Source organism: Erithacus rubecula (genome assembly GCF_903797595.1).
Source record: "Erithacus rubecula genome assembly, chromosome: 18".
Lineage (NCBI taxonomy): Eukaryota > Metazoa > Chordata > Aves > Passeriformes > Muscicapidae > Erithacus > Erithacus rubecula.
In genome coordinates this window covers 9,736,185-9,807,225 of record NC_136670.1, presented here as the reverse complement: position 1 = coordinate 9,807,225, position 71,041 = coordinate 9,736,185, and the positions used below count along the sequence as shown (strand labels likewise).

General features: G+C 46.4%; 1 protein-coding gene and 1 long non-coding RNA gene across 3 annotated transcripts; both read left to right on the top strand.

The window, feature by feature from the left end:
* The first annotated feature begins 19,540 nt into the window (after positions 1-19,540).
* LOC306810033 lies at positions 19,541-31,972 on the top strand. The gene is made up of 3 exons (XR_013776371.1): positions 19,541-20,210; positions 30,859-30,945; positions 31,027-31,972. It is a non-coding gene; the product is annotated as an uncharacterized lncRNA (long non-coding RNA).
* A 9,508-nt stretch (positions 31,973-41,480) lies between these two features.
* On the top strand, positions 41,481-67,582 carry SLCO4A1 (solute carrier organic anion transporter family member 4A1). Of its 2 annotated transcripts, XM_079322062.1 has the most exons (12): positions 41,481-41,534; positions 53,240-54,212; positions 56,130-56,220; positions 57,098-57,219; positions 57,819-57,930; positions 62,202-62,356; positions 63,000-63,195; positions 63,719-63,884; positions 64,464-64,636; positions 64,984-65,048; positions 65,549-65,697; positions 66,498-67,582. In XM_079322062.1, exons 2-12 carry the CDS (start codon positions 53,393-53,395, stop codon positions 66,645-66,647), a joined length of 2,199 nt encoding a protein of 732 aa, XP_079178188.1. In that variant the 5' UTR covers positions 41,481-41,534; positions 53,240-53,392; the 3' UTR covers positions 66,648-67,582. The 2 variants fall into 2 exon arrangements, with proteins under 2 accessions (XP_079178188.1, XP_079178187.1); XM_079322061.1 differs by lacking the exon at positions 41,481-41,534 and having other exon boundaries at positions 53,208-54,212.
* Positions 67,583-71,041: the final 3,459 nt, after the last annotated feature.

Below are 71,041 nucleotides of genomic sequence, written 5' to 3'. Positions count from 1 at the left end.
AGCAAAGCTCACCCAAGTTCCTGATTTTGCTTCCAGCAGAGATGCTCATTGCTCATTCTCACACCCTGGAGCAGCTCGGACTCATTATCCAGCACTGGCACTTCCCTCCTGCTCTGCCTGTGTGCAGCTCACACACCTTCATATACATTTTATACAGACATGTATATATTCCTGCCTGATGGCCCATGCTGTGATATCCCTGCCAAAGCATCCTGGAGCAGATCTTCCTGGCTGCAGGCGCCTGCATCTGCAGGGAATTGTTCCTTTCAAGCTGCAGTGCAGAGACAATGCTCTACATGGTGCTTTGGGGAAATAGCACGATAAGAATTTAGTTAGGGGAGTAAAAGGTCTTCCAAGGCTGCATTTTCAAAAAGGGTAACTTCTCATCTCGATGGGGGTTTAAGAATGGGAGGCATGAAGGATCTAATCCAGTGAAGTGTAATGTCAGCGAGGGCAAATTAAGTTTGCATTTGGTTACAAACTCTCTTTTAGAGGAAAATTTGGCTGTTGAAAAGAAAATTATTGTACACATCTACAAAGCAAAAGAAATGGGTGAACCTGGGGAGACACTCCTGATCTTAGCAGGCTTTGACATGGGTACAGGAGAGGAACAGCCCCTCCCAGTGCCATCTGTTTCCCCTCTACGAGTCATTTGGAAACTTCAGTTTAAAGATCCCCACAGGTCTTATAACCCCAGCTCTCCCTCTTTGGCAGCCAGCTCAAGGTGCAGAAAACCCCAGTTCCTGGTAGCTCCTAAACACAGCAGTGCAATATAGTATTACTGCCTGGGGTAGCTTTTGGTTTAGATGCATTATTTCAATAAGGAGGTCTTCAGACAGTGTTAAATGACAGATAATATAATTTTTGAATGTGAGGTTCATCTGAATTTTATTTTCTGATGTTTTGACTCATTGACTTGATGTCTCTCTATTATGCACACACCTCTGGAGATGTTGCTGGCAATGATTATGCATAGCATTGAGTTAGTGAATAAAACCACTCCAGGAGCTGCTTTACAGATCACACTATTGTTTTCTCTATAATTGTCCCACAAATGGTGGAAGTTATATGGAGAGAGCAGCATGCTCTGACAGAATGCATATTTTTTGCAGTGTGCATCAAATCTCACTTTGGCCTCTGAGACTTATTTCTGATGGTTCTTGGGGATTTAACTTTAAGACCAATGTATTTTAGTATCCATATACACTCCACTGTTCATGTCATCCGGCAGCAACTGAGGATGAGCTGTCTCCTTAATATGGATGAGACACCAATTTATCTAAGTTATCACCTCCCAATCTCTCATACATCTCTGCTGTTAACTGCTGTGTTTCTGACATCCATACCTAAACTCTCTACAACTTCTTCTCCGTCAATTGAAACCATAAGTAATTTTTTGGCTGGAAGTTCTTGATACGTATCTAATGGCTTCTTCATCTCCCAGCTTGAATTCAACCATGAGGTGATGAAATCAGGCTCTGGACACTGTATTTTAAATCCACAACTCTGCATAGATCCACACAGCACACTAAATCAGGGTGTCTTTCCAGCATCTGAAAAATATATGACTGAATTAACATGTCCCAGGCTCCTGTTGAACTGCACTGCAGCCCCTTTGTGCACAGCCCCAGCATTGACTGCAGAGTCAGCAATACTCTCCCCCTTCCTGATGCATTCCCAAGCCAGCAAAACTTAGCCCTGCTCCTGGTATTCTCTTTATAGAAGGTCCCAGTGGTATTATGTATCAAATAAAGGTCTCATTACTTAGATTCTGGTTCCTCCATGGCATCGCTCTCGTTAATCATTCTGGTTTTCAAGTCTGTGCTACAAACCATTAGAGCTGTCTTGCTTCCCTCCCCTAAATTAGAGATTCTCTCCCCTGCCTCTCTGTGTGACAGGAGCCACCAGCCCCTTGGGGACTGCAGGGCCAGTGCTGGGTGACTGGGGGCCCCTTGGCCATGAGCTCTGGTTTGAGTCTTGCTGCAGAGGGAGGGTCTCCTCTTTCTGCCCAGCCTCATTTTAGGGATGTTCCCATTGCTAAATACCCCACACTGCCAGCTTTGTGCCTTGCAGCATCTCTAGATGCAGCCCCCTCCCAGGTGAAAAGGAAAACTCTTTGGTTGTGCCCCAAATCTGTTACCTGAACCCCTGACTTCCCTCCAAAATTGTTGGTAACAACTGAGGGCAGGGAATCATCTGCTTCTCCCCCACTCCAGCTCCCACTGGGGTTTATTTCCAGGGAGTTCCAGGGTCTGGCACAGAGATCACCCCAAGGAGTCACACTCTGCATTTCCCACAGACAGAAATGCAGCAGCCACACTCCTGTTCCCACTTCCCACACCCCTGGCCTCGACACTGCTTTTTGCAGTGTGGGATCCAGGGAATTTGCTACTTTCTCCAGGTAATATCTTCTTTAGGACCACAAACGACTTGCATAAAGCACTGGAATGAGGTTCTCTTTGTGCTGAGGATGAAATGCAAAAAGGCAGAAAAGAAGAGAGAGCACATCCTCCCTCAGCTCTACAAATTCACCAAATCTGATGGTTTATTCATTTTAATTAGGCTTGGAAGTCATACATAAGTGTATATATTTATACATGTGAATTCATATAATGACACATAATTAATTTAGAATTTGGCATTTCCAAACAGGTAATTAAAATAGTTCATTGTTGATTAATCACTTGCAAAATAAATTATTAGCAGTATCACTGTTAGCATTATGTTTATTGCTACAATTTAGAGAAATTAAGGCAGTTCTCTCACATTAAATTAAACGCCAAAGCACAGCTGTAATATACCCCAGACAATATCTACTTACTCAGAGAACAAATGTGATGTGTGCATTACAGTACATTTGCTGGGTCATACATCTTGGATGGCCTCTTCGTGTCACCACCAGAAACCCAATCCTGACACACAGATGATTCCTGTCTCTTTCTGTAAATATAAAAACAGGATCTGCTGGACTTTAGCACTGGCTTTGCACTGCAGCATGCTCCAGGCAGCTCAGACCTGCCTGGGATGAGGGAGGTTCTGGAGAAAAAAAAAACCTGGGCCAGGGGAGTGGGGAGCTAAGGGAGGTATGAAGGGACACATCCAATTCATAGAGTCACAGAATGGGTTGGGGTTGGGAAGGACCTTAAGGATCATCCTGTTCAACCCCCCCAAAAACCATTAGTGGGAAAGAAAATCAAATTCTTCACTCCTCAGCAGGACCCTGGGTCACTGTTATGAGCCAGATTATAGCCAAATTGCACAGGAATGGGATAAATCTCAGCCTGACTCAACGAGGTGCTAAAGGTTTCAACAGATTGTTGCAGTAAAAATTGAATTTAATTTTAAGCAGCTCTGTGCTGGGGTGGGAAGTGATTTTGTCCTGTGGGGAAATAGGTATCCCTTGCTTTTGACAAGTGTTTTGTCTGGAGGGCATTGAGCCTGGAGTTTAAGGAAGCAATAGGGAGAAGTCAGTAGAGATGAAGAGGACACAGATCACCTCATGACATATTTTCTGGATCTGTCTCACCGTGGTTTTATAGCTATGGGAAATAATCCATAATTAGGTGTATAAAATAGCTCTCTGATCTCTGCTTCTGGCCCAAAAGAGCACAAAATTGATAACTCAATTATCGCTGCTGGAAATACAAATAAATTAAAAGCACCAGGTAGGAGGAACTCCAAGGGAGGGACACCCATGCAGCAGAGTGGATGCTGCTCTTCAATTGTGAGCTCACAGGGGATTAAAACCCTGGGGCTGGAGCAGGGCTCAGGACAGGCTGGGATAGTGCCCATGAGTAATCCCCAAACTTTGTGCCAAAGGCATCCATCAGTGCAAGGCTGACACCACCCTCTCAACCCAGAAATGAAATCAGGGGAGAGCTTTGGGATTAGTGACACCCTTCTGGAAGAGAGGGACCCATGGAATGACCAGTGAGCTTATCTTGGTTGTGGAGTGAGGGAAAGCTGAGCTGGGTTTTAACAGCTTTCAGCATAAGAAAATAATTAGTGCCTAATCCTGTCGCCAGCAAATTCCTGGGAGTTTTTGTTCTGAATTTACAAGCAGAGCAGTGCAGGATATTGAGGGTCTTCTTCACTTTTTGCCAAGTCATCTGGCATTTACAAAAACCTCTCTCTCCACTGAGGCTTGCTTTTAATGACTCTTGTGCTGAATTAACAGTCTGCACCGGTGTGACAATGAGAACAGTCACTAATGACCACTCTGTTTGTCTAAGCCACATGCTGAGCACTGACTTCAGTCCCTGCCACACACTCTCTTTGCAAAAAGGCTTCTGTGTCTTTTTAAGCAATTTAAAATGTGTAGGATGAGCTGGCCTGTCCATCCCTGCCCCATTGATATTCTGCTGCCTGGAAGTGTCCTTGAGTCAACAGTGAGCATCTGTAGGGAAGTGTGACCTGGAATGAAGTGAGGAGCAGGAGCAGAAAAGCCTTTGAAATTACACATATCCAGTTCTGATGATCCACACAGTAACTAGAAATATTTAAATGATCTGCCCTTTGATGCATCCTCTGCCAGAGCAGAAGGGCCAGTGCAGTTTTATGGAAAGGTCTGGTTTTATTAGGCAACACACTCTGTGACCCCATGGAGGATGTGTGACAGTGCTGACACAGGGAATATGTGCAGGTATTATTTCAAAAAGGAAAAGGACTCCAGAAAACACCCAAGCTTTGTGCCAAACCCATTCCCCTGCTTCACACTGAACAGGACACTTCCACCCATGGAACTGTTTCTTGGATGAGGGAGGCATCACCTCAGCCATTGTGCAGGGTTTGAGGGATGCACAACCCAGCCAGGGTCACAGGCAGCCTGTGACAGCCCAGCTGGGGACACAGCATCACCTGGGGAGAGGTGCCAGCTCTTCTCATCCCTTCCCATCCCAAACACTGCTCCTGCTGCTTCTCTGCAGAGCTAACCAGGGCAGCACAATAATACTCACTTTCTGGATATGACAGGGATTTATTTAGGCACAGTGCTGCCCCAAAGAAGCAGGGTGCACATCACCCTCCCTGTGCCCACTGCACGAGGCAGGTGTTAGAGCAATTCCCTCTGAAAGCTTTTAGTTCCCGTAACTGATGATTTATATTTGTGCTGGAATGGCATTAATAGTAAGGGTTTAATTGTTTTAATGAAAGTGGCTTGCTCTGCAATCGAATCAATTTGCTAAGTTTGAGTGATGGAATACAAGGCTGGGTTTGACCATGCTTTTCATGTGCTCTGAACAAAAAGGCGCAAGCCATTTCTAAAAGATCTAGCTTGGCATAGTGAAACTTTAAGTAAGTTATATCTGCATAACTAGTGGCAATAGGAGCAGCCCAACCTGAAGAAAACAGATTTTACAGGAATTACAGTCTCACTGTCACATTTGTAAAAGGGACACATGCATTTTTCAGATCTTTGCACATTAATGGCTGTGTTTGATTCAAAATACAGTCAGTGAACCCTCAGTAAATGGAATTAAATGGTATGTGTCTGATTTGAGGGTGACAATCCAGCAATTGTTTCTTGTTTGAATTACTACCTGCGTGGCTGGGCACAGCGGTAATTGAAACTATAATGTTTCATTCCTCTTTAGGTATAATTTGTCTGGAAAGTTCATTCAATTCTGTTCTATTCTCCCTCCTGAAACCCCTCCCTTTACCATTACAGTGCTCTCAGGGGCTGTATCTTTTCTCTGTGCCCAGATTTTGACCTGGTTTGGGCAATTTCAGCACACAAGGAGCCTGGTCCTGGTGTTTCCCTGGGCCAGCCCCACCTGCCCCCTCTTGCTTTGGCCACGGGCTCTCCAGGACACAGATTTCCATTTACCCAGCCCCAGCTCTTTGCTTTGCCTTTGGCTCAAGCTCAGGTGAGCATATCCTTACAGGGCTCTTCAAATTCCCCTTCAAAGCCAAGAATTTGCAGTGGTTTCGCGAACATATTATTTTATGTGACCACAATTATCAGCTGCAGGACCTGGACCTGCTTGTGCCATGAGAGCTGCAAATGGAAAGGCAGCAAGGGTTACTCTTCCTCCCCTCTGTGCCTCGTTTTGCTGCTTTATGGGGTTCTTTCACACAGTACAGAAGTGGCTGTGGCAGTGCTGTGCATCTGCAAGGGGGAGCAAATATATTGCCTTATTCTCAACCCTCCCCATTTATAAGCAATTTCTAGTCTGTTTTCACCCAATATTGATAAACAGAAGAAAATGGAATGTATTTTATTCACCCATAAAGTCTGACATTTCCAAAGATGGAATCAAATTATCCTCCTCATCTGTCTACAGCTCTCTGGGTTGCTCATAGGTACAACTTTATGCCTGCAGAGCAATAACACCTGGTAATGACACCTAATTTCAGAGCCTCCAGAACGAGCTGGTCTAGGACAAACAGGGTGATTTTGCTTACAAATAATATGTACCACAAAGATAGACTCTGTGTCCTGGGATGATAACACTTTTCTCTCCCATGGGATGAGGCTGGAAATCCCTGGGAAGCCCTTGTCAGCAATGGGGCATGTCCCTGGCATTTCTACAGAGGCATTTCCACCTTCTTGAGTTGCTGCCACTGCCTGTGGTCTGCTTGTGATTCACAATGATAAACCTTGGGTTTTGTCACTGCTTTTGGGGTGATTCAGATGAAAATTCCATGTGCACATTGTCTGGGAACGTGGTGGTGCTCTGAGGAGCTGAAGAGGGAGGCAGAGCTCTCCACTGCCCGCAGACACAGAGGGTTGGAAGGAAGAACAAAGGGGAGATCACAGGAAAGAGCATAATGAGGTTTAAAAGATAATTAAGACTGCTGGTTCCCAAACACTACAGCACTCATAGCTGGGCTGGTGAGCCCAGGGGAAAGCCAAGGGCTGGAGTGAAGCTGGCAGCTGAGGCAAGGCTGCAGATGTGGAAGTGCTGCTGCAGGGAGGGTCCTGAGCACCTCTGAGCCCCTGGTCCCTCTCTCCAGGGGACCAGGATGTGCAGAGATGCTCATCCTCTGGGATGCATTCATGGCATTGAAGTGCCAACCTTCACCTCCACCAGGGGATCCTGGCACCTTGACAAAGCAGTTTGAAACTAGGCTGAGCTAAGGGGATGGGTGGAGAATAACAATGAGCAAGGACAGACCAGCATCTAAATGTGGAAGGAGCCAGGCAGCCCATGAAGAAAAATCTGGGGAAAGGAAGGAGTGGGGATGGAGTGAGATGAAGCACCTGGGGGACAAATGTTGAGAAGGGAAGATCCTCCCCAAGGGCAGAGCAGGACAGTTCCTCCCTGAGGAATTCCCTGAGTTTCCAGCACCAGGAGGACCCCTTGTTCCCTGTGCTGATGTCAAATCAGGGGAAGGAAAGCTCTCCTCCATCCTCTTCAGGACCCAAAGGCTGTTGAGCTTCTCCTTATAAAGCCAGTGCTGTCACATCCAGCAGCACAGGGAAGCACAGGGGTCTCAGTGGCCTCAAAAGAAATACCCACCCAGTTCCAGCAGTCTAATTGTGTCTAATGATTCCCAGCAGCAAAAGCAATACAAGCTGCCTCCAGTGGAAATTGCACCCAAAATGAGACCTCCAGAGTTAGTCTACAATGCTCTTCCACTCCTTCCACATTATGCATAGACTGTTTTTGTTAGGGGTTGTACTTCTCCATGCCCAGAGCCACCAACCCCTTGCCTTTTCAAATTTACCTGCTAAATACTTTTATTACTTTTCTGCTTGCCTTAGAGTGCAGCACGACTAATTAGAGCAAATGGCTGCATTTCTCACAATAAAGCTGGGATTTTTAAGTGCCAGAGGACATTTGTGGTGCTGGAAGGGAAAGGTAATTGACATTCTCTTAGGGTAACCTCTTCAAAATTTGGCCCCTGGTTGCTTTGAATTTATTGTCAGTGGTACAATACAGGCAGGAAAGATGATAATCCATGCAAGCAAACAAATAACACAGCCAAAAGCAGCCCAAGCAGAAGTTCAGCCCTGTGTGTCTGATGGTTGTGACTTGCCTGATCCTCCAGTTCTTTCTTACAAACCATAATGTTAGGGCATTACAATTCAAAAAGAAAAAGCCAATAAATCTCTTCTAAATGGAACTGAAAGGTCTCATCAGCCAAATGAGGACTCAGCAGGTGAAGCCCAGGAGGTGCTGAGTGCTGAGCTGTCCCTGGGGTGCCAGGGAAGGTGTGTTTGTGTGGGTGATGGCTGCTCCAGGGTGTCCCAAAACACTGCAGAGATCTCCCTCAGTGGCACACAGGGATGCAGAGCTGATTGACTGCAGGCTCCCCTGGGCTTGCCAGGATTTGCAGAGCAGTGACAGAGAGAATTCGTGTGGCATTCCACACCCCACCATGGTGAGAGGAGAGCCTGCCTGCTCCCCAGCCCACATGCCATAGATAAATAAATATCTCTCTATAAGATATATATAGATAAATATGCACCCACTGTGCTGCAGAGGCAGTGAGTGTGTGCCAGGTGCACAGCACAGCCTCGATTAACCCTTGCCTGCTCACCCTCCTCTTTCAACCAAATGTGCATTAATGGTGCTCTCAGGAGATGAGTTTACACCAGCCTCTCATCAGCTCCTGCCTGGAGGGCAGCTCTGATCTCCTGCAGCTGGGGTATTTCCACAAGGAATGACTTGTCCCTTAGGCCAGACCCCTGTCTCAGGTCTCAGTGACCCTGCTCAGTCTTTTGGAGCTGGGCACTGCAGGGCTCTGCAGCCCCTCCAGCCTTCCCAGGAGGTTTTGCTCCCAGCTGGATTGAAGCTGAAGCTCATCTCATTCATCCAGATTTATAGAAGGACTTTCAGTGCCCTGAAACCAAATTATTGCAAAATTAATAATTAAAAAAAATTAAAAACCAAATTAAAACAGAGATGTCCATCATGGCACAGCCCCAACAACCCCGTGGTGTTCGATATTCCACTCCTGCAGCACCAGGGGCTGGGGAAGGATTTGCTGGTAGAGGGTGCAGTGACCTTGGGACAGTCTGGGCCCTCCTTAGCAGTGCTTGGGGCTGTAGGATTCACCCTGTCCCAAAGGGTTTGGGGTTTTTCCAGTCACTGCCCTTCAGCTGCTGCTTTCCTCAGGGCAGAGAACAGCCTCGTCCCTGCCCTGCTCCCTGTCCTGCTGCACAAGCCTTTGACATTGTCACACCTTCACCAGTCACATCTGAGAGACCACACGCCTCATTTCCACCCAGCAGCTCTCTTTTCCCATTTGGTGATTTTGTAAAATCACCAAACCTTCCCTCCCTGTACCTCTGCTCCCAAACTGTGTGTCTTGTGGTCTCGCTGCTGCTGAGAGCACAGCAGCTATGGTGCATTTAAATAGCTGATTTTTTTCAGGATCTGATTCAGGTCTTGCCTCCAGTGATATCAGTTTGGCTGCTGCAATGGGAACACTGTGTTAAATGTGTTGAAGTGAAGGAGAAAAACACTTGGGAGCATCAGGTGCAGCACGGCTGGCAGCAGCACCTTGGCTCCCTCCAACCTCTCTGCCTAAATTTGGTGCATGGCCAGGGCAGGGAGCAATGCCTGCCCTGCTGGGCTGCCCAGCCTCTGCTGGGACAGGGGCACAGCTCACCCAGGGGTGTCACTGACACCTCCAGCTCAAATGCCAAGGTGCTGCTGTGACACTGCCATGGCCCCAGATATTTTTCCGTGCTCCTGGGGCACACGTGCACTTGTCACCCCCCTGTGCACTGTCCCCTTGGCCTGAGGACACGGAGCACTGAGAGTTTTGGGTGCAGCTAAATGTCTGTGAGCAGGGGAGGGCAGGCAGGGCAGTGATCCGTACCAAGGAATGGGTTGGATCCTGATGTTTCCCCTGACCTGAGCAGGGTTTACCTGCAGCAGACCCAGAGGAGAGGGGGTGTTGTTTGGATACTGCTAGAAACCAAGGAAGCAGCCTTTTTCAGGCTGTTCAAGGACAAGAAATTAATTAAATTAATTAAACACTTGCAAAAGACGTGTTCTCAAAAAAGTGTTACCTTTTTGAACCATTAAGCCTTTTCTATTCTGTTTTGCACAAACTACCCTATGTAGCTGTAGTGTTTCTTTAAATAAAGCTCTCTCTCTTTTGCTCCTCCATTACACAAAAAACTTGTTGCATTATCCTTTCTGCCACTGCTATAACCAAAACACAACAAGGGGGAGCCCAGCATTTGGGGTGCTCCAGGACCTTGCACACAGGAACATTCCTTGGGAGATCATGCACCTGCATTCCCCATCCAACACTAGCTCCAAGTGTGCTTTGGATATTCCATGGAATTATGGGTTAAAAAGTAAATTAGGATTTAAATTGAATATTAAATTTAAAAGAAATAACCTAGAAAGAGCCTGAGAAGCACCTAATTTCTTGTTATCTGCAAGCACTTGTGCCATGGAGAGGTGTCTGTGGGGAGCCAGGCACAGGGCAGGGTGGCTCTGGACACGTTCAGCTCCAGCTGCAGGGATTGCCAGGGACCCTCAGCACCAAGGGGCTGATCCTGCAGTGCAGCCCTGGCTGAAATCCTGCACTAGAGCTGGGCTGGGGAGCACAGAGCAGGACAGTGAAGGGACAGAGCTGTGGCACTGCTGCCCATGGGGACACCACTGCTGCCACCAGAGGCCACACAGGGCCCCCAGTGGCTGTGGTGGCTGGGCACTGGCCACCACATGCTCACACATAATTCCTGACCTCCAGTGGAAAATATAATTCTTTCTGCCACATCTGACATTTAGCTGTACAGCGATCCTTGCCAGGAAATTGCCATCGTTTCAGTTCTGCTCCCAGCTACCCTTCTGATTTATATTTTTGTTTTTATCCAATTTTTCTGACTTGTTTTGGTAGGGTGGACAAAATGTTCTCACTCAAGACAGATGACAGTTTGCCGATAAGAGGAGCAACTTATCACCAGCAGCTCTGATTCTTTCTCAAATGCTTAGTCTGTTGGAACAGCTTTAAAGTCTAATGTGATATCACAGGTTAGCCCCAAATCTGCTTCCCCTCCTGTATTTCATACTTTATGGCTCTGAGCATCACTCTTTTTAAAACAAAACACTTCAATCTTTTTCAGATCATCATGGCTTTCCTTCCACTTTTTTTTTTCCTCCCTCTTCTTAATTTAACTATTTAAAAAATTCTTCAGACATGGCAAATAAAATAAACACCAGAGATGAGTGACCTCTTGGAAGCTTGGTGTCCTTGAGTCTAACTTTAGAAATCATTTGTCACAGGCACAGAAATGTGCACCGCAATCAGAATTAGCTGCCAGAATTTTTTTTCAAACAATGATATTGTAATTTGAGTGACATTCTTGATAATAGTTCAGGTTCTGCAGACTTCTCCCCATGCCCCCAAAAAATCATGCACTAAAAAAAAAGAACTTCTATCTTATTCTGATTTTTACTGTTGCTGTTGTTATTTATCATTTGGAAAATAAATGAGAGGGAAAAGAGAGAGAAGGAAGTTGAACAGCTTTGAGCTCTGGAGATAAGCCCAGTAGGCTAACAGGGTATTATACAGTTGGGTTTAGTTCAGCAAAAACCAGGACATTCTATGAGAACTAGGTGAATAATTTGCAATTAGTAATTTGGGACATAAAAATCCAGGTTATTTCAAAACATGCAGCTCTGTGGGGTGAAATGCCCTCTCCTGCTCGTGGCTGGCATGCTAACAAAGCACAGCGTGCTCTGATCACTGCTTGGAATTGTAGATTTTGTAGCAAAATTGGTTTTGATCTGCAAATGTGTAATTCCTGTGTGAATGTTTTTTACTTGCTGGGGCTGCACTGGTGCCTTGCACAGTACAAGGGGTGCACTGGGGTTTGTGAAGGGATCAGGCACAGGTCCTGTATGGATCCAGGAGCAGCTCCATGGATTGCTCCCTCTGCCCTGCATTAAATAGGTTCGGTTTTTTTACCTCAGATCAACCCCCAGTCACTGAAACCACCCTGTGAATCTGCAAGAGATCCCTGCTGGGTGCTCATCAGCTGCAGGACTGGGAGCACTGGGGGACAGGGGACATCACCCTCCCTGGCTTCAGGTCAGGCACTTGAAATGATTTTTGGGAGCTCCCACTCCCATCCAGAGCGATTGTGGGTGGGTTTGCATCACCCCAGGGTACACGGGGTGGGAAGAGCAATTCCTGATCCCTGGATTTGGATTATGGATGAGAACTCTACAGGGGACTCACTTGAACTGATACATCTTTTGTGAAAAGCCTCTGGATTTGTAGCATTATGTGAGAGCAGGAGAAAAACTCACTGTGCTGAAATTAGGGTTGCTGGAGCTGCTGCACAGTGGTTGTTCAGGGTCAGGTCCTTTGGAGGATTTTGAAATTTTGAAAGACCTTTTTGGGGGCTCAAGACAGAGCTGCCAGCCTGCCTGCTGAGTCACATCACTGCAGACCCCTCTCAGTGCAAGGTGTCCCACAAAAAGCAAAGCTGCCTGTCCCCACTGAGGGGACAGTGCCAGGGGAGGGCTCATTGCTCAGATCTGCATCCCCAGAGCAGCTGCACCTGAGCAGCCTCTCCCCAAGGGGATTCCCCAGCTGTGCCCTGGATGTGGAGCATCCCAGAAGGCACAGAATCCATGGGTCGTGCCACAGCAAGGACCTCACCAGCCTCCTGCAGCCCTGCACAACACCAGCAAACCTCTCCCAAGGTCAAACCCCTCCATGCAGCACAATGGAGCCTCCTGGGACCCCTAAGACTGAGGCAGTTTGAAACTCAGCTCTAAAAAGCTGAAATTCAGCCAACAAGGTGCCTCTTCAACACCTGGTAGTTACCTGGAAATAGGACATGAGGGGTCTTACAAAGGCTTCATTTTCCCTGTGCTTGAACCCCCCAGTGCTGGCAGCTCCCCCTGCAACTTCCTGAGCCCTGAACGTGCAGAGGGAATTGCAGGAGACACTTCCACATCTCTGTGTGATGGAGTTATCCTCCTTCCACTAAATAAATGCCCACATGTGCACTTCTAGCCTGTATCTGAACAGGAGGCACTGTGTGCCTGACTCTTTCAATTTTTCATCCTCCTGGAGGAAAAATATGATAGGAAAAGCCTAAAAATTAAAAAAAAAAGACAGAGTGAACAGCTATACCTAACACCTTTTTCAGCACAATCCACCCAATTATTTTTCTTTCTCTGGCTATTTTAGTTTTAAAGCTTCCTCCAAATGTAGGTCCCAGGTCAGCAGGGCATTAAGGCACCCCTGAAGTACTTTGACTTTAAAACATATCTCATGGAAAGGACACTAATCATCTCTTGCATCTTTAACTAAAGACACAGCATTTTATCTGGGATCCTGAGTGTGCCTATAAATACTAGGCAGGGAAATGCTCAATCCATTACAGGAATGAGCAACCTAAATCATGGAGCAGGCTGGGGCTCAGCCAGGGTTAAACTTTGTCCTGGGAGGGAGCTGGACCAAAATCTGTGCATGGCAGGATGTCCAGGTGATATTACAGTGCCCACAGCACAAAAAGCTGTTCCTGTAAAGATGTCCAGAATAATCCCAACTTCTCCAGGTTGTCTCACAGCCCCGTGGGCATCTTGGGTGAGAGGTACCAGTGAGAGGTGATGGCTGATCCAGAGGTGTGAGGATGGAGACACATCTGGAGGAGACCCTTCAGAAAATAAGATGGACAAAACTTCCTTCTCATCCTTTCTGCTGGATGAGCGACTATAGTGAAGAGAAAGCAGGTGATCTGTTTGCCATTGCACTGTGCAGCTCCTGAAATACAGTTACATTCAAAACTTCACAGCACTTCCAATCTTTTAATTTTGGCTAGCATTTTCCTTGCTTTTTTTTTTTTTAATCCTGAAACCAATTTTTTTTCAAGGCACTGCACCCCCAGAGAAGGAAAACCTCTATGGGAGCCTCAAATCAGCCTTTTGTGAAGCAGAGTGGGCTGTGGGTTGGGCTGAACAGATCTCCCTTATTCCTCCAGCACAGCTAGGGTCCCTCTGCACACCAGGGCAGATGCTCACCTGCAAAGGCTGTTCCCAGGAATGTGCTGGCAGGGACAATGCCAGCCCATACAGCAAGAACACTGCTGCATGTGTTATTAGAGTCATTTGTTGTGGTTAGTGAGCAAAACCACCCAAGCTCATTTCTGTTCCATTAGAGGGGGAAAAAAAAGGGAATAGAATAACTCACTTCATGGTAATTTGCTGGGGATTTTGTGTATGATCAAGAGGGTTGTAAAAAGTGGAAATACTTGCAGGAGTTTGATGTGGCTCTTGAGAGAAAAGTATCACAAAGTTATCAAACATGAACAAAGTGAGACCAAAGTGGGTGGTTTCAATGCATTTTGTCTGTCTACAGATCACAAACTGCCCCACGCTGGTATGCCCTGCCCACAGCTGCTTTTCTGGATAGTTTGATGAATTTTTGGTGAAATTTTGGTGAAACCTCAGAGGAATGTCACTGCATTAGCTGGCAGCTCCTGGGGCAGGGATTGGATCCTGATCAGCCACCACATGGTGGACACAGGTCCTGATTATTTTCTGTGTTCCCCACATCTCTGAGGAAGTGAGAGGAGACCCATGGTGGGCAAGGGCCCTTCCCATGGGACACAGGGCACAAGGAGTCCCTCCAAACACAGACATAAAATTCCAAACCACCGCCAAAAGACAGCCCATAAAGCACGGGCTGCTCTTAGAGGCAAACTGGAGATTTCTCCTGCTAATTATAAAAATGGCAGACAAAACCCTGCACGATATGATTTCTTACATTAAACAAATTTTATGGTGGAGGAGACTTTTAGTGGCACTATTTGCAGACCTGGCCTTTCGCCAGCTCGCTGTCATTAATTCCGCCGATCTTAAGTATCAGCTGCACTTATTCCAAGGGGCTATAAATAAACCCCTGAAGCCTATTAAAGGAGCCAGCTTCCTCAGGCTGTTTGTCAAGCCTGGACAGACTGACATGGGCAGTGTTCAGGCAGCTCTGGCCAGTGCTGAGCATGTCTGGGTTCAGGTATTTCACATGCTCACGGAATTTATCTTTCACGTTGCTGGGACATGGAACTTTTTTAATAAAAGAAAACCTCACTCTAGGCAGGCAACAAATAGTGCTGGTTCTGTTAGGGCTGGGCAAATCCTTGACCACATGCCTGAAGCATGGAACTGTTTGACCTTCTCTAGCAGGTAGGGTTAAAAATGGAGATTGGGAAAGGAGAAGAATTGGAGTTGGTATTTTATAAGACAAGGAGGTGTTTTAATGTAAGGTTCAGCACTCCCAGGATATTTATCAGTCACACTTGCACTCAGGGTTGCCACCATCCTGGCTTTTCTTTGGGATTTGCCAGGTGAAAATACAAGCTAAGGGTGTCCCCCACCACCCTGAGGAGCCCATGGGCTGCAGGCAGGATGTTCCAGGATGCAGCAGCCACGCTCTGCCTCTCTGGTGCAGCTCCTCTGAAAAATGGGTGGCAGTACTAATGTGTGCTTAATGACCCGTGGTGCAGAAATGACTACGATGCAGGAATTAAATTTACAATCAACTTCCTTTCTTCTTTTTTTCTTTTTTTTTTTTTTTTTAATCCCCTTGAAACCAAAGTTCCTAATCAGAGAAGTCCATGTAAGTGCCTCTGTGCTCCCAGGCAGGGCAGGTGACTGCAGGCAGCTGCAGGATTAGAGCTGGGTGCTGTCACCGTGCCAGGCGTGACACGGGGCTGCTTCTGTGGCAGGCTAAATTGATGACACAATCTCAGGAGAGCTCACTAGTTGATGCCAGGCTTATTTTTCTAAGTGCAAACTAATGAAATTTAGAGTTTTAATAAAAAAAAAAAAAAAAAAAAAAAAAAAAAAAAAAAAAAAAAAAAAAAAAAGAAGGAAAGAAAAAAGTGGAAGCTACAATTTATAAATGGAATTCATAATGGAGCAGAGTGCCAATTGCATTAAGGAAACGAGCAGCTCAGGCTTTTACCCAGAAGAGCCCCCAGGGTTTTTTTGGAAAGAGGCAGGGAGTTCCAGTTTGTCCCAGTGAAGCTCCTGGCTCCACACTATCCATCTGTCCTGGGCTCAAACAGGAGGAAACCACCATGAGGGATTTGGGGTGATGTTTGTCCTGGAGCAGGCACCGACCTCTGCTACAGATCATTTATCCCTCTCCCATTCCCACACCACTCAGCCAGGGTGGAGCTTGTTCTTCATGTTCTGAATTTGAAAAGGTAACAAAAAATTTGTTTGAAAGGCAGTGAAAGGGATGGAAATGTAGTGAAAGGGATAGAAATCTACTACAAACCCACAGCAGAGGCATCCCAGAAAATGAAGGTGAGGAGATAACCACGAGGAGATAAAAAGACATTTCCCAAAAGGAAGGGGGTGCAGTTCAGAGCAACCAGGAGGCTTTTGGTAGCTTTTTTTTTTTTTTTTTATATTAGAGATTTTCTGCTCTCTTCTCTTGTGCTTCACCACCTCTCTACTCACAGATTTGGCCCTAAATACTCTGATGAATTGAAGAAGATGGAGAGGGCTGTTTTCAAGAGCAGGAATAGACAAGTCCTCAGGCATAGAGCCTGGTTATGGCCAAATCTAGACAACTGCTGTAGTTTGGTTTTTCCAACATGAACAATTCTGATCCTATGAGTTTATGGCTCTGTGATTCTGAGGCTCTGTGTCATGGAGTCAACACAGCTTGTCCTGAGCTGGATTCAAGCCAACACAACTTTGGAGCACACACCAAGGCAGAAGATGAGGAGGTGAGAGGGAACCTTCAATCTCCAGCAGCATGTGCAATTCCCCAAGAAAAAATTCTTCCTCTCTCCTGGCTTGGCATTCACAAAACCTCTGGAAATCCTCTGGGGGCCAAAAGGCAAGTGAGATCTTGCCTCAAATGTGATGTTTCCATGGAAGCCAATTAAAAGCTCCTCTGTGGACTTGGGGAAAGGTCACAGCAGCTTGAGCTGAACCTGGGAAGTGGCAGCCAGAAGAAGTTGTGAGGTTGGGGACTGTCAGCAGCAGACTTGTGACAGATTGTTCCTCGTGTCATCCTGCATCCACTTCCATGGTGACCCTGGAATCTCTGCTGTGACTGGAAGTGGCTGGACTGAGGTTTTCCCTTCTACTGTGCCAGCTGTTTGGGCTGGTGACCCTTCTGGAAGCAGGGAACTTGTAGTGGAGCAGGAACAGGCATTGGAGGATGTGAAGAAGCACAGAAATATTTCAGCATCCATTCCTATCCCTTGCCCAAGTAAGAAATGAAGCTGTGGAGAGAAGAGCTAATGAACACACCTTCACATTAGTTGGCTGTACAACGGAGTCTGAGCAACACAAAAAACTGGGAGCGACTAATTTATGAGTACAGATTCTTTCTGGAGAGTATGACTTAAACTTGGGGAGAAAATCCATGTGCCTGGAATATTAAAATCAATAGTTTTAACCTATTTAGAAAGAATTGAGTGGGCAAAGAAGGTACAGGAGGGATAATCAATACCAGAAGTGACATTGCTGCATTCTAGTAAGCACCACTAGAAACTAAAGAGAAAATTACCTCAAATACAAATAAAAACCAAAAGAAGGTGTATCTTCAGACCATCAACTCTCACTAGAAAACAGGGATTACTCACTTCTTAGTCACATATCTGTAATATTTAAGAAAACTTCCCTGCGCTGTCCTGGGGCACTTCAACTGGAATGATGTGAGCTGGAGAGGTCACAGTGCTGGTTTGGGAATTTTCTAAAGGTCCTAGAAGAGTGTTTCCTAAGCAAACCAGGAGGATTCTCGACAGGATCATCCTGACAGCTGCAGGACTGTTTACAGACCCAAAAACTGGCTACAGCCAGCACAGAGGTGACCCTGTTTCCATCATACATGCAGGGCACAGACAGGAGAGCCTGAGCTGACAGTGGGTCCCTGTGCTTTTCAGTGCTGTGAGCCAGGTCACCTGCAGGATTTTAAACAGAAAATGTGAGTGATACTTAGCAACCCCTTGTTTAAAGAAGCTCTGGCTTTTAGGAAATCTAGTAAAACCTCAGAGCTGGGAAAGAGAAGGTTATTCTGGCTGAAAAACGAAGCTCAAAGGACAGTGAAAGTAGGTAAACTCCCAGGCAGAAGGAAGGGAAAGTGAATAATAATGAACATAAACCAGCCCTAAGCAGAAGGCTGTCAGGTGAAACCTGTGGCTAGCAGAGCTGAGGGCAACAGGGGTGTGCTCTTTAGATATAAGAAACTCAAAGTAGTTGTCTAGACAGAATAGCAGACATTAAAAAAAGAATACATAAAAGGCAGACACTAAATATTTAATTTCTCTATTTCGGGGGGAAAAAGAGCTGAGTGAAATAACCATGTAATACGATGATGTGGAAGATCTTCTGCTCCAACTCAGGATGTTAAACAGCTGTTACTACAGCTAGAGGATTTTTTTTTTTATCTGCAGCTCCTAATATTCAGTGCCTGAGAGTTTAAAATCTGTCCCAGGAGTGCCCCAGGCCGGCACAGAGCTTTCCAGAAGACTCCAGTGTTGACTTTGAGCCAACAAATAAATGTCGATGAGGAGGATGACTTGCGTAATTATAAATCTGATTGTTTGATGTTGATTTTGTGGAAAAAAAAAATAATGGAAGAGCTGATAAGGGACTTGATTAATAACAATTTAAGGAGAATAACTAATTACAATCAACATGAGTTAATGGAAAATAGATCTTATTAAATGAAATTGATATAATTTTTCAAGAATGTGATTATGGATTTGATTGATTTAGTACATTTCATCAACACTGTTACGTTTGACTTCAGCAAGGCATTTAACTTAATGTTGTCTCATTTATTAGGAAGCTAAAACAATGTAAAATCAACACAGCCCGTGCTAAATGGATGAGAACCCCAGTGATAGGTTTAGACATATCCAGCAGCATCCCCAGCGGCCGCCTTTCTGTTCAGCACTCTTAGCAAATGGTAGAAAATCAAAGCTCATTATGGTCAAAGTTTGCTGATGAGATTTGGAGTTGGAATGTGGCTGGGTGTCTGCCTCAGACCTGCACTGCTCCTGAAGCAGAGGGAAGTGAAATCCAGTTGCACTTCCAGGAATCAGGATTTCACCACAGGGAGGAGGGATCCTCTTACACAGCGCTGGAAACCTGATAAAAGAGTGGAATGAAATTTCTCTGCTGTAACACCTAATGGGACACTGCTGCTATTTCTGGTGCCTGTGACTCCAGAGGGATGGTGATGAACGGGAGAGGGCACACAGGAATGACTGAAGCGTCACAAAACATGCCTTACAGTGACAGACTCAAGGACCCCAATGTGCTTAGCTTAACAAAGGGAAGGTTAAGAGATGGCTTAATGACAATCCAGATGTATTCAGACAGGGTACAGGGATGCAGAGAGGGAGAGCCCTTCAATCTCACAGACAGAGTGATAAAAAGAGCTGGTGACTGGAAGCTGACGCTGTTAAATTCCATCTGGGAAGGGTGTGCTTTATGTTTGGCAGGAGTAACACCAGAACAACTTCCCAGCAGATGGTTTCATCATCACTGGCCCTTTCAAAATCATGCTGGTTTTTTTTCCTTTTTTTTTTTTTTTTTTTAAAGCCATATCCTGGATCCACCAAAGTTCACTGGGAATCAACACAAAGGCACCCACACTGCATGAATGGGATGGGCCTTTTTGGGTGTTTTAATCTGCCTAATAATTCGTGTTTAAGCCATCATCCTCAAGCACTTAATGGAACTCTTTTCCCAAAGTTATTGGTCTGACCTTGATGGGCACTCATGCAGACACCTCAGTGCTATTGGTACTTCATCTTTGCCATGGAGAAGCTGGAAAAAGCCTCTAAAACGAGCTCAGCCTACATCCCCCTGCTATAAAAAAACCCCCAAAATGCAGCTCAAAGCTCAAAGTACATGAAGAACGTGCATTCCAGTGGTTCAGTAAAATCCTGCTGATCCCCATCTGCCTTGATGGACTTCTCAGGGAAATGACACATCTGTGCTCCTCAAGGGCTGCTAAAATTGTGAGTGGAAAAGGTGTAGTTTCATAACAGACTTGTCTACAGCCAGGAAAACACAGAATGAGAGAGTGCTGCAATCTTGGGGACTTTCTGCAGGAGCCCCATCACAAACCAGCTCTCTGGTTTGGAATCTGCTGAAATTTCTCCTTCCATGGAAATTATTCAGCAGAAATCCCAGCTACAGAGCCCTCAATCAGGAAACTCCAGGAGCCATGTATGGGCTTCTCTTGGGACTGGTCTGCAAGACCCAGCTGCTGTCTTACTGTGCATCCAGATGTACTTGGGGACCAAACAGGTATAAATATATATATACATATGTAATGTTTTTTTCCTTGGGGTACTAGGTCATTATTTCTATGTTTTAAGCTCAGTAAACAGTGTCACAAAAAAAGTTTCCCTTCTAAAGAAATATTGTGATTGGTAGAAGTGATTAGATAAGAACTGATATCCAAAAGCTGGACAACTAAAGTTGTTTCATAATTGATTTCTATATACAGGACTTTATCTTCTGGTGAGGTCTTTACCTTTAAAAGCAGGTCTGTACCTTATAGAAAGGATAGAAAAGAGAGGTCATTTGTTATCTTATCTTGTAATGAGATCAGCAAAGAAAGACTTTTAAGGCCCTCCACAGTTTATTCATGGTATCAGTGTGGTTCTTCAATTGCAGAATCAATCCAGGTGTAAATTGGGATGCTGGGACCTTGTCCCTTCCCTTCTGCCCACACCAAGGAGAATCTGGGACCATGTCTGTGGGTCCTGAGTTCTCCTGGATTTACCTCTGGTGCGATCCAAGCCATTGCTGCTGTTCCCACCACCTGCCACCTCTCTGCCGCTGTCACCACATCTGATAATCCAGATTATCAGGGAGTGGGGAGGAGGCAGCACTGCAGGATGTTGCCTACCACAGTCACTAACCCCCCTCCCCACACACACCTTTGTGCCTCCTGCTCAGGGCAGAGGCCATCACCCAGAAACTTCTTCAGCAGTTTCAACTCAGTCTGCCAGAGCCCTTTGCTCCTAATGCCATTTAATCCAGTTCCTTGTTAGCCAGCCAATAAAATTTTTACTGATATCAGTTTTGGCCTGAGAACAGTGCAGATCCTTTTGAACTGAACATCTTAAGCACAACACTTACATTTTGTCAGAAAAAAGCCTGAACCAGCAGAAACTCTTTTAAAGCCAGGGCAGCATCATTACCATAGAGGCAAACACTAATTTAATGTGGTTCACAGTAACAACACACCATTTATTTAAATACTTCACCCTTTAATTTATTCAGCATTTTATATTGAAGAGTATTTTCATTAGGATTCCTCTGCAAAACCGAAGAAGGCATTAAATCATTTAATATACTGACAACTCGCTTAATTTATTTAAGCACAGGAGTCTAATTCAGAAAAGGCAGACCTTATACAGAGCCCTGTCTTTACAGCCCTGGCATACAAGGACCTATTAATTTCAGGGTTCAGCATTACATGAATTTATTTTGAGATCCCAGTACGTGTTCTCCTCTGGTCAGCAGCCTGCTGTGGGGCTGCACCTGCCAGAGCTCTTGAGGAATTCCTTCCAGTCACTCCAGTCCCACTCCAATGCTGGTGAGCATCCAGCCCTTTGCATGTGTCACCTGGCTGGGTTTGGTCCTTGGTGTGTCACAGGGTGAGCAGCAGATGTCAGCAGGGAAACAGAGGCAAATCAACAAGCACTGGGGTCAGCAATGATGTCTTCAGTTTAACTCTCTTTAAATGGCATTCAGAGCACTTGGCAAAGTCTGGGGGATGCACTGCAATGTACCCCTGGCTTGGCTGATACTGAATTGACCAGAGACACCCAGTTCTGTGGTGGGACCCCTCCAGCCCTGCCCTGAAGGTGCTGAGCAGCCTCAGGACTGTCCAGCTGTCACATCAAATCTCTCACACCCTGCCTGAAGTCAATCCTCCACTTGGTATTCTGGGTGCTCAGCTCCTTGGGCAATCCAGCCCTTGTGGCTTATTACTGATGTCCCCAGATGTCCCATAACAAATGGCACAGAAGAAAATTGTCACCTGGGACAAAGCTGTGGGTGATATTGGGGTCCCCAGTGGCTCCTGGTTTGGCTGCTTTCCGAGATTGGTGCTGAGGCAGAACCTGGGAAACAATAGCACATTTTCAATGGGATGCACAGGGTGACATTAATAAACATTAGGGGGCTTGATATGATCAGGCAAAAGCAGCACAACGAAATGAGGCAGAAGAAGCAGGCTGGAGAGGAGGGGAAGGCACCTGAACAGGGTGTTTAATGACTGGTCCAGCTGCAAAATGCAGCACAGGGCAAGGCTGGGAGAGAAAAACCTTTTAATGAATTCAACGTGTGTGCACCCTTTGAAGGCTTAGCTCCCCATTCCCCAGTGGTGTTTGACCCACCTGAAGATACAGATCATACAGAAAATAATAACCAGTAAGTAATAATAATAATAGCAATAATAGGAAGAGCAGGACCTTCATCTCCAATTCATATTTATAATCCAGCAAATATCTCACCTAAAGCCACAAGATTTATGGGTTTGCATCTATAATTAATATCCTTCCTTAAGCAGGAAAGGGTATGTTTTCCTACAAATAAATCTGGTGCTCTAGACCTGGATTTTGAAGACTGATATTTAAATCCCCAGCAAGACACAGTTATTGATTGCACAGATGTATACAACAAAGACACACCATGCACATTTATAGAGATAGCATTGTACAGCTAATTTAAAAATAAATAGAATTTCTCTTTTAAATGCAATAGATGAAACTTAATCATGAAAAAAAGGAGGAAGATGAGGAAGTCGACTTGGTGTCTGCTCCAAACTGTCCCTATTTCCCAAAGATTTCATTTGCACCAGGCCCCTTGCTAAAAGCAGGGCTGTTCCTGGGCGCCAAGACATATAAAGGGCTTTGAGACAAAGGTAATCGATTTGGTTTTAGTGTTATGAGGAAAATAAACAGTTAGGCTGATATAACAGTAAAAGGGTCAAACAGGGTCAGGGCTAATGAAGTGACTTACAGCAGGCTGGAATTAAAACACCCTTCCTTTTGTCCATCCTCCCCTCCAGGAATGATCCATGTGTCCCCAAAATCACACCCCTGGGTGACAGCAAAGCACCAGCTAGGGGTCATTTGGGGCTGGGCACTGGACTTGCTTTGTCTTAAGGTTCCATGTCCAGCAGCACCTGCTGAGCTAAGGAATAATCCAACCAGGGAAAGCCCTGCCCTTCATCTCCCCATCATGGACCACAGCCACTGCACATAGTCAGGGAGGCTCAAAAAATCATCCCTCAGGAGCTGCAGTGGCCACTGGTGGGTGGAGGATCCCTTTGAGGGTCTGTGTTGCAGACTGCAACCTCAGGACTAGCTTGGGCCTTGAGGGACAGTCACCTTGCTATCCCACACTGGGTCAACACCAGCTTGCCCAGCATCTGCTGGCTCTGATCTGTCCTCAGGAGATCTCCTCACTTTCTGAATATTTTTAGAAACAATCAGAGTTTCAAAGAGTTTATCTGTTTGTTTGTTAGTTTGTTTGTTTGTCTGTTTTTTCTTCTCAGAGGTTTCTTTTCACTTCTGTGAGCTTTGGTAAGGAACCAAACCCAGGAAAATACAGCTTCTTTGGAGCAAGCTTGGATATAACTGAAAAATATTGAGAATTGCTGGAAATTTAAATGTAGGCACTAACCAAGGTCAAGGGTGGAAGCATCACCTCACTTAACGGTGAACTTAGAGATGTAAAAACACTTCAAGGAGTAAAGACATGAACAGAGCCCAGACACTTGTATTTATACTGTCCTAAGGCATATAACACCCCCATTTAATGGAGATTTTAATTAGTCATGTTTAAATTCTATTCATCAAAAAATTTTGAAAAGCCTTTATGCACTCAGTCGTTTAAGAAACTCATCAGTGATTTCCTGTGAGAGCCTCATTCAAACCTCATGGGGAAAGAGCTTCTCTCCAGATGATGGGCTCCCAGAAGGGAGATTATACCCAGGAGAAGGAGAAGCAGAAATAAGGAATTTGCAATAACACTTGTGAGGTGCCACAAAGGGGTGGGGAGCCTGCAGGCAGGCTGGCTGCACCCTGCTTTGGGGAGTCAGCTCCATCACCTATGGGCCAGAGATGGTCCTTCCCCAAATGTTATTTTCTAATGTCACAAAGCCTCTGTGGAAGGAGAGAAAAGAAAAAGCAAAAGAAACCTTCTGGCAAGCACTGTGCTGCTCCAAAACCATGGAGCAGCTTTCCCTACAGACATGCACACCAATGCACACCCTCATGATTTTTATCTCTGTGAGGAACATAGGCTGTGGGTGCCCAGACACTGCTCTTTTCTGCAATCCTGAAAGGGGAAGAAATTCATGGCTGTTGCTCTCCAAGGCCAAGTACCAGCAGCACAGGGGCTCAGGAAGCTGCAACCAGTGTGGGGTACTCAGCCAAGGCAGAGCTTTGCTGCAACTTGGTTTTCATGATTTAGCATTCCTGCTGTAAATAATTGATACTAATGTAAGTGAGATAAGAGACAGACTGTCTGTGGGCTGGCAGGAAGTGGATCCTGGTGACATCCACCTGGAAATGTGCTTGTGGGTTTGTCTGAAATAAAAACGTTGAAAAGCCAAACACAATGTCCAGGAGGTGGGGAGGGAGCAGGGGTGGGAAAGGTAATCAGTGATCAGCTCTGAGCACTCTCATCTCTCTAAGAAAAAGCTACCACTAATAATTTCCTTAAAAAAGAGAATTCCTGCACTAACTAGCACTTCCTCTCTCCCTGAACATGGCTCTCACACTAGTCCATAAGCTGTGTTCCTGCACTGCCAGAGAGCTGGGTGGGTGTTAGCACAATTTAAGGAATTAAAATGTCATTAAGGGGGTGCGTGGAGCACACCCTTCCTTGTGGGACACCATGCCAGCGGGAAAATGCCAGTGAGCTCAGCGTATCTGATGCCTTTGGCTTAGGTTATCTACAACCAGCTGAGTACCAGGAAGAGATTCTCCTGCATCTCAGGCTTTGAAACTGGAGAAGGCAAAATTATATCTCTGGTCCTGCAAGGGCGGCTGTGAGACGGGTGATGGAGACAATCCTGCTGGGTGGGGAAGGGGAGATTTCCCTGCTGGGAACCTTGGAATCCAGCACATCCCCAGGACCATTACACCATATCCATTTTGAAATCCTGATTTGGAGGCTGCTATTGGCATTTCACATCCTCTGAGGAGTCTGTGCCCGGCGGCAAACCGACATTCACTTCCCCCCACATGACATAATGCCTGTTTTCATCCTGTCTGGTGGATATTAAAAAAGATAATGTCAGCTGAAAAAAAAAATGACATCACTATCGAGCCACTTTAGAGCTCTCTGCTTCTTTCTCTCCTGTGTTTCCATCTTCACATCCCACCTGTGTTACCTGTTGCTCACCAGCCCAAAAACTTTCCTGTAGCCACTGCACAAAGTACGTGTGCCTGATGGTTTAAACTTGCTGGAGGATTCAAGTGCCAAAGTGAAAGGAATTTGCAGTGGCAATTCCTTCATTTTAAACTATTTTCTTATAAACATAGGAAGGTCCCTCATGTCCTCTGTCTCCTGTGCCTACAGCAGGCAGCTTGTACTCCTCTCCTGAAGGCCATGTCTTTACACATCACTCTGGTAAGCACATATTCAGAGCTCTAAATTTGTTTTAAAACACACTTCTTAACCTAGAGATTTCATGCAGAAAGGCAGAGGAAAAAAAACTGCTTTGGAAATGTTAGGAAGGAGCAGCATTGACTCATCAGTGATATGAATGGGGAAAGCCAGAGGGACCTTCTCATCTCTAATGTGATTTTATGATTCAGTGAATAATGCATATTAGCATAATACTAACTAAAAAAATCCATACTCATCATAGAATCACAGCTATCAACATTATCCTATTATTAATTATTAACATTTACACTATCAATCAGCCCCTGGCTGACTGATAGCTTAAAATCTTGCATAAAGATTGTTACAACAATAGCCACAGTACATCACGTAATGTGCTTCACAGTCGGGTTGTCATATCCTCATCTATAAAGCTTTTTACTAATGCACTTTACAACATATCTTACAGTACATGGATGAAGAATGTGGCTGCACCCAGTAATAATTCCATTAATTATGAATAAAGCATTTACAAATGACATCCTTATTTAAAATTAGTGATGAACACATTTTGGTTTAATGCAGATGCACTGTGTAATTTGTAATTGGATAAAAAGCAATGCTGGCAGCATGGGCTAGGGAAAAAGGGCCAAGATCTTATGATCTTTGCATCAGCAAGGAAAGAGGGGAAAAGGATTGACAAACAACAAAACATTGGCATAAACCTGACCAAATTCCAAGGTGATGGTTGAAAACAATGATTAAAGGTGCCCTGCAGAGCTGAAAGGGAAAAATCCTTTCCCACTGACCTTGCACTGTGGTTGTGTTAATAAAACTCACTCCTATATTAATAAAGTCTATATTTTCATTGCTTTCTCTCATTTCAGTGTTTTCAGCTGGCTGGCAGCTCACCAAGACTCGTTAGCCACATACAGTTTGCCTTTGCAGTACCTTGGTACCGCTTTGTCCTGTAGGCTCTCGGGGATGGCAGAATATTTATTGCATACAATATTTCACTGAGGCTACTTACGTCAAGAGGCTATAAATACATTACTCTTCCCAGTTTACTTAAGGGATAAAAAGTGAGTAGCTAAGTTTACAGAGCAGGCTCAGGCTCTATTAATGTGTGGTCTGTTCATTTTCATATAGATCTCAATTGTTTGAAATTATTTTCCAGATTAATCCTGTGAATGATTCTTGCCTTGCTGACCATTTCCCAGCACTGCTGGTCTATTTGTGCAGTGGTCATATTCAGGTTATTACATGTATTATGGAAGAAAGGTTAATTTAAACTCATCAAGCCTTTTAGTAATAAAGCTGTGAATATTTATGTGGTCATCCTTTTCTACTGAGAGCCTTGTGCCGAGAACTTCTTACACTGAGGTTCAACTATTTCAGTGTGTCCCAAAAATCCCAGCAGCTCACTCTGGCCACACTGATATGGGAACAAGAGATTTGGTGGTCAGGAGAAAGTCAGCAAACTCCTTTTAATTTCTTTTTTCCCGAATTTCCCCAGTGTTTATAGCAGTCTGGATCAACAAGGTTTCTGGATAATGCACAGGCCATGGTGTCATGTGTCTCTCAGCACTGAGCCAGAGCTGTGCATGGTGCTGGGTGCTGAGGACGGTGTAAGGTTCAGCAGACTCAGAGAGTCAGAGAAAAGAGACCTGGATCCATCACATAAAGTTAAGGGGAAAAAATTGCCTCAGGAGGGACCTAGTTTTGAGTTCAGGCAGATTTTTGCACACTTTCCAAGGAGATGAGACTGCAAGAAAGGGCTAAGCCAGTCAGGAATTCTCTCTGAATTATTTTCACATTCTGTTTTAGTGTCCCATCCATACTGATACTAAGTGCAAAGCATGACATGGCCCTTTCCCCATATTTCCAAGTTAATAAACACAGTAAAAAATAATATACAGTGTTTATTGCCAGCACTGTCAGGAAGGACACTGCACATTCCCCCTCTCCTCCCAAGTCCAGGCAGTGTAGGAGAGGCTGCCATAATTACAGGTCTCCTTGTGCAAGACTGCTTTGAAATTCCCAATATTTCTCCAAACCACCAGCAAGTTGGTTTTCAGAGCTGCCTGACAGAGAATTTATTTATTAAGGTCTTGGCTGTTTGCAGCAGTGGCTGGGCAGCAGCAGTTCCGCAGAGTTATCAAAAATCTATTTCCTCGCAGAGTCACAAGTAAAATATCAAAACCCCTTCGAAAAGCCAAGTGCAACATTTACATTTTAATCTCCCTGAATGCTTTCATTCCTGACAAGGCGGGTTTCGTGGCGTGTGTGTTATGGAGAGGAAAGGCAGTGGGGCTGGAGGAGGCAGGTGTGCAGCCCTGGGCTGCTCTGAGTGTGTGACACCGCTGGCGTGGCACGGTGACACAGGGACTGCAGGGTCTGTCACCCTCCAGCACTGCCGGGGCCAGGGGGGAAAGAAAAACAGCCTGGCAACAAAATCTAGCAGTGCAGGGCATCATACACTGAGCTGGGCTGGCAATCACATGGATGCATGTAAAAAAGGAGCACCAGCCCTGTGCTGTGCTGGGCACAGCCTCTCCTGCCTACAAACAGCCCAAATGGGGGATCAGCGTGGGCTCCTGTGGGGCTGGCAGTGGCCACTTATCTATAGGGGCAAATAGCCCTTATTTCACTGTTTATTCAGGTTAATTGGGATGAAGCAGAGGGGCTGGTTGGACACAAGCTCCACAGTTTGCAGTCTGGCAACAAAAGCAGCTCTGCCTTTCCCTTGCTGTGGGGGCCGAGGTCCTGCGCGGCCTCTGTGGAGTCGCTGCAGCAAAACATGAATTATGGATGAAATGAGAAATCCCAGCCCTGTGCACAGAGGGAATATGCAAAGTGCAGAGTGATCACCTTTGTGTTTGGGCCTTGCTTTGTGCCACCTTCACCTGCACCAGGCCCAAAATGTGCCCTGTGCTTCGGCCTGCACCTTGCTCGGCCCAGGATTCGCTCCTCCCCAGGGATGGGGCTCTGAAATGCTGATCAGTACTATGAAAAAACATGTCCTTGTGCTCTGGGGGATCTTCCCGAGGGTGCTGTGTGGATAAGCTGTGTAGAATTCATGTGCAGGCATGGGGCAGGATGGGTGTTTGGTTCTGGGGAATCTGGCACGGTGCAGATCCTGCTCCAGGTGTGCTGAGCACATGAACACACATTTACAGGTGGGGTGAGCACATAAACACACATTTACAGGTGTGCTGAGCACATAAACACACATTTACAGGTGTGCTGAGCACATGAACACACATTTACAGGTGAGGTGAGCACATGAACACACGTTTACAGGTGAGGTGAGCACACGAACACATATTTACAGGTGTGCTGAGCACATGAACACACATTTACAGGTGAGGTGAGCACACGAACACACATTTACAGGTGAGGTGAGCACATGAACACACATTTACAGGTGAGGTGAGTACATGAACACACATTTACAGGTGGGTGATGTACATGAACACACATTTACAGGTGGGGTGATGTACATGAACACACATTTACAGGTGAGGTTGTGCACATGAACACACATTTACAGGTGGGGTGGGCACATGAACACACTTTTATAGGTGGGGTGAGCACATGAACACACATTTACAGGTGAGGTGATGCAGGAGTTCCCAGCCAGGCTGGCTTTGAGAGTTGAGCCAGGCACAGCCTTTCCACACACAGAGGAGCCCTCAGGGGATCTGCAGAGTCACAATTCCCATCAGAGCTCCCTTTTCTTGAAGCAAAGTGTTGGAAAACTGCTTGACAGGCTCTGACTTCAGGATTCTGTGATTTGGGGAAGCTCAGTCTCTCTACTCATAACTTCTCCTTCAGAGAGAAGATGCTTTTCAGGGGGCATTTTTAAAATATCATTTAATTTTTAAATGCTTTAGCTCCTCCCTTGCAAATCCAGCTCTCTGCTTTTGTGCACCATCTAATAATGTGTTTCCACACAGCCATTTCTGAGTGTGCAATATCAACATCTGTGCTAAAACCAAGCAGAAATGTTTCCCTGAAGCAAAATTTTACTCCGCATTGTTGTTACTTTCTTTTTTCCCTATTTAATGGTTTGTTTGTCATGGGGCCTCTTCGGCCTCTTATTTCCAGGAAATGAAGGTTCTCTGCCTCTCACTCCTTGTCAAAGACACCCTGGCAGGAGAGAGCATCATCACCCTTATCCCACCTCCTAAAGGCATTTTACTTAGTGCTCACTATTTGTTTTTTGGGGGTTTTTTTGTTTTTTTGTTTGTTTTTTTTTTTATTGTTATTCTGACTTTCCATCATAGCCAATGATGAACATTCCCCTGTGCAGGTATTTAAGCTATCCAGTGGGAGATGCTTTGTTCTTAATTTTGATTATTTTACAAAGTCCTTTAGCACATCAAATAATCTCCCTAGGCAAGGATTTATAGGAAGGTCTTGAGAGCTGTCAGAGTAATGTTTTTCCAGCAGTGAAAACTCAACCTCCTCTTTGATTTTCATTTCTGTTTTGTCCTGGGTGTAGCTGCAGCAAGTACTCGGTCACAGCCATCAGGATGGAGATGTGTTGTCAGTTGTTTTATTTTTGATCCCATTTGAATGTGTCAGTCAACTGCCTCAAATCAAAGAAAGTGAGAAGGAGCCTTTAACAGTTGTGATTGAAAACTTCAGACTTACCTTTTTCTTCTTTATTTTTTATAGACACTAAGTAAATGGTTGGCGGGTTCTTGTGAATCATAACATTTCTAAATATATCAAAGAGGCTCTTTGCCAAGCTGCTGGAGAAGGTGGTGTCTATTCCTATTGACTCCTTTCTCCCCTTCAGATTACTTTTGCATTTAATTTCAAATCATAATGCAAAAAATCAGGGACTCTTAACTAGACTGGCTAAGGCTGTGATTAATGAAAGTGTAATGCAAGCTACTGTACAGCCATTAGAAACCAGTTAGCTAATTAGTGTAATCACAGAGGTGGAAATAATTAAGAGACCATAAAATAGAGGTAACCTAATAACAACATTTTCCTCTGACCCAGAACTGGTGAGAAAAGGATGGTTTGTTAGGTTAGGAACGGAGAGGAGTGAAGATGGAATGTTCTGTGAGTAATCACTGTCAGGGAGGTCTCAGAGCACCAACAAGTAGAACAGAGCAGATTTTACACCAACATAATCCAGACTGCAGCAGAATCCTCTGGCAATGGAGCTTCACACCTCTGCATTCCTCTCCCATTTTATGCACTGCCACAATTCAGTGACAGACAATCAAGACAGGGTGAGGAAGGAGCAGGCTGCCTTGCTCTTTCTTACTTTGTTTCCCTTTCTTCTTTCCCAGGTTAATAGCAAATATAATATTAAAACTAACTTCACCTTGCAATGCCTGAGCCAGCCAGGTTTGGTTTCAATAAAAGGAGAAATCAGTGTCCTAAGGTATTTAAGTAGAAAATCCTGTTAGAGAATTCCCCATAATTATAGAGCTCCTCATGTGTTTATGTATGTTATTCACTGTAGTTTCACAGGACTCTACAGCTGGTTGAAACATCTCATGCTAAGAGGGAAGAGTCTTTCTGGGCAGAGGAGAATGGTGCAGTGTTTGGTGAGGGTGGCAGTCACTTCCAGAGCTGCTCACAGGAGATGGGCCAAGCAGATGTGTCATCCCTCAACCCTCATCTGCTGCCTCTGCACCCAGAGCAGCACCAGCACACTGGATCCTGAAGAGCCCCAAAATGTGCCCCAGTGCTCCCCGTGCAGGACTGTTCAGGTAAAGGAGAGATGTGGGACAGTGTGACGGGCTGGATCTCACCCTTGGGGATTAGAAGTGACCTACCCCTGGCTGCTGGATGAAACAGCTCCATGTAACAGGCAATAAAAATTCCTAACCTGCAATTTCCCAGCTGGAATGGGTCACCACTATGACTATGTCCATTGGTTCTTGGCATTTCTGCCACGGTTCGTGTGTGTTTTGTTTGACCCGGGTCTAATGAGCAGAGAAGAGGAACGGAGCTGCAGACACACAATCAAGGCTCAGCCGCCGAGGCTGATGAGTCTGCCGAGACTGCTAAGTGGGTCTTCATTAGCTATTCACATGCGAAGAGCAACCCTTATTTATTCTTCTTTACTAGGTGAATCTATTTTTGAATATCTTCTGTAGTGATCTTGTCTGGGGAGGGTGGCGGGGAGATTGGATGGAGTGCACCACTACTGCCGGTTAGCCAGATTATTGTCCTAGAAAAACAGGCTGTGACACCAAGCTGGCAGCAAGCTGCAAAGAAGAAACAATGTGATGCCATTTAAAGGAGGAAGGAATCATTTTCCCCTGTGACATCTCTGGTGGGAGGCAGAACTTTATCTTCTCTTTGCAGCTCAAATGAAGCATCACAGCAGTAGCGTTAACTGTGCTTCCACGTTTCCAGCTTGTCTTTTCATTAACTTTTCTCTTTTTGTTTTCTTTTTTCCTTTGTGCTGTAGCAGGGAACACGCTTTTCAGGGAGGGTTTTCGGGTGAGTCACCGGAGCTGCAAGCCCAGGATGTCCCAGGTGGGTCCCCAGGCTGTGGCACATGTGGTGCTGTTGCAGACAAATGGATGGGGGTGTGCAATGAAGAAGGGAAATCTTATTTATGTCTACCAGGCTGGTGGAAAGGGGATTTTGGAGCAGCAATTCACTGTGAGCTTTTTTCCAGGTGTGCTTTCATTCCCCCAACTCGGACAGGTGGATAACATCCTGGGACATCCCGAGAATGCAGCCAGGACAGTGCCTGACCTCCAACAGCACCAGCGCCTTCACGTTTCACATGAACAATCCTTTTTCCACACTGGGCAGTTAAACGCTTCCTTTAAGCTTTTCCTCGGGCGGGGCTGGGCCGGGGGGGTGCGGATCCTCCCGCCCTCACCTGCCTGTGGTTAAGGCTGCCCTCTCCCGACGCGCCGCGATCCCAGGGATGCGCTGCCTGAGCCGGGCCAGCATCCCCCGCCAGCGCCCACCCTGCTGCCCCTGCACCCAGCACAGCCCAGTCCCATCCATCAGCACAGCCCAGTCCCATCCATCAGCACAGCCCAGCACGGCCCCGGCCCCCTCGAGCTGCCCCGGCCCCATCACCCGTGCCTCTGCCGCTGGACCAGCCTGCATCACCCCCTGGCATCACGGGGATGCTGCTTGAGGAACTCCTGCTGATTTCCTTTCTACCTGACCGATCCCAGCCCTCCCAACCCTGCCCAGTACCTTTTTCCTCATTTTTCCATTTTTGTAATGTTGTAGTGTAGGTGTGAATCCCGTACTCCTCTGAGTTATCTTTTCAAAGCAGAGGCTGTTTGTGCTGCAGACTGTGTGGGTGACACCCTCGGGAAAGCCACGTTTAGCAGTGCATTGCTTCAGGAAAGTGTTTTTATATGAACAGAGATGTGAGACAAACTCTTGCACCTCTGGGGTTGGCAAACAACTGATCCATGAGAGATGACTTTTTTTTTCCCTTTGTGATTTTGACCTTATTTGCTGAAAGTGAAACATCATCCAGCCTTCCAGGAAATACCACGAATCTCCTGTCTGACAGGAGAACATAAATCTTCTGAAAGGGTTCATCCATTCTGCGTCTCAGGTCTCTGGAACCGAGTTGTGGACACTGGAGTGGGAATCTCAGCCTCCTGAATCCAGGGCTGCTGAACCCTGCACCTCCCCAACCTGGGGAAAAACATCCCCATGGGGTTGGCCCTTACTGAGCTGGTTGTGCACCAGCTCCTCATGAAAAAACTCTGTGGAGTGGGTTGCCTGAATCACCTTGTGCCTCTTAAATTTTTGTGGGAGACATGAAACCCTTCCCCTCCAGCTCTGTGTGTCTGGCTGGAATAAAACCCAGCTTTACAGCCCAGAGTAACCCACCTTTCATGTTTCAGCCTCCCTGAATCGCCTCCCAGGAGAGGCTGCTGCACTGCAGAGGTTTCAGGCTCTGCAGCCCACGCTCAGCAGGGCAGCCCCAGCTCACACCTCCAAGAATAGATTTCCTGAGAGGATGCCTGTGGGTCCCTGGCCTCGCCTGTGCATCAGCATTTGTGGGTTGTGCCTCCACCCTGCTTTTTGGGGAACCACAGAGGCCTTTCTGAGAAAGCAATGGGGCGGCTGTGGGGTTCACATGTGGTTATTTAATGATAAGGGGATATTTGTAGGAAGACGTGGCTGCAAAATTTTCCACCTCCCACCTCCACGAGTGGTTTAGAAGGTTCTTTTGCTCAAGAAGTTCATGCTTTTACTTTTGCTCTCCCTGGGCTGTATCACTCAGTGTACAAACCTCTTTTCTTCATGGCTCTTTCTCAGAGTAGGGCAACCCAAACCCCACTGGGCCTGGGGAAGGACTCAGAGCCACCTTTGCACTTTGCTGTGTGTCCCTATGGGTCAGCCCGGTGACATTCCCAACCCTGTGCATCATGGCTTTAACTGAGCCCACAGTGATACCCCCTCCAAAGGCTCCAGAAAGTGTAAGTTCCTTTTTATTTCTGCCTGGATCACTTTTCCTCGTTTTACCACTAGATGGGAGAGTGAGACTGGGCTAACTCAGCTGCTCCCCTTCTTATCCCGGCAGGAATTCCGAGGGGAGAAGAGAACTGAGAGATGCACGAAGGTCATCCCACAAACCCTCCCACCCCAGGAAGGGATCGGGAAACTCCCAAAATGTCTAGTTGTTGCTTAACCCTAAAAGTGCACGGTTAAGGGGCACTAAAGGCTTGCCTGGTGCTTTCCAAAAATACCAGGAACCCCGTGGATCCCACTCTGCCCTCATGGAATTGGGATTTACTTACGTAATATATCCGTGGTGTGAAACACTTCATATTTTTCCTCCAATTCACCTGTCCTAGAGCTGAGGGAGACAGGAGAAGCATTTACAATTCACTCCTCTCATCCATACCCCAAATCCTCCTTCCCAGGAATCCAGGTGACCCCAAAAATTGTTTGGAGAGATTAAAAAGTCACAGAATCACAGAATGGTTGGGTCTGGAAGTGACCTTTGGAGATCATCTAGTCCAACACCCAACAGGTAAATATAAATAAAGCAGCATTTTCTCCTCCTTTCCTTCTACAGGATTTTCTTTCTACTACAGGATTCTTGTGTAAGGATCCTCCCAGTGATACCATTTTCCTGCAAAAAATAAAACTGGGCTGTTGCAATGATTGCATGTGCAGGAAGAGAATTCATGCCTTGGTCTGCCACCACTCACCTCAGGAGCTGCTGTGGGACAGCCCCTGCTTCATTAATGCCTCAGTAAATTTACTTTAATTGCAGCACTTCCCAGCTTCTGAGACTTCCCAAGGTTATGCTGAGACTGGGTTTATTTGGGAATTATATAGCTGCAGAAGCAGTTTCTCAACCCAATCAGATTGTCCAGTAGGACTATTTTTATTATTGTCAGCTTTGAGGCTTTAAAAAGGAACATCTTGCTTCCTGAAATTTCACAGATTTTGCAAGAAACCTCACAGTAGACAAAATTTCCAACTGGCTGTGTGACTACATCAGAAGATGTAATCCCTGTAAAGTGGAAATTATCTTTTTGGAGGATTTTACCCTCTGCCCAACCTTCTTAATTTGAAAGTTCTTTAGAGAAGTGACTCATCTTATTTGTTTAATGCCTGGCAGAATTGGGCAATGAGATGAAATAATTCTAGCAACTTCCCCAACTGCAGTACTCTTGTTTCTTCCATTGGAGTCTCCTGGCTTTGGCACCACAGGAAATATGTGACATTATCCTGATACACAGAAAGAACAGCTTCTTTAGAAGACAAAGTCTGGGTTTTTTACTGGATCTATCCACTCTTATTTTCCAGCAACAGCCACCCCACCCTGGATGTGCAACGAGGCCACTGAGTCACCATGAAGGAGTGACCAGCTCATTCACCTCCCAGGGGAAGACCAAAAAATTCCCTCCAGAGGAAAAAAAGAGACATCTTCCTTCAGTAGATAATTAGAGGTGAAAAAAATAAATTAAAAAAAAAGAAATTCCAGACTTGGAGTTTAAAATCAGACTAGAACTAGAGTGATCATAGCCTTCTATGAGATAGTGTAGAATTTGCCTCGTGATTTCTTCTCCGCGTTTACAGGGATAATATTTTTCCAAAGTTCAAAGTCTTCCAAAGGAAGCATGTGATGTGCAGTCACACCATATTCTGGTGCTATGAACAATTAAAGAAATCAATTTCTGGAGCGATATTTTCTATGTTTATAATCTCTGAACTAATTACAGGGCTGGAAAATCAATAGTTATCTGGAAATCTTTCCAATACGGCCAGCTAAGCATGCTACAGATCATGATGGAATATATTCTTCCCAAACACATGCTGCTCCTGACCATCTCCCAGATCCCATGGGCAGATGATATTGCTGTCAATAACCCTCTGTACCTCATTGCACTGCAATGGCAGCATTTACCAAAATCTGCAGGGGGCATTGGGCTGAGAAAATTGCTGAGATCTGGAGCAATACTTGTGCCAGCATTTCAAGCCAATGACAAAAAAAAAAAAAAAGTTGGAAGACTGAGTTAGTTCAACAGGATCCTAAAAAACGAGTGTGAAATAAAGAAATTATAAGTCCATGCCTCAGTGATAATGTTTTTTATCAGGCTTTATTAAAATAAAAAGCAGAACTGTTGGTGACCGAAAATAACCTCCTTCTCAAGTTTCCTAGGAAGAGAGAAGCAGCATTAAATGGGCAGTTTAATGGTGATTACACTTCAGAAACACACCTAGAGAGGAAGGGCGTTGCTCTAACGAGCAGATCTCCTCTTGCTCTCCAAACACACTGTGTTGACCGTGGCAAATCAGCTGGAAGCAGAGCTCAAACCCTTGTGCTGATGCTCTCCACACTTCCCACGCACTGCAGGCACTGCCAGGATCCTCTCCAAGGTGCTGCCACCCCCATGGTGCCCTGTGAGAGCTCAGGGTGCTCCTCCTTGCTGTGCTGGAGTTGGTCCTGCTGCTAAATGAGGACAAATATTCCCACTGGACATGGTGCCAACAGCACAGCGAGTGGGCAAAATGCACAGAGCAGAGTGCAGGGGATTTTCCTCACACTCCCATTTGCACTCCTGCTTGGTAGAAGAATGTGATGAATTCTGAGCTGTCACAATGCCACAAAGTGTTTGCTCTCATTTCATGTTTTTTCTCTGCTTATTCTTCATAGCTTTTTACTTCCAGTGAACTGAGCAGAGGAAAAGTAGGACTGGGGCACATCTCTGCCTTCACTGCCTCCCCAAGCTGGGGGATTTCCACCAGGGGGTGATCCTCACCCTGGAGTGGACCTTTGGGTCCAGCCTCCCATGGAGGTAAGGTGCAGCATATGCCTTGTCCCAGCCCTCATCTCAGGAGACAGGCCATGATTTATAGTCCCTCCTAAATAAGAACTTGGCAGGTTGGTTATGCTCAAAGAATTTAAATTTTGTATCTGAACACAACGCATGCAGTGATCTGTATTGTAAATATTGTTACTATTAATTTCTGTTTGCACTTCTGTAGCACTCCCATGTGCAGCTGAGGAGCTGGGACAGAGGAAGGAGCCCTAGAGCTGCTGACAGCCTACCCAGAACAGAGGGCTTAGACCTGAGAGGGGCCAAGGGAGTTGATGGCAACAGTGCTCAGAACACACCAGTGCTGTGGCTTTGCTAATCTGGGCTGCTTTCTGCCAAAAAGCAGCAGTTACAAAAGCATTGTGTTCATCATCACCACAGTGAAAATTTCCCTTCTAACTGCAGTGGCTGAAAGGTCCTTGGTGGAGCTGCCAGGTGCCACACACTGCTCAGGTCTGCAGGAACACACCTACAGCTGCTGCACTTCACCATGTTTTCCTTTCACATGGTGGTGTCTTTGGACTCTGCTCTCATTCTTGAAATTTTAATGTCATACTTCCTTCAAATAAAACTCAGCTGCAGAATTCACTTCTGTTTTTCTCTTAGGGAAGGAAGGCTGTGGTGTTTGCACATTACCTAGGGGGAAAGATCCGAGGAAGAAGAGCTCAGACCCTTCATGAGTCTTTCAAAGAGAATCTCCAGCTCCCCCTTATCTCTTTTAAAATTAACACATCATACTTTGCACATGCTGAGCAACAAATTTCCTAGTACAGTTTCCCAATAACCCCCAGGCCTGGTGGGGCAGTGCTGTTTTTTTTATAAAGAGGGGGAGAACAGGACACTCACTGCCCTGGCCAGTGACCTCAGGGATACCCTGGACTAGAGATCTGCACAGGGATTCTGGGGTTTAACAGCCACTCATAAGTCACCCATGGATCTATATAATTCTCCCTTAAACACAATTACACTTTTCTCTCTCTGATGCCTCTGCCACCAGTTGCTCTTGCTTAATCAGCAGCCACTTTCAACCTTCCACATCACCCTTTTATTTACAGGAACCTTTGCTCTTGTAATAATTAAGGCAGTCACAGAACTGAGCAGGACAGATTCTGCTGGTCCTGTTTGCAAAAACAACAGAGTCTCACAACAGGATAACACAAAGTCTGGTAAAAATCCCAGGGTGGATTTTCAGAAGTGTTTTCCTCACTGCAATCCAGAGCCAGCACTCTTGAAAAATCCCATCTTTATTTTCTATTTATTATGTGTTTCCTGTTAACTAATTTCTGGCTCAAATTAGACTTCTAATAAAAATCTAAAAAATGTTGCTTTTGAAAACAAAAATCCAGATCTGTTCTTCCTTCCTGGAGATTCGTTGCTTGTTCTGCAACAGGAGATGTGAATCATGGAAGTATTTATAACAGCAGTATTAGGAAATGATCATTTGGGCACCAGAAATCCATATGAGACATTATGGCTTCAAATAAATTGTTTGTTGCTCTGTTAATCTAATCTTGTAAATACATGTACACTTAACTATATTAAAAATGTAAATGCTCCCAGACCTGGACTTCACATGATGAATAAACAACTCCCTTTTTGCCTTGTCAGCTCTGTAGGCCTTGGAAAAAAAGATTTGATGGATGTTGAAAAAATTGATGTCTGCACAGGTTTAGCCAAAAGATTGTCACAATCATCTCAGGACCCACGTGGCTCACAGGACTGAACTTGAAGAAACCTCTTTCAACATCTGCTCATGACAGAGCAATTCCAGATCCAGGAGTGCCTCCAGACAGTGTCTTCCCTTTTGTGGCACTGAATTTGCATTCATTAAGCCCAGAGTTTTAATGATTTATGGGGATTTATAAAAAATGGCAGCCCAGAGCTGCTGACACTCTCAAAGCTTCTGACAGGAGTTCAACACATCATAAATCCGTCCTGGTGCGAAATATTGAATGAAAACTGGTGCAGGCATATCTGCAAGTGTTAACATGACCCATGAAATAAAGGATTCAGGCAAACTAAAATTATCAGTGTGCTCCAAACCCAAGGAGGTAACATATACAATAACAATAGTATAATAATGATAATGTTAGCAATAACACTACTAATAGAGTTACCAGTCTCCTTGTCATTGTTCATTATTGTCACTGCCCTGATAATTTTCATCTCCAAGGATGGACAGAGGCAGACATGCTTTGAGAAACAACCTCTGTGCTTTGGGAAACAAATTCCAGCTTCTCCTATCCCTTAGAACATCTACCTGAGATCTTTGGGATAACAGATCTTTGACATGAGCCTGAAAAGGCTCTGGAGGAGCTTCTGGCACTCACACAGCAAGGTGTGCATTGGCTCATGCTGAGCCCCAGGGCTTGAAAAACTGGAGTTTAAACAAAGATGCCCCTGGGACAGACTCCTTTTTATTTAAAAGTGAATCAGCAGAGATGGCAAGGCTGATATGCAGTGCCTGCCCAGCATCTCTTAAAGACTTTAGAAAAAGACAGACTTCTTCCAGGTGACCTCTGTCCTGCCTTGCCACACCTTCCCCCTTGGTTACCTTATCACAGTTGCTATTAGCTCATGCAAATCCACAGCACAAGCTCCTTATCTTTACATCTTACTCACCCAAAAGGTAACCTACTTCAAGATGCTGAGCAACAACAAATAAAAAATCACTAAAAACTAAGTCAAAAAATGACTCTACACCTCTGAGGATAACTTCATGGAATGAAGAATGGATCAAAATATAAATGGAGAAATGAGCTGAGCTGAGCTGAGGAGCAGGATGCATCCCCCTGCAGCCAGAGCCAATGATTCCTCAGCTCAGAACTGTGGAATAGGAAATGTGGTGGGTTCCCCAGCTCAGATGCCTTTGACATACTGCTTCACCTTTGCACATCTGTTGTCCTTTCCACCTTGTTTATTTAGAATAAAAACAGTTTGAAGCAGGGCCTTATTCATCAGAAACTGCACAGCACAACAATACCCCAGCTTTGTTGTGTGGGAAATGATTTGTATATAATAAAGCAATATCAGTTTGTGTACATAAAGCAAATGTTTCCTGGTTTTCCTGGTCACAACCTGTGGTAAAAAACCACAGGCTCTCCTACACTTCATTTTACATTAAAAGCCGATTCAACAGTTCCCAGTTTGATCAAAACCCACAAGATCCCCATCCACCTCCAGCTCCAAGGATGGCACAAAAAGACAGCACCTTCCATCTCCATCTTGGAGCCACAGAGGATGAGGAGGAGGCAGTGATGTGAACAGCACATCACCACAGCCCAAGATGATCTTTAATGAGCTGCTGGGTCTGCTTCTGCTCAGCCTCTGCTCCAGCTCTTGGTTCCTCGTGTGTCCCTGGGCTCTGGCAGCAGCTGTGGGAAAGGTGCCACGCTGCTGTCCCTGCAGTGCACAGAGAGGGGATGCAGGGCTCGCCATGGCAGCTGGATGTCAGATGTCTGCTCACATCCTTGCCCTCCTCTCTGCCTCGTGCAGTGTTAGCTGGGCTTTTCCATTACCCAGGTTCTCCTGTGCTCTCCGGGAAATGGAGTACTGATTGCACTTCAGGAGCTAAACATTCAGAGCCTGAATTATTTATCTGGGAGTCTGCAGAAACCAGCCAAATCCCCAAGTGAGGTGGAATAGCTCTTGGAAGAAAATCAAAAGGGGGTGCAAGGGCTGCACGGGTGGGTATGAGGAGCTGCACGGTCAGAGCCTCACACGTGCATATCACTCTGCTGGGACTCTTCCTGCCCAGTGCTTTATGTACTGGAGGGTGTGGAGTGCTCAGGTGTGCGTTCTGAGCCGGAGACTCTTCTGTGAAATTGCTCAAGAGCCACCTCTGTGCCTCAAACCAGCCACTGTAACTCCAAAAAGCAAAGAAAAACGCCCAAACAAATGTGTTAATGCAAATGCAGGAGGTTTAGGGTGTCCCACAGCTTTCCTGCTCAGCTCCCTCAGCTCTGGAGGCACAGTGCATCCTCTGCAATCACTAACCCAGCCGTGCCCAGCCTGACAGTGCCTGGCACGGTACGGAACCATGCAGATAGTGCCACGATAGCTGTGTTTGTGTCCCGGGTTCACTAATGCCCCTGCCCCTGCTCCAGCATTTTCGCTTTTACGCCAGTTCAGCCTCAGCAATAGCTGGAGGAAAATCCGAAGTCCTGTGGCTGCTCTCTGCCGCCACACAAGCGGGCGCAGCTCCTCCAGCGCTGCTTCCCCCTCGGTGCAGGGGATGTACCCCAGAATTTCTCCATGAGCCAGCCGAGGGTGCAGCGGGGCTGAGACATCCCCGGACCAGGGTGGGCAGCCCGAGCCTGGGGGCTGCGGGGCTGCAGGTGCGCAGGGGGCCGGGAAATAGGGAGGGTTTGATGGGATGCCTAAGCCCTTATCCCTATCCCTGCTCTCTCCTCACCCCCTTCTTCTCGCTCCCATCCCTCTCCTCCTCCTCTTCCCCCCAGACACAGCCCCCTCTCCCTGCCCTTCCTCTCCCGCTCCCAGCTCCCATCCCGTCCCTCTCCCTCCATCCCTCCCGTCCCTCCCTCTCGCTCTCATCCTTTGGCTCCGGCCTCAGTTTCCCCCCCATTGGCCCGAGCAGCCGCGGCTCCCCGGCGATTGGAGGAGGTTCCAGTCCATCAGAGCTCCGGCCCCCGGAGCCCGAGCGGAGGCGGCGGAGCGCGGGCAGCGGCGGCGGCAGGTACCGGGCACCGGGCACCGGGCATGGCAGCGGGCACTGCAGCGGCCAGGGGGTGCGGGGAGGGATGCGAGAGCCGGGGACGGACGGGAGAGCCCCGGCAGGACCCGGCAGGACCCGGCGGGCGGTGCCCGAGTGTCTGGGGGAGCCCCGAGGGCGCGGGGATGGGCGCGGGGATGCGGAGCGCACGGGGCTCGGCTGCGGCTCAGCCCCGCTCTGGCGCGGGGTCCGTGCCGGGAACACCCGCTGGGAGAGTCAGCTCGGCCCTTGTCGCTGAGGTTTTCTGCTTTGCGATGGTCTGCAAGGATGCTGCAAGGCTGGGCTGCTGCCTGGAACGGTGTTCTGAAATGAAGCACTGCGGTTTGGGGTTTCCCTTGTAGCGTGATCTTGTATTTTTGCGGAAAATTTTAATGATGATGAGAAAAGACAGAAGGCGGAGGAAGGTGGTAAAGTGGCCTGTCAGGATCCTTACAACAAGAAAAAAAAAAATATTACGGTAATGATCAATTCATTCCTGTTTCACAGGAGCAGAACTGAAGTTAGTAGCGGGCAGGATGCTGGGTGGAATCAGAGCACTTTACTAACTTGCTCTATATTACTTTTATAACCCATTTGTTCAGATGATACAAATCAAAAGCTGATATAATAAAACTATGTTTTTCAGCTCTGTGAGCCTAAAAAGCACAAGTGGACCTTAATCACATGGTTTTGTTGCATTAACATTTTATTACCATTTTATTGACTATTTGATTTTACCAAGCAACACACTACAAACCTGAAGTTATCCCTGCCTGGCACCTCTTTATTTATTTATTTATTTCTGGGCTCCTACATTCTATAGTGTCACTTGGTTGTAAAAACACACATAAAAATAGCATTTGAGGCAGAAATGAACACAAAGGAGACCTTTAGAAAAGTGTGCCAGAACGCTTGTGAACGTGAGAAAGGATGAAACTGCGGGGGGAGCGGGTTACTCAGATAATGAAAAGGAAAATAAAATGTAGCTATTTATATGCAAAGAGGTCTGGCTTGCAAACTGCCAAAAGTGTTCAGAAACTGAAGCAGCGGCTCTGTGCACTGGGCGGGCTGGGGGGGCGGATCGGAGCCACCTGCCCCGCCAGGACTCCGTCAGAGCCCTGCGGTGAGCCAGCAGCGTGCTCAGGTGTGGCAAGCGCCACCTGAAGCCCTGGGAAGTGGCAACTCCGCTGATATTCCCTTAAATTCCCCTGCCCATGGGGCAACCCCGCTCGGTGGCAGTGGCAGAAACATGAATTGTGATCCTGGGATGAGAGATGAGAGTGGAAACAGCTATTTGGGTTGGATTCTCTTGGCCAGTGGCACCAGGAACTACCTGAGCAAGTACTCGCTCCAAGTCTTTACAGAGATTAGAGATTCGAAGGGGGAAGATGGGATCAGCCACAAACAAAAGAAATACCCACCGGCTTAGGGAGATCAGCATCCAGCTGCTCGGTGCCTCATGACTGCAAACTCCTCCAGGCAGTTTTAATCTTTTTTTTTTTGTGCATGTGTTTGCAGCACGGATCATGCTGGTGAGGATTCTGCCCTCCCATTTGGGACTTTACACCCTGCAGTAGCAGGGAATCATGGCTCTGTTTTATACTGCTCATTTTGCTGAGTTCACCCCAAAAAGCAGCACTGAGCACTTGGTTTGCTTTTCTTTTTTTTTAATTCTGTGTACCAAGCCCAGAACTCTGCCTTTGCATAGATGAAGGTGCTCATATGCAGGATGCCCTACACTCTGCTTTACCGTGTGGGTTTTTTGTCTTACTCACATGGTTCCATGAGGTGCTGGCTGTAAGTTGATTATTCAGAGCCTGGGACATTTGTATCTTGCATAATCCCAGTGAATGGTGGAAAAGTTTTGCAAGACTCTGCACCCACGGATCAGAGTTGGCAGCTTTTTGCTGGTGGGTTAGTGAAACGCTGGGTATGACTTCAGGGAAAAGATTTCTCCTTTGGATTTTGTACTTAATGAATTGAGGTCGCTGTGTTAAAGCAACATATAAGAGTTATCAGAGGCTGTTGCGGGTATGAGCAGCCCTGAAATTCATCAGCCTGGGCTTCCCTGGCTGCCCTGAAAGGTGCTGTGCTTCCCCAGCACAGTTAAAAACTGCATTGTCTTGGTCTGGTGAGGGGTTTATCCTTGTGCAGAGGAGCAGAATTTGGGAGCTGGAGCAGCCCAGAGCACGCCACAGCAGGATCGGGGCTTTGTCCGCAGGGCCGGTGGCAGCGTGGCTCTCCCTGCACCTGTCCCCAGCTCCCCCAACCCTCTGGGATCTCCTCTCCTGCAGCCACTCTGCTTTCCCTTTTCAAAACTGATTTATTGCTAGACCTCCCCGCCACAGAATTAGATTGTTGCTCCCTGGCCTTGGGTGACCTGCTGGCGTGCGAGCGCGGGCGCAGCGCGGAACAAAGAGTTCTGCCCGGGAAAAACCTCCAGAGAGGCACAGGCTGCATCTGCTCATGAATCCCACACAAAAGCATCCAGCCCACTCCAGCCATGGGTAAGTGACTGTAGATGAGCACTCAGAGAGGGCCACGAGCTCCAGTGGATTTTGTGTCAGAGCTCTCTCTAGTACAGAGGGGAGCATGTGATGAGGCAGTGAAGGGTTTAACATTAGCAGAGCAGTGTTGTTCTAACCTCAAATCTCTCTTCAGGTTCTACAGTGTTGCTGCTGACAAAAATAGTGTAATTCCACCTCTAGATTGTAAATGAGCTTGAGCAGTGGGCATATGTTAGCACTGGGAAATACTCTGTTTGTTCTGGTTCAGCAAAGTGCTGATCCTTTCCAGCAGCTTTTGAAATTCCTGGAGCACTGAAGCCCTTTCTTTTCCTGTGCTATTTCACTGACATCTAACTGAATTTAATTGCTGTTGTTAATGGCATATTGCTGTATGGCATCAGTAACCTTCAGTCACTGGAACTCCAAGAGCTTGGCTTGGTGACTTTAAGGAAAAAAATGAAGCTGACAAGCTTTGTTTAACTGTGGCTGATGGTTTGAAGAAGTTAGGGAGTCATTTTAATATTGAAAAACCAAGCTCAAGCACTTATTTCCCTAAAAAATACTTTGATTTTGTAATATCCTGGCTAAAAAAAAAATCCAAGAAAAAATACTTTTTGTCATTTTTATAGCTTCATATTTTTCAGTTCAAGTGCTTTGGATATCCTCTGTGATAGGATTTTATTTTTCTAGATAGGATTAAGAGATAAAAAGTATATATTTAAATTCTAGAGTTTTGATAAATGGCAGCAACCCATGACACAGAAATAAAAAGTCCCCAAAATATCTGAAGGACTTGAACTCTTTTAGAATTTTTCTCTCATAGCCTCTCCTTGAAAAACTGCATTAATCTTTTTAGCTTGCCGTATTCCAAATAAATCAGATTTGAAATTTTAATTCAATATTCTTATGCTTTAAAAGCCCTGTAGGAAACAGAATCTCAGCCAGTGAGAGCAGTGATGAGGCTGCTCTGCCATGCCTGGGCTGGAAGGATTTGCCCAGGGCAGATGCTGTGGAGCTTTATGTTAGCATAAGAATTCCCAGAAAAAAAGGATTTCCTCCAAGTGCTTTCAGAGCTACTTTATGTTCTCCTTGGATTGTTGGAGTGAATTCTGAGGATTTAGATCTTTGAGCCAGATGTGGGTCTTGGTTATAGCAGAATCAGCCTTTTCTGGAGTCCCCATATAACCCTGAGTAACCTGTGATCCCTTTAGGGTTGCATATTCTCTTCTTATTTGGTAGCGACCTTGAAAAGAGTTCAATTCAGAGAAACTGAATTAAAAGAAGTGAAAAGTAGGTAACCAGGCTGTGATGCACTGATTACCTGTCTCCAATAGTCTTGTTTTTAAATAATTTAAATTTTGAAATGCTGCCTTTTTTTAAGAGGCAATAAAAAGAGTTTGCCTGCTACCAAGGCCAAGGCCAAGGTTATTCTGCTGTGTCCATTTCTCCTGCTATGGGGACTGTGGAATGGGAGCAGGTCCTCACCAAGGAAAGCAGAAAAGCTCCTGAGCCAGAATTGGAAACCACACTACTCTGTATGGAAGGGGAAATCCCTTGAAGGCAGTTTCCAGATTTCCAAGTAAATCCATCCTCACAGCTGCTGTCCCAGGCTGTGATTCCTGGTGTGTGAGACAGGGGAGGGCACAAGGCAGAGCGTGTCTCCCCACTGCTCATGGACAGCAAACCCCTCTGAATCCAGCAGGTGTTTGGGGCTGACAGTGAGAACATTATATCCCTGTTTATTCCTTTATCTCAGAAGAATCACCAATTTGGCACCAGTTTGCTCCCTGGCAGTTGGAATGAGTGGCTGATCTGGTTGAGCAGTGTCAGATGAAGGATGTGCCAGCCTGTGGTGCTTGCAGGGAGAGTGCACTCACCTCTTGAAAACCTCTTTCTCTGTCCCTTAGTGTGGATATTGATGTGTGTGTGTGTGGAATTGCTGTTTCATGCTGAGCTGGGATTCTCAGAGAAGTCTCTTAATGCTGAAGGATATGGCTCAGCATTTTTTCACCTGTCAAAGAAGTCAGTGGAGTCTCACTCTTCTGATCAGGGGGGATTTATATTTATTTATTTAGAGCCATTCAGCAATGGGAGAAGCCAGCAGCCACAGACAGCACAGCCAGGAGGCACCTGCCCATTTACAGCCCCTTGTGCTTTGTGGCCATGTTTGGGATTTTCAGTGCTTTCTGCACGAGGTGTTGCTGCACCCTCTGTTAGAACTTAGTACAAAGAGTTGCCATTGGAATGAATCTGAGGTTTCTGCTCCCATTCCCCTGTGGGCCTGAGTTCCTGCCCTTCACCTCATAGCTGCTCTAATTTTCAGTTGTGGTACTAGTCTGAGATGTTGAGTCAGAAAATGAAGAGGAGTCATTCTTTTGAAATTGTTCATCATTTCCTCTCGATGACACAAATAGGGATCTGCCCTCTTCAAAGAAATCCCCCAGTATACCACAGCCTGTCAAGATCTAGGGTATTGCATGAGCAAATGCAAATTATCTGCAAGCTGACATTCTGTTTATCTAAAAGTATGAAATAAAATGAAGAGTGATGCCTGATTAGCTCATCTTTAGGGGGTGGATGGGGAGTACTTGCTATCAGGAAACTTAGAGGCCGCAGATGCCAAGTCAGAAGTCTTATAGCCATGTGCCAGTGCTGGACCAAATTCCCTGTGCCACATCAGATTTGTGCTGAATGGGTTAATTTTGCACCATCTGGCTTAGTGCTAGATCAAATATTGTTTCTGTTGTGGTAGCCAACATGAGGCCAGAGCAAGCTCAGAGTAATATCCTCAGCTAATCCAACAGAAATATAATTATGTACCTGTTCCTTCTCCAGATCATATCTGCAATAATGGGTGATTTAGCAACATAAAACATTCCTTGTGGGGACAGGGGAGAAGACTGAGGGTGGAGTACTTCTGCTGGGAATACAACTCTGACAGCTGGGGTTGTTCAGCCTGGAGAAAATATGGCTCTGGGGAGACTTTAGAGCCCCTTCCAATGCCTAAAGGAAAATGGACAAGGAATTTTTACAGGGGTTTAGAGTGATAGGACAAGTAGGAATGGCTTCAAACTGAAAGAAAGTAGTTTTAGATTAGATATTAGGATGGAATTACCCAGGGAATTACCCGGGGAATTACCTAGGGAAGCTGTGGCTGCCCCATCCCTGGAAGTGTCCAAGGCCAGGTTGGATGGGGCTTAGAGCAGCCTGGAATAGTGGAAGGGGTCCCTGCTCCTGGGCAGGAACTGAGGTGTCTGAGGGCTCTTCACACCCAAACCATTCTGTGATTCTGTGACTTGAGGGCTGTGGGTAACCGGAATGTGATGATCTCCTTGCAGTTGGCAACAGACACACAATAGGAATGTCTAACTCAGATTAGGTACTTAGCTTTAAACAAGTCATTATAGACAAAAAATTGCAGTCCTAGTGCAGAATGGCTTCCTAGGGAGTCACCTGAGACCCAGAACTGGAGGTGATTTAACTTTGCACCTTGCATGCCGCAGTAACCTCCAAGGTGCTAATCTGAGGTTAACCAAAGCAGAACAGCTGGAGTTCTACTGCATTTTGAAGCATTGCACATTTCAAGCAGTGAGTTCATTTAAGTGCTGTCTGGGAGGCTCTGCTGCTCCCCTGCTTGGCAGGAATCTCAAGGCTAATGCCTAAGAGGATTAGGGAGCATCTCTGGATGTTAAACAAGATCCAGGCTAAGCGGTGTGCACCGGTGAGCTCGTGTTCTCAGGGCTGTTGGGGAAAGCTCTTACTTGCTGATCTAGAAAAAAAACAAATGGGTTTGTGGGGAAATACCCTTCCCTCAGCTGAATCCTTGGGGTGTCTCTCATGCTCCCACCTGGCTCTGTGTTTCCACCTGCCCATCTCATTTTGCCCTGTGCTCACTGCAGTGCTGAGTGTTGCAGGAGATGCTGATGAGCAGCAAGTTTCTTTTTCTGGGATGATTTTATCCCTTTCAATGTGCTCCTCTGAGATTTCTGTTGGCTGGTTGGACATAATGAATGAGCATCCAGCCCACCAACATAAGGCTGAGCTGGAGAACTTGTCTTAGAAAGCTCAAGCTGAAGTTTGGTAGAGCAAAAGAACCTTTTGGTGTGTGATTTGCCCCAGAAAGTCTCTGAAGTGCAGAGAAGAGGGATTGGAAGGGAATTGTGTCTCAGGAAAAAGGGAAGTTCTAATTAGTTTCATGGTTTTTCCTTTTTGCTTCTACCTTCATATTGGTCAAATCATAAGGATGAAAAAGTGTAATTGCCTGTCAACCCTGGTAGATGTCAACATTATTGAGATACATCTGTTCTGAGCACAGCATCCTTGAGTTGTGTAACACAGGCTATTGCATTTTTTGCATTTTAATTCTTCTATCTTTAGAAGCACCAGAGAATCACATGTCTCACATTCTTTATTTGGGTTTTGCTCATTTAGTTTAATTCCTTACATCATAAAGGATTTGCCTGAGTCTGCATCTTCTGCTTGGAAACAAAGAAGGGACAGCTGTGGGAACTAAGTGGTAATCCTTGGGAAGAGCTGACCAGCAGCTCATGCAGAAAGAGGGTGCTGAATACAGAACATCCTTTAATGGGTTGTAAGAACCCAAATGATGGGAAGTAACACCATGCAGGGCTAGGAGTTGGGAAAATGCTGGTGGTAGATCTGGAAACACCCAGCTCCATGGGCAGTGACAGAGATGGACAGAGCTGTGCCAGCATGGAAACCTTCCCAATGTATGGCAGGAAAAAGACATTAAAGCAAGAGTGACATTAGGGAGAGGGAGTTAGGAATTATAGCATAAAAGACCCTTTTGTCTGGTTAATCTGTGCTATGGCAAAAAGCAGTCTCCAGGTTAAATCTGCTCTATACGTTGGCACTGCAAGTTTTTAAAAGATGGTCTGAGGTAGCTGCAGCCAATTGTATTTGCACAGATAAGCTGGAACAAGTAAATAGACTCAGAAAATCTGGCTAGATTTATCTTCAAAGCATTTTCAAGCAGCTAATTGAAAATTATCCAAGCCACATTCCTGATTTCCTGCATATTATTGCAATAATTTCCCGGTGAATGGAAAGCACTTGGAAAACATACAAAGGGTTTCTGAGTGCTAAGCTCTACTGTTTGGAATTTATGTAATTATAAATATGTCCTTGCTCATGTGATAATTCAAAGCCAGTTTCTGCTGCTCTCTTCCATGCTTCACACTCTAGTAGAGCTAATCATGTAAAAGCAGGTCTTGACATGAGGGGTCAGGATATTCTTATTGCCCCCCATTCCTAGAACTTCCTCCCTCATCCTCTGCCTGTCCCTGCACATTGATGGTGAGCACAGAATTCAGTACACAGTCAGCTGGCTGCTCTCTGGGTGTGTTTCTGTTCCTGAAACTTTTCCATGTGTGCATGACCATGCTGTTCCCACAGGAATTGCTTAGTGAAGGCTCCAGTCTGATCCTGGTGCCAACCCCACCATAGCAGCATCCTCTGTATTGCTGATCCAAAGGGATGCTTTTTCAAATTGGGCTAAAAATGTCAGGTTTACATTTGGTGTGAGCTGGGTAAAGTTCCTCAGCTGCAGGAAACCAGTTCAGTGTTCCTCAGAACAGTTCACTCATCCCATTCTTGCTTTTATCTCCCTTGCACTGAACCAGTGTCCTAAGGACAAGCCCTTTTCACAGGACTGGCAGTGGATTTATCTCACTTCTGGGAGGCTTCACCACTCCTAAAGCAGCCTGTGGATTGCACTTGACCCATATGGTGTTTATCAGCCATGACAGAAGGAGTGCTGCTAATCCTCTGAAGCCAAACTCTCCAAGGAAAATTCAGTGTGTGCTACCAAGAGAAGTTAAATGGACAAACCCTGGATTTATCCCTTGCTGCTGTAATATGAGCTTGGTATTTGGATGTGGACTTTCCCAGATTCTAAGTACTTGATCAGTAAGTCCAGGCTCACTCACACATTGAGGAAAATATAAATAGAGGAGACCCAGAGGAAAATAAAGGAGACCCATCACAGGCACCCAGCATTGCCTGGGGCTGCTCCTCTCCTGTTTGCAGTACACTTCCTGATCATTTTAAATCCCCTACCCCTGTTCATTAGGAAATATCTCCATGTATGCAATAGAATTGCAAAAATGCTAAATCTGCTCATAAACTGTGCTCAGCTGTGGAAAGCTGAAGTTATGTATAGATGTTATTTGCCACAATAATACCATATAAAAGTCAAAAAAACATATAGTGGAAGGGAAGATTAACTATTATTGGGCATGTTTCAGCAAATGGGATTATTTTGCATGTCAGTTATGAGTTAATTTGCAACATTAATCTCATTGCAGTCCTTGGCAGAAATACAAAATGTTTTTAATTGGTCCTGTGACTTTTTAAATGATCACCTGATGAAAAGCTTGTAAGTTTTACTATTGATTTAAATCTAAATATTATGGGGGGGGGAAGTCTTTACAGATTTCATCAGGAAATACAAATCATATGCTTTCATTGCCTTGCTACTTCTGCTGTGTTGACTCAATAATGTTGGCACTCTGGAACCAGCTGTAGAGTGGGGAAAAAAAAAGTAGAAATCTTGCAGCAAAATGAGAAAATCTATGGCAGAGAGATAATAGCATTGGGACTGATTCAGTATAAGCAAGAAATCACCCGCTGAGTCATTAAAAACTGAGATGAATGGGAGGCAATAAATGGATGGCTTGGAAGAATATGAATGATTAGGAAGTGCATGAAGTTACTTGGGATTTTTCCCCTGAAGATTATATTTTGTCCTCTGAAGTGGCATATGGCTCCTGTGGAAGCTGATACCCACAGTGAAGGTGTCACAGCCAGTTTATAAATACTTCAGGAGATGCCAAGCAGCTCGGGGATGGCACAGAGCAGGAGTGGGCAGCTTGCCCATGGCACCTGGGCACGAGTCATTAGCCCAGCTCCCCTGGGACCTGTACAGGAGGGGGGTGTGGGGCTGAGAAGGCTTCTGGGTGGGGGAAACATCTGCTGCCTGGAGGAAAGGCTGGCTGCTTCCTCAGAAATGTTTCACCCTGTTTGCTGTTAACTCACACTGACAGTGGCAGGAGTTGAAGGGGGGATGATGTGGTCACCTGGGTCTGCTGCCACCAAGGATAAAAAAACTTTGATTAAGGGCTATAATCTCTTTCCTGACTCGTGAAACACCAAAATATCAATATAAATTCATGAGGTATCAAAGGAGAGATCCCAGTGTTTAAAGGAGTTCCCTCCAGGGTGGAGCTGGGCCAGTTTGGGAGCTCACGACTCCTGCTTGCAAATCAGGTAATAACAGAGATGTGCTCTCCCTGTCTGCTGAAATCAGTGAGAGCAAAATCAATCCCCAGCCAAGAAACCTTCTTTACAAGTGCAGTGGAGTGTAACATCAGACATGAGTCTGATACAAGTCTGATAGGAGGAGGTGCAGCTGCAGTCCTGGCTGCTGTGCAAAGAGACGTTTGATTTACATGAGTGAGAACCAGTCCGCCCCTTAGAGCCTGATTCAGCGCCTAATAATCACTCCTGACTTTAACAGAGTGCTAAAGCAGGCTTATTTATTGCTTCCAATATTGCATGCAGAGATGAGAAACAGATTTAGAGCTGTAAGAGTCATAAGAACACTGGAGAGGCAAAAAAAGTGGAAAAAATAGATCCTTGCACCAAGGCATAATTTTTTTTTTGGTGCCAGCGCATTACAACAGTCTATCTCTGCAGCAAAATTTCAACCCCTGCAATCAGTTTTTGCATTTACATTTTACACATCAAAGTTACCTGGCTGTACTCAGCTAGCTGAGGTAGGAGTTACCTGGAGGAGTCCAGCTTGGAGCTGCAAAGCAGTGCCCTCCTGCCCACCACGCTCACCCTGCACTGTCATCAAATCTCTGCTGGAATCTGGACCCTGAAGTAGGAACCGTTCATGCACTCTGCTCCCCAAACAGGGTAATTGAGATAAAATTATTTGCAAATGAAAGTGGGACTTTATTTGTTTAACCCACTTTAAGGACCAGACATGCTGTAGCACTACTGACATGAATGTTTAAGGTTTGGTAGCACACATGGGCTGTCCTCTGCCCTTCTGGGGTGGGAGCAGCACCTTGCTGCTCTGAGCATCACCTTCTGCCCAGTCCTCCTGCCCCAGTGCCTGCAAAACCTGCTGGTGCAGAGAAGCACAACTATTTAGCAAATGTCAATCATTTTTTTACATCAACACACAGGTAAGTACTAAAATCTCCACCAAAGGCTGCAATATTCCCAGGTTACAGCCATCTGAACATCGTTCATTTTATCAGGGAAAAAAGAAATCCCTTTTTCCCTCTTCCATGCTGATGAGGCTGTCATGTCAGGGGGAAAATTTTTGTGGGAACCTCTCGAACAGATATTGGCAAAATTATTGAGAAATACAGGATGCTTTGAGCATGCTCTCTAACAAAACAGTTCTTGTCTAGCATTTGTTGAATATTTAAGACCAGTATTCCAGGGAGAACCTTGAATACTTTTCATCATTTATAGTTCAGCCAAGGCATTTAAGGAAAAATACTCTTGGTTGCTGGCACGGTCAGGTGCTGCAATGCACAGGAATGGGGTGAAAGAAGGCAGTCTGCATCAGTAATCAGGTTAGAGTCAGCTGCCTCTGCCCTCCAGCCTGCTCTGAAATGGCATGTAGTCTAATTAGTTATAGAAAGGATTTTACTGAATAGTTGTAAACAGATCTGAGGGCTTGGAATAAAATCAATCTGACTGTGGAAACTTTTCAGGATAATTATAAACTGTTACTGGCAGAGTGTGAAAGAGAGACCAAAGGACTTCTAGCAGTGGGAAATTTGGAGTTGTGTGGGTGTTCTCTGCAGGGGGAAGAAGGAGGATGGAGGTTGTGGGGTCTCACCAAGTGTTTATTAGAGGAGGGATAAGGGGTTTTGAGGAGTCAGTTGGGACAGTGTCTTTTCTTTTAAGGCTCTTGAATGTTTTGTTCTTTTCTGCAATGTTGGTGATGCCCTGACACCTGAGGTACCAACACATTCCATGGTGGAAGGCACATGACTAGGTGAACTGCACAGTGAAATGCTTATACTTATTAAAAAAAAAAAAAAAAAAAAAAAAAAAAAAAAAAAAAAAAAAAGAATAATACTTGAGGGGTTTGAGCATGGTTGTATATAAAGGCATGTAAAAATTCTCTTTGCACAGATCAGAATGGTCTTGGCTCAGACCTTCACCATCTCCCTACTGAACTGAGTGCCGAAAATTGCATCTCCCGGGCAGGCTGGTCCTCGCTGCCGCACAGAGCCACCCTGGCCGCCAGCCCAGCCGGGGCTGCCCCTGGGCTCTGCGCCGCAGCCCATGGCAATGCCCCGCAGCTCCAGCAGACAGAACGGCTTTTGCTTCGCTCAGCCCCTCGACTTCTCCTGCGCATCGCCCGCTCCCGGCCAGGCGGGCCGGCCCTCGGGAGCAGCGGCTGCCAGGGCCGGCGGCGCCCTGAGCAATGGCATCGGCTCCCCGGGGGCTGCCAGCCCCTCGGACTCCTGCGCCCAGCCCCTCTGCGCGCCCAGCCCGCCCGACGAGGAGCCGCCCTTCCAGGAAGGGATTAAATACGTGTCCGCTGACGGGGAGGACCTGGCCTGCGGCTGGGGGGGCTTCACCCCCGGCTGCTTGCAGCTCTGCAACACCTCCAAGGGCGTCCTGTTCTTCCTGTGCGTGGCCTCCTTCCTGCAGGGCATGACCGTGAACGGCTTCATCAACACGGTCATCACCTCCATCGAGCGCCGCTTCGACCTGCGCAGCTACCAGAGCGGGCTGATCGCCAGCTCCTACGACATCGCCGCCTGCGTCTGCCTCACCTTCGTCAGCTACTTCGGGGGCAATGGCCACAAGCCGCGCTGGCTGGGCTGGGGCGTGCTGCTCATGGGCCTGGGCTCGCTGCTCTTCGCGCTGCCCCACTTCACCACGGGCCGCTACGAGGCGCGATCGGCGGCACAGGTGGGGCTCTGCGGGGGCAACCAGAGCCTGCCCTGCTCCCAGGCTGCCTCCAGCCTCTCCGGCTACAGGTTCGTCTTCATGCTGGGGCAGTTCCTGCACGGCGTGGGCGCCACGCCGCTCTACACGCTCGGTGTCACCTACCTGGATGAGAACGTCAAGACCAACTACTCCCCTGTGTACATTGGTGAGTGGGGCGAATGAGCAGCTCCCCTGGCAGGTTACAGACCTCTGGTGCTCTATGGCACCGGCTCTGGAGCTCCTGGCTCTTACTCTGAGCTCCTGGCTCCTACTTCGTCGGGCTACCTTAAATAAGCAAAGCAGCTAATAGTCAAAAAGGTTATTTATTACAAAGCGTATCTTGTTACAAAGCACATCTTGTTACAAAGCACGTCAGTCTCAAAAGGCAATGGCAAAAAGCAATGGCAAAGCAATGGCAAATGCAGTGGCAATAAGCGAATGGCTAGAAGCCAGAATGGTTAAAAGCAACAACTCTCCCCAATACATACTCTCATATAGGATTTTTCCAACAAGCTGACACAAGCTTGGACCACCACTCCTTAACCTATTAGGATTCTAGTTTCTCCACCACTCCTTAACCTGTTAGAATTCTCGTTTCTTAGCACACCAGGTTACATATAACACTATGCATACATCGTATCCTGTTCTATCTGGAAAATGTAAGCAATATTCTCACTATAGCTCTATCGTGTTAAGTCCTGTCTACAACTGTGGGCCTGGAGCCTCTAGTTGGAAATATCAGTATGTTTCAACCTTCACTAGAGCTCTCACTACTACTCTACTTAAATGTCTTCTTTGTCTGTGAATGGCTAAATATACTTCAACCCATCCAAAGGCTTTAATTCAATCCCTGCACTCTGATTTCTCTCTGAAGAATTCAGAGACACCCCTGACTCACTGAGTCAGCAGCAGCCCTTGGAAAGCAGGGTGATGGCAGGGAGAGGATGGTGCTCTGCCTTGTCCAGCCCTCACTGGGAGCTCTCTCCCAACACTGCTCAGCCTTCTGTTCCTGGTGAGGGGCAAGGTGGAAATCGAGGATGTGGCAGCTGTTGGGGAGGTTTTGATTATTTACCAGGAGGAAAACTATGAGTTTGGTTGGTGTTTTCCTTCCTGCAGCTGGTGCCTTGTAGATGGGGAGTGCCTCCTGCTCCTGGCATTGGCATCTCTGGCAGACAGCCATAAAGCCATACCCCCACCCATGCAAGGGGGCACAGAATCACAGCATGGTTTGGGTGCAAAAGGACCTTTGAAAGTCATCTAGTCCAATTAGAAGGGACACCTGCAACTCAACCAGGTAGCTCAGAGCCCCATCCAATCTGACCTTCAGTGTTTCAAGGGATGGAACATCCACTGCCTGTTTGGGCAGCCTGTGCCAGTGTTTGATCACCATCATTTATATCTAACTTAAATCTTTAAATTGTCATCCCTTCAGGCCGCAGCACAGCAGGGATGGTCTCTGGGCTTCTCAGCTACTGCTGGTGCACAGCACAGCCAAGAAAAGAGGCTCAGCTCACTCCTCTGTATCACTGGTCACTCAGCAGCTGCCAACACTTGCAGTCCTGGTGGTGAAAGTGCCATAAGAGTGATCTTTTAGCAATTTCAAAATGTCCCAGTCTGCCCACTGCTGTGTAGTGTGGGTGGGAGATCATAAGGAGATCGTCAGCAAGTTGATGATCTTTCCATGTGTCGTGGTTTAAACAGCAAACTGAAATAGGTGCCCATGGTGCTGTGTTTAGTGTAGACATTTAATGCTGTCAGTGGGGAGAGAATCCTGCTGCTCATTGCTGTGGCAGTCAGGATGTGGCAGTGGGATCAGCTGCATCCCTGCTAAATATGGTTTATTTCTGAACAAATTTTACCTGCCCCACACTATAAAACTTCCCAGGTTGGATGAAAAAGCTTCCCTGGAACAGAAGCCTGAGAGGAAAACTTGTTGGAATGATGTGGGTTTATGTCTTGGTGGTTTAGGGGAAGGGTGTGAGGCAGCCAGAGGCTGAGCATCCTGCATCCAGGAGGGAATTGGGCTGGGGATCCCTGGCTGACACACTGCTGGTTGTCTAACACGACTTGTTTTCCCTTTCAGCTGTTTTCTACACTGCTGCAATCCTTGGGCCTGCAGCGGGTTATCTGGTAGGAGGAATGTTTCTAAATATTTATACTGAAATTGGCAGAGAGTAAGTCGTTAAAAAAAAATCTTGTTCCTTTCCCTTTCTGCTCTGTGTTTCCTTTGGGGTAGAAAAAACATGATAACAATGATCTGGAGCAATGAGCTGGTGGCTGGGTGGAAGTTTGCCTGGGGTGTTGGGTGGTGTGTCTGCAGGCAGGGAGGCTGGAAGGGTGGTTTGCATTAGTGCTACTGCTGGAGGGAAATTGCTGACAAACCTGTCAGCTTAAATCCTTCCTCACGCTGCACTGCCTGTGCTAATGAGGCTGTGAGCAGCAGGTGAATTTTTTGAATGAGTTCCCTGATGAGGCTGTGCTCCCAGCAGTGCTGCTCACCCTCCCAGTCATCCCACCAGGATGCTTAGTCCCTCCTTGCTTTGTAATATTTGCAGTTTATTCTTGTTTCCTTACAGCTCTTTGGAAGGTCATAGAATCACAGAATGGTTTGGGTTGGAAAGGACCTTAATTATGATGTAGTTCCAACCCCTCTGCCATAGGCAGGGACACCATTTATTAGACCAGATGAATGGATTAAAAAGGGGAAGTGGGTTTCCAGAGGAAGAAATGGGTTATTTCCACAGTTTTCTTGCAAAAGGTGTTTTTGGGGTGGAACAAGGATCTTGGCAGCCCTCGAAGCACAGTTGAAAAGGAGTGAAGTGAATGTGCAAACCTGAGATGAAATGAGAATGGAATGGGTGTGGTTTCCTGGGCTCGTGGTGAGGCAGTGCTGAGGCAGGAGGGATGGTGGGCATGGCATCCCCATCAGATCACTCAATTTCCTTCTCTGTCACCCCCCTGGCCCCTGCCAGCCTCAGGAGAGGCACACAGAGCTGCCCTGCTCTGTCCTCACCCAGCACCTCTCCTGTGTCCCTCTGGCTTCTCCTGCAGGATCGACATTGCCCCCGAGAACACGCTGTGGGTGGGGGCCTGGTGGATTGGCTTCCTGGGGGCTGGAGCTGCCTCCCTGCTCATCTCCATCCCCATCCTGGGCTACCCCCAGCGCCTCCCAGGTACGGCCCCGGGGCTTCCATCCTCCTGAGCCTCTGCAGCTGGGGATGTGGGAGCAGAGCAAGAGCTTCCTGTGCTTAAAGTGTAATTCCTAAATGGATTTGACAGAATTCTCACAGAATTCAAAGGATGACCAGGTTGGAAGAGACTTTCAAGATCACCAAGTCCTACCCATGCCCTAACACCTCAACTAGACCATGGCACTGAGTGCCACATCCAGGGATGGGGACTCTACCACCCATTCCAGTTCTTTATCACTCTTTCCCTGAAAAACTTTTTCCTAATATCCAACCTGCATCTCCCGTGGCTCAGCTTGAGACTGTGTCCTCTCATTCTGTCAGTGCTGCCTGATGAAAGAGACCAGCCCCCACCTGACTGCAAACACCTTTCAGGGAGTTGTGGAGAGTGATAAGGTCACCCCTGAGTCTCCTTTCTCCAGGCATTCCCCCCTTTGGCTTTCCATCTGCCTGTGTTACTGCTTCTCCCTGCAGCTGTTGGTGGAGGGAGGGTGTCAGGTTGTGTTTTCCCTCTGCAAATCCATGATTTCAGCAGTACCCACATGTCTGACACACCCCCCTTTCCCTTTGCCTCTCCTGTGCAGGATCCCAGCGCTACATTGTGATGAGGGTGTCAGAGGCTCATCAGCTGAAGGATGGGAGCCACCAAAAAGCCTCGGATCCAGACTTTGGGAAAACAGTGAAAGACCTGCCTCGGTGAGAAAACCACCCACACAGAGGTTAGGGAGCCCTCCATGGGTGGGAGAGAGGACTGAGCCCATGCTGAGCTTGCTTTCAGCCCTGCCAGATCAAAGGTTTTGCCCACCTTCAGGCAGTGACACTTCCCTGCAGAGGAGGTGTCCAAGTGCCTGGTCCAGTCAGGGTTTGGAGCTCTTGGCTGAACTGTAACTGGTGCTGGGGATCACTTGGGGGAGCAGGGGACAAGTGGCCAGTCCCATCTGGGTTTTCAGAAGCTCGTGTTCTCCTGCAGTGCCACACACTGAGTTTCCCTGAGAGTGCCTTGGTGCCAAGCTTTAGGTGTTGGGAGATGCCCAGGCACTGCCAGCTCCCTCCCTCTCCCCAGCAGCATTATTTCTGCCTGTCTGCTTCTGCCTGGCCTCACCTGGCCCAGTTTCATGTTTCTAACAGCTCCTCCTCCCCAGCCCCTCGGGGTTTTATTCCTTTCCTCTATTTTTACTTGTGTTAGATCCCTGTTTTGTCATTTTTAATGAGAAACGAGATGAAACAGGCCCTGTGATTCTCACAGCTCCATTCCAAACAAGATATACCACACTGTAACTTGCAGTTCCCTTTCTCTTTTATTCTTTGTTTCCTTTTTTTTTCTTTTGCCTTCACATCTTCCAGCCACCTTTTATGTGATACAATTTCTTATCTCTTCAGCAAGGCAATGACACAGCAACTTGCTTAATCCTGAGCTGCTGCTCAGCTCTGTGGTGGGAACAAAGCAGGGGCCAAAATAAAATGTGATCTTTTAACCACAGATTTTTGTTATGGATTTCTGAAATATTTTAGGGGTTTTTTTTGTTGTATTGAGTTGTATTAAAGTGGAGGGCAGGGGGAGAGGTGCTGCTTTATTTATTGCATGGGGTTAGCTGGTATGGAAACTCTGGATGGTGCAGAGATACCTGGGCATTGATTCCTTTTGAAACTTACAGTCAAAAAGGGGATTTTTTGTTTGTTTGTTTGTTTGTTTTTTAATTATTATTTCTCCCAGGACCCTTTTTAGGGAGGAGATTTTATCCATGTGTGATGGCTGCTCCCTGCAAAGGCAAACCACATTGCCAAACCCCAGGCTCTGCCAGCAGTCACCTCTGAGCTTTAGTTGTGGTTTTGTTGTGCTGGCAGAGCAGGATGGAAGCAGGTGCTCAGAACAGGAATTTTCAGCACCAGTCGAGCTGTGTTGTGTCAACACAACCACTCACACCCATCTGAAGTTCTTGGAGACTTCCTAGGAAGTTTACCAGGGGTTAAGACAGTTTTATGAAGAACATTACATTGAACAGATTTCAGTGTTGTTATTAAATGGCATTCTTGACTGGGTGCCATTTTCCGAGGTCATGGCTTGTTCTCCCCACGGAAATTGAATCCAAATTTAAATAACGATAAGGCTGTGACTGAAACCAGCACAAACAGGGCAGCAGAGAGGGATGAAATTCAGTGGCTGATGCTTTTCTTGCTTCTCTGGAGCAAAACTCCCACAATCCTCCTCCAGGAGCATCTTTCACACCTCTTTCCTGAATAAAAACTACCCAAAGGTGGGAATTGTACCAGACAGTTCAGAGCAGTCCAGACCTCAGTGTGGCTTGAAAGCAGGAATCCAACAGAATTTTGTGGTCCCTGGTTTTGATTAATAAAAGGGAAGTGCCTTCAAGGCTTTCTGCTCTGGAAACTTGCATTAAAGAGGAGATCCCATCTGTGCAGGCAGCTCCTGGGGACACGTGGACCAGGCTGGAGGGGGAGGCCCAGGGACACTCACTGTTCCCTCTGTGATAGTCAGGGATCCTGTGCCACACATTTCCTCACAGTACAGGCAGTAACAGTCTCACAAAGATAAGCAGAAATGGTGATGGAATAAAACACTGTTCCATGCCATGAGGTGCTTTCTAAGTGAGTTTAATGAATTGCTGCATTCACAGTGCTGCCTGAGAGCAGGAGCTTACAGGAATGCAGCCCCTGCAGCCTAATCCTCTGCCCTGGAGACACTTCTGTCTTAACTCTTGGGTTGAAAAGCCCTGATAAAACAGCATTTTCCTTTCTCTGCTTCCATGTGATTGCTCTAATAGAGTAACCCCTCCTGTCAGAGCACAGGGACTCAAAGGGAGGGCAGGTAGAGCTATACCAAGAGGAGGTTTTGTCCCTGCAAGCTGCAGGGTGGAGTTTGTGAGGATCACTCCCTGGCCTGACAAGCTCTGATCTTCAGCATGGGGAGCTGTGGCCAATATTTCACTGATCCCTCCTGGGTTAGGTGCAGGGTAGGGCTTTGTTTCATGCCATGGCTTTTCTGCAGCTTCCCCACATGGCAAAGGGGGGTTGGTTTTTGTTCCTGTGGGATGCACTCTGTTCCCTTGGTGCTGGTGACAGTGGGTGACATTTCATGCTGGAAAAGCCCCTGTTCACATGCTGTAAAATGTATAAATATCCATTTATTAGTGGCTCATTAGCTTGTTTCTGTGCTCTGGTACACTCTGGGTGTCCTGGGCATGCCAGGGTTCCTCAGAGGAGCAGGCTTTGATCATGCAGGTGGTCCCAACCCACTCACAGAACCATTATGTGAGAAGGAGTTCTGTATGTGCCTATATCAGTAAAGCCTTGGAGGGTTGGATTTTTTAGGTGGTGGGATTCTTCTCTCTGCAGTGCTGGGCCTCCTGAAATCCCTTTGGCTGCAAAAACTGAGCACTGCCAAGGCTGTTCAAGGGTTAGGTGATTTCTGGGTGTGTTTAAAGTCCTACTGATGTGATAAAAAGGTTGATGTTGTCTTTAGTAAGATTTTATGTGCCAAAGTTTCTTACAAGTACATCTTCTGTCTTCAGACAGATTAAATTGAGTAAATCCTGATTCTTAGTGCTGAAAGGAGTTCCTTTGCATTTTCTTACTTGCAAGTCCAGCCTGTAATTTTTGGGCAGAGGGCACAAAGTCACACTAGTGCCAGGGAGCAATTCTCTGTAAAAAGGTGAGGACACTGTCCATTTTCTGCCTCAGCCACAAGATCTACAAGTGTTTTCTCACTAAAATATTAGGCTTTGTGTTTCTAAATTAAACACAGTCAAAAAGATCTGGAAAACAAAACAGTACATTAAACTAATCCCAAGAGCTAGGCAGTGTAAAGCCCCCTGTAATCAAAGTGCAGGAATGTGTGGTATTCCTGTCTTTCAGCTTCTTTGTTCTTTGGATGTAATGAAATTCTCCATTTCATGTGAGTAAAGTTGCATAAATGTGACTTTGAGCCTCAGCACGTCTCTCCCTTGTAGCAAGGCAGGTTTTCTCTGATCTCACATTTCCACCAGAGCAGGAGGTGGTGGCTGCCTGCCTGCCCAGTGAGCATCCCAAGGCATCTCTCTTGCAGGATTTGTGCCCATCCCAGAAATGGGATAACCCATGGCACTGGTCTGGGCTTGGGAAGTCATGGGGCAGAATTTGAATCTCTTTACAAAACATCCCCTACAAAGCAATGTCAGTCCTTTAGTCCAATATCCGAGATAGTGAGAGATAATTGAGACCATTCCCTCTGCCCGGGGGCCTTTCTGCATCTCAGGGATGGAATTGTTGCTGGATCTGCATATAAATGACACATGGCAATTTCTCAGGCATATCTGCAGCTCTCTCCTAAATCCCAGTGGGTCAAAATAAAATGGAGCTACTCCATTTGTACATTAAGCTTCAAGTAAAACTGGGCTTAGATTGTGGCAGAAAGATTGCTTGCTGTTTTTCAGGTGTCTTGGAGGGGTTTCCTCCATACAGAAAGGCTTGCTTGGTATTTCCCCTGAGTTACAAAACATCCATGATTATCAGAGGTTGTTGTTGTTCTGAGTGTGTTGGTGCACATGTAATGTGTGTATGTGAGAATGTAGCACAGGTTTGCCCTTGGTTGAGTCAGGAGTCCCAAGACATCTGCCAGCAGGCACTAATAAAACCTTGCAATAATGGAGATTTGGTAATGTCCCCTCAGTATTTAAAAAGAGAAAGTACTCAGTCTGACCCTAATGTTGGAAAGTTCCTGCTGAAATCATCCTTGTAGAAGTCATGGGTGCCCTTAGTGTGTTACATCACACACATACACTGTTTGTGTCACTGGCTGGAAAAGCTTTTTCAAACCCTCATTATCTCCCTTCTGGTGTTTTTCCTTTCAAAATTTTGCAAGATGATGGGATGCTGCCTCATCTTACATGTGATCCTTTTGACTTAGAAGACCTGAAATCAAAATATGCCTTTAATCAGTGATTCAATTCCAATATATTTGTCCTTCCCAGGTCAGTGCTGCTGCTTCTGAAGAACCCCACCTTCATCTTCCTCTGCTTAGCAGGAGCAACTGAAGCCACCCTGATTGCTGGGATGTCCACATTTGGACCCAAATTCCTGGAGTCTCAGTTTAGTTTAAGTGCCTCTGAAGCTGCCACCTTTTTTGGTAAGGAACCCATGTTTTTGCAATGTTTTCTCATTTTGCCAACAAATAGAAGAACACTTTTAGCTTGTTTAGAATGGAGACAGATGCTTTGCAGTTTAATTATGGACTGGTTATCCTCTTCAGCTGTTAGATAGAATCATTTCCTCTCAGCACACCTACACCCAGTGCATTTCCAGAGCTGCATCCACTGACATCAGGAGGAAATGTGTCACTTCTGTAGCCATCTGTTACCCTCTAGAGGAAGGCAAAATAATTGTAATTCCTCCTAGTGCATCACCAGGAAACATCAGCTAAGTGTTTCCTGTGAGGAGGGATGTCAGAGCTGGGGATTATTTTATCAGCTTCCATAAACTGGGAAAATCCTCATAAGTGCCATAACACAGACCAAGGAATGGTGCCAGCAAGCATCACTCATGATGTGCTCCTCAAAGAGTCAGTTTTGAGATCTCTGGGTAGGAAAAGCTGCCCTACCAGGCTCATGCCATGTCAGAGCTGAACCTCCCCTGGACTCCCACCAAGAAGCCACAGAGGAAACAAGGGGTCATTTATATGCAAAATACACTGCAATTAATGTATTCTAGCCTGAAAACTCCTTCCTGTCATTTCTAAACTCACATGTGGGTTTTTTCCTGTTCTTTTTCAGGTTATCTGGTTGTGCCAGCTGGAGGGGGAGGCACATTCCTGGGAGGATTCCTGGTGAATAAATTCAAACTGCGCTGCTCAGGAATCATCAAGTTGTGTTTGCTTTGCACAGTGTTCAGTCTGCTGGCTATATTTGTCTTTTTTATCCACTGCCCTAACATGCCCATGGCAGGAGTAACCCAGATGTATGATGGAAGGTAACAACCACCACCCTGTCTGTCTGTCTGTCTGTCTGTCCTGAGGGGCTCTGGTCAGAATAGAAGGATAACTCAAACACACAGTGCTGGTTGCAGTCATGTGTGGATGTGGGGTGAAAGTTGGTGTCTGGTCAGTCCTACAGGCAGATATCAAGGGTGAGACATGGAAAATAGATATCCTAAGTTTTGCAGTGAGATGGAGTTTTTGGAATAATTTAATGGGAGATACTCCACTCTTCAGCTGCCTTTGCAGCAGCCCCCATCTCTATCCAGTGGGATAAGCTGGGCTAAAAATGGGAATCTCCTCTCTGAATGGAAATGTTACCCTAAGAGTTGATCACTTCAACCCCCTTGGATGCTGTGGGAGAGACAGCTCCAGGGCATGGCTAAAATTTAGTGGGATGAAAGCCTTCCCAAGCCTGGCTTTATGCTCCCTGGGGATCCATCACAGCTCCCACTGCCCCTTCCTCTCCCCATGTCCTCCTGTAAGTGCTGCTCACTGACTGCTCCTGTGTTCCCTCAGTGCTTTGCCAGGTGGGCACCTCAACCTGACAGGAGCCTGCAATGCCCAGTGTGGCTGTTTGCAGGAGACCTACAGCCCTGTCTGTGGCACTGATGACATCATGTACTACTCCCCCTGCCATGCTGGCTGCAAAAGGGTGTCTGAAGACCTCAGCAATGGCAAGAAGGTAGGTCTGAAAGCACTGTAGATTAACAGGGTGGTAGCACATCTCTGGAGTGATTTGACTGGCTCTGCAAAAGGATTGAGCTTTGCTGCAAATCAGTGTAAAATCAGCCAGGGAAGGGTGGATGCTCTCAGGTACCATGTCAGATGAAGGCAGAAGGTACCCTGAGGTCACCCTGCTTTGCTTCTTTCCAATCATCTTTGCCTCATTCTGGGTCAAACTGTGCCAAAATCCATGGAAAATCACACAAGCAGGCAGGGAGCTTGGTAAGCACCTGATTTCTGTCCTAGTGCTCACTTTGGGTCTTGAATGAACACACTGCACCTCCTTATCCTTCCAGCCTGTTGCTCATGGAGTCAGGCTTAGGAAGGGTAGAGGTGATACTCAGCAGCCTGGCAGAGTTAATTTCCCTTGCTTGATTGACCTGTTTGGAAGCAGAGGTGCCAAAGATGCAGCTTGATTTCCCCTTCCTTCTGGGAGTCTAACCAGCTGCTTTCTGCCCTCCCTGGATTTCTTATTTTTAAATCTTTGTCTGTCACCATGCTCTCCTCAGCAGAGCCCCCACCAGCCTTTCTTTCCCAGGTCTACCATGAATGTAGCTGTATTGGCAAAGCCCTCCTGCCTGGCTTTGGCAAAGCAGAGGCAGGGAAATGCACCTCCTCCTGTGTTAAAAAGCCCTTGCTCCTGTGCTTCATGTTTGTGGTCATCCTCTTCACCTTCCTGAGCAGCATTCCTGCCCTGACTGCCACTCTGAGGTAAGCACAGGATGGCAGCACTGCAAAAACCTCAATATCCTCCTCTCTGCTTTATCCTGCTGGATCAAGCATGGGAAAGGTGTGATGGGAACCATTGAGTTAGTGGAGACATCAGGGGTCATTCCTGTCCCAGTCTAGCTGGGAAAGAAAATTTCAGCATTGGAAGCTCTGTCCTCTGACATGGGATCCACACATTTACAGCAGGGATGGAGGGGATTGCACTGGGGGGATCCTGAATCTCCAGAGGGGATGGAGTCCCAGGTGGGCTGGACTCAGGGACCTGGAGTTGTGAGGCAGGGAGGTGCAGCCTGGCAGCATTTCTAAACAAATCCCTTTTTTTTGCCCAGGTGTGTCTCTGACAGACAGAGGTCCTTTGCCCTCGGGATCCAGTGGATTGTGGTACGGACACTAGGTATGGAGCAGGGGAATTTGCACACCAGAATGGTCTGGTGGCTCTGGGAGGAATGTGCCAAGCTTCCAGACAACAATAAAACACACTGGATTGGAAAAAAAGGGAGTAGGACACACACTGGTGAAAGGAGGATGCTTTCTTTCATTTGCTGTCATCCAGGACAATCTAATTCCTTTTGCACATAGTTTGCAATCTGAATGGACCGAATGGAGGGTGCTGTAACACTTCACATGTGACAGAGTTCAGTGTCCCCTTATTTTAAGGAAAAGGAGCAGAGGTGTTGAAGCTCCTGTGAGTGTCTTTTGGCTCTTATGCAACATGTAATTCAGGAAGGCCAAAAGACCTGCTGGACTCTCAGATCTTGAAATTCAGCATATTTTTGATGCCTGGTGTCTCTGGATGCTGCAGGATGAGTTCTCTTAACCATGGTATCAGCTGAGCCTGGTGCTTTCCTGCAAGGGCTGCTGCCCAAACTGAAGGTGCCTTTTCTCTACCCACAGGAGGCATCCCTGGCCCCATTGCCTTTGGATCCATGATTGATAAGTCCTGCCTGCTCTGGCAGGACCAGTGTGGAGAGCAGGGCTCCTGCTACGTTTACCAGAACTCGGCCATGAGCCGATACACCCTCGTCGCTGGACTGGTCTACAAGGTGATGCTGCTCTTAACTCCACTCCTGGTAAAGCAAGCAGGTCTTTAGGACACAGTGGTTTGCTCTGGGAAAGAATTTTGCAAAATTGGGTTGCCCTGATTTGGCCCACCCCCAAACAAAATTAAATTTTCACACAAGAAATTTTTCAGGGAAGGCAAAAGCCCCATTTGCTTCTCATCAGGTAATGGTGCTCCAGGCACCATCATTCTGTTAAATTCCCATTATTTTCTAGGCTTACAGCTTCTATTGCTTCTATTGCACCATATGAAATACCTCCTTCCAACAGCAACCAAAGTGATTTTTGCTAGAAATGGAGTAAAATATCTAAGTGCAATGTATTAGTTGGAGTGAGGGATGTCATTATGGGCAGGCTGTAAATAACCATTCCCCAGTCACTGCTAGAAAATAAGAGAGCTTAGAGCTGTGGGTTTTATTTATTAGTAGAAAACCATCATTTTAACTGCTCCCAAGCAAGCACTTGCCCTAGATAGTAGTGTTTAGCAGCTGCTCTGATAAAGATGTTTTCAAAAGCCTTCCAGCAAAAGACTGAGGCAGTGTTGGCTCATGCAGCACTGCGCTCCAGGTGTTTGTGTGGGGCTGAACTTTTCCAAGTTCCCATTGCTATGGGGCTGGCTAAATTCAGATTTTTACCCCCTCTGGCTCTGTGTGCTGCTCTGTTTCCCAGGCTGGCCAGCATCTCCTCCTCCCCAAAGCTTGGTGAGTGGAGCTCATTGCAGATGTGGGGTGGGCCCTGGTTTTGGGGGAGAGCAGACAGTGATGGGGTGTCTCCATGGCTGCAGGTGCTCGGGACAACCTTCTTCATAGTGGCCTGTTTACTCTACAAGCCCCCACCTGCAGAGTCAGCCCCAGGCAGCTCAGATGCATCCGAAAATGGCACCAGTGACCTCCAGGAGCACAAGCCTTCACTGCCAGCTGAAGAGGATATTTAGTGCTGTCCACCTGCAAGTGACTTCCTCAGCCTCAGAAATACCATGAGAGGACATTATGCAGCCTCCCATGGGGTTTTTAAATCAGCAGTAATTTTTTTTTTTTTTTTTTTTTTTTTTATTTCAAGATAAATAATTTAAGTAACCACTGGTGTGCTTTGCTATTTTCTTAACAGCAGAAGCACATTGAAAGTTGTGTGCTGGTGCCACGTGCAGTTATTTAATTTCATTTAAAGAAAGGGCTACTGTAGCTTTATTCTGTGTCTGTGACAAGCCAGGACCACGTTCTCCACTCCTGGAATAATCACTGGTAACTCCAATGGAGCATGTGGGGTTTAAACCACCAGAGGATCTGGGCCAACTGTATTGAATATCTCAGTTGTAAAGCCAGCTGTAGCAAAACTCCTGTTGGGACTTCCAAGCCTGGGAGGAGTCCTCCTCCTCCCTCTGACACACAAATCTCTCTGTTCAGGAGCAGCTTCTCTCATTATGCAAGTTCCTGTTACTAGGAGAGGAGATTTGATTTGCAAATCCATCAGTACACTACAGGCAGCCATTCCCAGAGCTGCTGAGCACTGTACACCCACTGCCTCACCCATTGCAGGGTTTACACCGTGGTGGCACTTCAGTTTTTTTTATTTGTGTTGTTTAAAAGTGATGCCTTTTGTAATGTACCGTGCAAAACTTGAACTTCTTGCTGTTTGCTGGGCATGGGAAGATGTGAGATACAGATCTATGCAATGTTTATCTGGAGTTGTTCTGTAAAGACAGTGATTTGGGTAGGTGGAAAGGTTGGAGTGAATTCAGTTTGTCTCTAGACCAGTAGCCTGAGGGATGGGTCTGCCTTGTGGAAGGGGGGTGCTGGTTTTAACTGGCCTGCTTGCAAGGAGAGGGGGCACGTTCCCAAAATGACCATTGAATGTGCTCCTGCAATACCCATCAGGGGCAGAAGTGGAACTGGGGCAGCAGTGTGAGTCTGGCTTCCCTGTCAGTGCAGACCAGGCCAGGTTAGTGCCAGGTTAGTGCCAGGTTAGTGCCAGGTTAGTGCCACTGTCTGCACAGCCACATGATCCAGGTGCAGCCCAGGGGAGGCTGTGGCCAGCCCTGGGGTCCTGCTCTGTGGAACCACGTTCTGAGCTGCTGTTTCCTTCTGCCAGCTCCAACTCAGAGTTACTTTGCAGATGTTTTTGTATATTTTGTGTATTTGTGCTTTCACAAACGGACACAGGATGGGCATTTGCTTCCTTCATTAGCAAAGGGCTGACTCAGAGTGTTCCCATGGCAGGCAGGGATGGTGGTGCTGGGAGTGTGGTTGATATTCAGGTCTATGGAGGAAAGCAGCTTTTTCCATTCACAGATCACTTCCACCAAAGCCACATGGTGGCTTCTCTGCTTCCAAAGCCCTTGTTTCCATCCTCTGTCGAGTGCTGGGACACCCTGTGCACCCCCTGTCCCATCCCTGGAAGTGCTCAGTGCCAGGCTGGGTGGGGTTATGACCAACCTGCTTTAGCTGAAGGTATCTTTGCCCACAGCAGGGGATTGAAACAAGATGATCTTTAAGGTTCCTCCCAACCCAAACCTTTCTATGATTCTCTAGGAACTACTGAAGAAACTAAAAGTGGTAAGGGCAAGATGGATGGTGACTTTTGACTGCTTGTGGACGGGCAGATGGTGCAGCTGTGATGGGGCACAGTGTGCAGGAGAGCCCTGGTTTTGTAGGGAGGCAGGATTAGACCCACTGGTGCACGATTTAACCCAAACAACACCTTCACCTGGGTTTGGAGCTGCCTGCAAACACGAGCCTGTCTCCAGGCCTTGCCCTTCCCAGCTTAGACACTGTGGGTACAAGCAGGGATCTTAGATGGGGAAATGCATGAATGTATTTTGGGAGCATATTTTATGTATGATGTATTTATGAAAGGTAGAAGTTTTTCTTTATATATATATATGTATATGGGTATGTATATATATATATATATATGGATATTGCAATGCAATTTTAGTGTTTATAAAATGACCTTTATCTGAGTGTGTTGTTTCCAGAGCTAAAAAAAAGCTCCTGGGATTATGGGCATTTATTATATTGCTGTGGGACTGGTAATTTTTAATAAGCAGCAATATGACATTCCTGTTCCATAATCAGGCTGTTTAGGTGTACAGGCAACTTAAAATATTTGGAAGTATGTTTCCCAGTCTGATGTGAAGTATTATATTGCTATAAAAGCATAGAAATATATCCACTCTTCCAGAGGTTCTTGTGTGTGTGTTTTTCATCAGTTGTCACCCTTTCCCTGCAGTTCTTGGCAGGGGTGAATCCGTGGTGCCATTTGCTGCAAGGTCATCGTGGGATTTCCAAGGAGGAAGGTTGGAACTCAGATTTGTGTTTAATTCGTGGTGTTAATAAAGCCCCTCATGGCTACAGGAGCTGCAGGCATCAGGTGGCAAGGGGGTCCTGTGGGTTGGTGTTTTCTGCTGACTTACCCAATCCTCCTGAGACAGATTGTTGCTTTTGAGGGCAAAAAGAGGTTTAGGCTTGCTTGGGGAAGAAGAATAATTTCCCTTCTTCATCCACAGGCCCTGTTCAAGCCATGGAGTGTCTGCCAGCCCTGCTCTGGCTAAATAAAGGTCAGAAGTTCTGTGTCACCTGTGGTTTGCTCAGGGCCATTCATGCTGTTGGGGACTGCAAAAAAAAAAAACCAAAAAAACAAACAAACAAACCCGTGGTTGGTGCTGAGGAGAACCAGGGGGAAATGAAACAAATGAGTGCCCAGAGGGAGGGCAGGCAGGAAGAACTGGATGTTATTTATTGTGGGCAACATCCCAGGCAGTTTCACTCTGCTGAGGAGTTTGTTTTGGAAGCTTCCTGGAGGTTTTAAAATGCCAGTAAATCAAAGCTGTGAGTGACACGCAGATGGTTGTGCAGAGTTCCCCACCCTTCTGCTCCACAGTGTCTCCCACGCCTGGATTGCAGGAGAGCCTCTTGCCTCCCTGTCCCAGCAGCTGCATCCCTGGGCTTCCCTGCCATCCCTGAGGGACTGGAGTGGGAGCAAACACCAACAATCCACTTTATACTTCTCTTCATGTAACACAGGGAACAAAAAGAAACACCAACCAACCAAACAGAACGTGGCTGGCGTGGTGTGATTCAGCCAAAGGAAGAATTCCTTCATTTTCCAAGGGTCAGCCCTGCCCGGGTCAGGGTTTTGTGCAGGGCCAGGTGGGATGGGAAGGTGCCACTAGATGGCAATGGAGCACGGTGCCATGGGCAGCACCTCCCTGTGCTGCTCACAGAAACCGAGTCAGGCAGCTGGATTGCAGCTTTGCAACAGCACAACCACAGATAGCTTTTGTGAGAGCCAAAAATGGTCCAACAGTAAAATTTTATTAAATAATATTTTAATATTTTTATTAAATAATATGATAATTTTATTAAGTAGTATTTTAATATTTTATTAATATTTTAATAATTGTATTAAATAAATAATAAATTTTATTTATTATCTGGTGATACATTATTCTAAGGACAATATACAATTTGTAAGCAGAAAGCTGTGCAACAGATGAGGGTCCAAACAACAGCTGCATTGTTTCTATAAAAGCTGCTGAATTCTTATTTGAAGCATTCCCTTCCCAAGCAGGGATGGAGGCTCTGAGCTGTCACTCAAAGGGCAGGTTTGATATTTTGATGTTCTTTCTTCAGATGTTATAACTGGGGTTGCTATTAGCCTGATCCTTTCACCTCACTCTGAGACAAGCCTGCCTGTGTTCCCCTGAAGTTAAAAGGATGTTTGGTTTGGAGCACAGGAATAATCCCAGGTGGAACTCCATGGTAAAACTTATACTGAGCCCAGTGGTCTCTGGGTCAGGCTCATAATTAATAATTTATCTAAATTGCTTTAAAATCAAACAGAAAAAAAAGAGGAGTGGTAGGATAAGGGAAATGTGTGTGTTTTGCCAGCCAGGGCAGCCTCAACCCAGCCAAGGTGAGGGTGGCCAGGAGATGTGAGGGGTGGCTGAGGGAGCAGAGCTGGGTTTCCATCACACAGTTACAGGGAATTTGAGGAAGCAGAATGTGCTGGCATTTTCTGTGGCCAGATAATTTTCTGTGGAACAGAATAAACTCCAGGATTTTCTTGTCTTCCCTCAAGTTTTCATATTGACCTACAAGCAGCAATTTTAGAAGAGGGAAATGAGACCATTCTGTTCCTTCTAATGAGGTACTGAATGTCTTCTCCAGCCAGGGACCAGCTGTCCAATTTCCTAGAGATGCACAGAAGAATGAATCTCACATTAAATTAGACTTTTCTGTGGTGTTACATCTCGCCTGCTTCATTACCAAGTAACACTCTGCCAGTTAAGAGCATTCCTGAGAAACCTCCTAAAAGTGCATACAAAGG

What these genes read in the sequence shown, in the direction of transcription:
- SLCO4A1 (XM_079322062.1), top strand. Translation starts at nt 53,393, where the DNA reads ATGGCAATGCCCCGCAGCTCCAGCAGACAGAACGGCTTTTGCTTCGCT. An exon ending in TGAAGCTGCCACCTTTTTTG is followed by an intron (nt 62,357 to 62,999) that starts GTAAGGAACCCA and finishes GTTCTTTTTCAG; the next exon opens with GTTATCTGGTTGTGCCAGCT. An exon ending in GATTGTGGTACGGACACTAG is followed by an intron (nt 65,049 to 65,548) that starts GTATGGAGCAGG and finishes CTCTACCCACAG; the next exon opens with GAGGCATCCCTGGCCCCATT.